Source organism: Pyrus communis, chromosome 2 (assembly GCF_041283825.1).
Source record: "Pyrus communis isolate YQ-2024b chromosome 2, ASM4128382v1, whole genome shotgun sequence".
Taxonomy (NCBI): Eukaryota; Viridiplantae; Streptophyta; class Magnoliopsida; order Rosales; family Rosaceae; genus Pyrus; species Pyrus communis.
Window position 1 is genome coordinate 21622226 of NC_142566.1, and position 60948 is coordinate 21683173.

The 60948-nt window shown below is 37.7% G+C and overlaps 4 protein-coding genes across 5 annotated transcripts; 1 reads left to right on the forward strand and 3 right to left on the reverse strand.

The window, feature by feature from the left end:
* The first annotated feature begins 3038 nt into the window (after nucleotides 1-3038).
* On the forward strand, nucleotides 3039-5308 carry LOC137746467 (cytochrome P450 84A1-like). Its single transcript, XM_068486484.2, has 2 exons — nucleotides 3039-4099; nucleotides 4376-5308. Exons 1-2 carry the CDS (start codon nucleotides 3167-3169, stop codon nucleotides 4994-4996), a joined length of 1554 nt encoding a protein of 517 aa, XP_068342585.2. The 5' UTR covers nucleotides 3039-3166; the 3' UTR covers nucleotides 4997-5308.
* A 26867-nt stretch (nucleotides 5309-32175) lies between these two features.
* On the reverse strand, nucleotides 32176-34654 carry LOC137747067 (protein FMP32, mitochondrial). The gene is made up of 8 exons (XM_068487072.2): nucleotides 34200-34654; nucleotides 33819-34094; nucleotides 33539-33670; nucleotides 33361-33420; nucleotides 32891-32967; nucleotides 32730-32786; nucleotides 32556-32622; nucleotides 32176-32474 (listed from the first exon to the last, which is right to left on the reverse strand). Exons 2-8 carry the CDS (start codon nucleotides 34017-34019, stop codon nucleotides 32355-32357), a joined length of 714 nt encoding a protein of 237 aa, XP_068343173.1. The 5' UTR covers nucleotides 34020-34094; nucleotides 34200-34654; the 3' UTR covers nucleotides 32176-32354.
* Nucleotides 34655-35026: 372 nt separating this feature from the next.
* Nucleotides 35027-37739, reverse strand: LOC137747793 (uncharacterized). Its single transcript, XM_088686891.1, has 5 exons — nucleotides 37437-37739; nucleotides 36758-36924; nucleotides 35929-36004; nucleotides 35554-35623; nucleotides 35027-35447 (listed from the first exon to the last, which is right to left on the reverse strand). Exons 1-5 carry the CDS (start codon nucleotides 37591-37593, stop codon nucleotides 35327-35329), a joined length of 591 nt encoding a protein of 196 aa, XP_088543017.1. The 5' UTR covers nucleotides 37594-37739; the 3' UTR covers nucleotides 35027-35326.
* A 6141-nt stretch (nucleotides 37740-43880) lies between these two features.
* Nucleotides 43881-50772, reverse strand: LOC137747080 (zinc finger CCCH domain-containing protein 44-like). Of its 2 annotated transcripts, XM_068487090.2 has the most exons (11): nucleotides 50075-50772; nucleotides 49753-49832; nucleotides 49459-49643; nucleotides 48984-49125; nucleotides 48252-48911; nucleotides 48032-48159; nucleotides 47507-47566; nucleotides 47370-47420; nucleotides 47082-47152; nucleotides 46700-46851; nucleotides 43881-46460 (listed from the first exon to the last, which is right to left on the reverse strand). In XM_068487090.2, exons 1-11 carry the CDS (start codon nucleotides 50431-50433, stop codon nucleotides 44161-44163), a joined length of 4188 nt encoding a protein of 1395 aa, XP_068343191.2. In that variant the 5' UTR covers nucleotides 50434-50772; the 3' UTR covers nucleotides 43881-44160. The 2 variants fall into 2 exon arrangements, with proteins under 2 accessions (XP_068343191.2, XP_068343190.2); XM_068487089.2 differs by having other exon boundaries at nucleotides 48252-49125.
* Between the last annotated feature and the right edge of the window lie 10176 nt (nucleotides 50773-60948).

The window sequence follows — 60948 nt, forward strand, 5'->3', positions numbered from 1 at the left end:
GGATCTTTGAAATTAGTTTTGGAAAATTCGTAAAACGATAGATTGACTAACACTTAGAGTTTATTTATACTTTTATTAAGTATAACATAAGATTTTGTGGTATCCACTTGTGTAAATATTTTAAATTGAAGATCGAATTCATTCATTGTATTCATATAGGGTCAAGGAGTGTAGTTATAAAAAATCATCAAAATCGGAGTTAAAATAACCGTTAAATCGTGATTTTTCGTTTATAACCGTTGAAAAACTTTGTCCCGTTACTTGACCTCTGAATGTTTTTTTTTTGCTGATGTGATCTCCAAGCATATACAAACAATTTTGACTGTTTGGATCGTTGAAATTAGTTTTGGAGAATTCGTATGCCATCAATCAAGTTCCGTGTGTGTGTGTGTATATATATATATTTATTAAGTTGATTTAAATCTATTTATTTTGTACGTATAAATTATAATTGACTGGTACATGGAATAGTACATACATCACGTGTCACGTGTTCATTATAAAAATAGTGAGATATGTCATGACAGTCATGTGTGTGATAAAAAGTTAATAAATTAAAAAAAAAAAAAAATTTCTCACCACTTCTATTAATTTTCATTTTTCCCTCTCTTTTTTGTTTCCTTTTCAACTTTTTCTTGTCATTTTCACTTTTCCCTCCAACATCTTTCCCTAATTCCCTCACTTTTTTGTTTTATTTTCAACTTTTCTTAACATTTTCATTTTCCCTCCATTTTTTTTTCAAAAAGGGCGGCAAGTTGGCAAATGCATGATCATGCATATTAAATTATTAATTAATATGCATTATAGTTTTTATAAAATTTAATATATATATATATATATATAATTAGTATAGATAGACTTAATATTTTGGGGGTATAATTATTATAGTATATATAATTATTATAATTATTATAAATTTTATAGTTAATTTAATATATATATATATATATTTATTATAATTTTTAGGGGTATAAAATTGTAAAATTAATGTATATAATTATTACAGTATTTTTTTAGGGTTATAAAATTATAAAAATAATATTCTGCTTATCGTGTATCGTGTTTACCCACGTGTATACCCGACCCAACCCGTTATCTTAACAGGTGCTTATCGGGTTACCCGATAAGACCCGATTCGTTATCGTGTCGACCCAAACACCTGTTAATTTCGTGTCGTGTCGTGTCGGGTTATCGGGTCGTGTTAGAAATTGCCAGGCCTACTGTAAACCCCTTAGTTCCTCTTCTTTACCATAGGGTAGGGGGCGTGAAGCTATAGAAACAAAAAGGCTACTTACTAGCTTTGCCTGCTTGGTTGTACACAGCTACTAAAGCCAATGGCGTAGCCACCCACAGGTTAAGGTGGGATGCAGCCCAGTAAGGATTTTTGTAAGAGTAGTGCTATCTATGCACTTATTTTTACTTCTCACATATCTCTTTTAATTTTCGGTTATTCGAATCGAATGAGATGGAGATAATCACTGACAGAAAATTAATAAGGATGTGTTGGAAGTAAAAATGGGCTTGTAAATAGAACTATTCTTTTGTAAAATCATGTTTATAGTTTACTCAATTTCAATAGAGATTATTATTTAATGTATATTTTATAGAGGATAGGTAATAAATAATACATTTTATGCTAAAAATTATAAATTAGTTCCATCTACAATCCTTTTTTATCATATTCTTTAAAGAAAAAGACCATTTACCCTATGTAATTTAGCCTTTGTGCTTCTTACTCAAGAAAAGAAAAATAATTTCTTTAAATCCACAATTAAATCCTTGTCTCCGCAATATTCCTTAATTTCCGTTGCGATTTTCCAATAGATGTCACCTTTGGTACTTTCTTAATCTCTATATTATTCTTGATTTAATTAGTAGGTTAATTATTTATATGGTCCATGAATTTATCGGTTAGGGTTATGATTTTGAGAATAATTTATATTATATTGTTGTTCTTTTATATTGATTATTATATAAGTTTATACAAGCAAAAAATAAAAATATGATTTTATAGTACTTTTTTTCAATTAGCCCACCCAAGGAAAAAATTTTGGCTCCGCCCTTGACTAAAGGAACGCTATTTTGCTATTCTACAGCTCGAAAATGGCTCCTAAAGCTAACTATTAGCACTAGCAAGAGCTAATAGCAAAAACAAAGCTAGTAGCCAGCCGCTTCTATCTCTTCCTATATAACTTAGCTTCAAAATAGCCCAAAGCAATTGTCCTATAGAGCTTTCACCTTCCCTACGATATTAATCTTTAAAAACGATTTAGTTTAGACAAATACCGTATGCAGGATTAATAATTAAATTAAGTAGCCGACCCATTAGTTATCATTTATTTCTTTGTTATTCTTCCAATTATACCCTTTTGTGAATGTTTGTAATGAAGACTTTTTTTTTTTGGTTAACAATCATAGGACGTCATTTATTATAGCTTATCTTTAGGATGTATATGATATTTTGTAGTAGTTTTTTTTTTTATTTTCATTCAAATTTCAAACTGATTTTAGTTCATATTCGAGAAATTAGTAATTCATATTCTAAAATTAAGAGGGCTATGCATATAGTATATTGTAATGACATCACCTTTTTTATATGCATATTATTGTGGTAGGTACCATGATTTAGGTGCATTTGACTTTGTACTATGATTTATGTGCATTTGATTGTCACTAATATTTTTTTGGACGTCTAGATGAGGTATGTTTATCATTTGAGAAAGTCAAATAATAATCAATGCCAAAAAATATGGAGCAAAATAAAACCAAATATTTAATATGGGCATTATGGGAACAAAAAAAAAAATTAAATATTTAAAAGCTAGAAAATATGTATTTTAATATTTATGATGACATGGAAATTTAGTCAAAAGACTATAATGAATATATAATCTAACATAAAGTTTTAATTGAATTTCAATATTTATCAAGGATTAAAATGGAGAAACCCCTAGTTTAATTCAAGATAGCATGACCCAATGTAACAGCAACACCATAAAATTAAAAATATAAAAATCAAACGGTAGCACAAATTTTGCATATAAAAGGAACCACAATATCTCTTCCAACTTAATTATCTAGATTTTGAGTTGCCCTAAAACTTCTACTAGGCATACCCACTGAAAAAAGTAAAAAAAAAAACAAGAACAAAAGAAACACACACAATATGGATTCTCTTCTGCAATCCTTGCAACCCTTCAAATCCATGACACCACTCGTGTTCATAATCCCACTCCTATTCTTCCTCCCTCTAATTTTCCGTTTCCGGCGACTACCACCGTACCCGCCCGGCCCCAAAGGCCTACCCCTCATTGGCAACATGTTAATGATGGACCAACTAACCCACCGGGGCCTCGCCAAGCTGGCCAAGCAATACGGCGGCATATTCCACCTCCGCATGGGGTTTTTACACATGGTTGCCGTTTCCAACCCTGACGTGGCACGACAAGTCCTCCAAGTCCAAGACAACATCTTCTCCAACCGCCCGGCCACCATCGCCATCAGCTACCTCACCTACGACCGCGCTGACATGGCCTTCGCGCACTACGGGCCCTTCTGGCGCCAGATGCGTAAGCTCTGCGTCATGAAGCTCTTTAGTCGCAAACGCGCCGAGTCGTGGGAGTCTGTTAGGGACGAAGTGGACTCGGCGGTTAGGACCGTCACAGTTCATGTTGGCTCGGCTGTAAACATCGGAGAGTTAGTTTTTTCGCTCACGAAAAATATTATTTATCGGGCGGCGTTCGGTACGAGTTCGCAGGAGGGGCAGGATGAGTTTATTGCGATACTGCAGGAATTCTCCAAGTTGTTTGGAGCTTTTAATATTGCTGATTTTATTCCCAGCCTAGGGTGGGTTGATCCTCAGGGGCTAAACAATAGACTCGCTAAGGCTCGTGAGTCGTTGGATCGGTTTATTGACACCATCATAGACGATCACATGGAGAAGAAGAAGAAGAACAATAAGGGATTGAATGATGGTGAGACGGACATGGTGGATGATTTGTTGGCTTTTTACAGTGAAGAAGCTAAAGTAAATGAATCTGAAGACAATTTGCAAAACGCCATCAAACTTACTAGGGATAACATCAAGGCCATCATCATGGTAAATAACTATTACACATGTTTATATCAGAGATTATAACCCCACATTTGGGTTGCATATTGTCTCTTTAACCTGTATTCTTTGGACTAAACTTTTGGTTAATTTATTCTTTTTATCTGATCAGATATAATATATTGTGTTGATTGAGATTATGAAGATAGAAAGTCTAACATATTTAACTTTAAAAATAAATAATAGTTTAGGTTGACGATCTGAATACATAACATGTTGTATATGCAAATTAGTAAGCTAATTGTATATGCTATGTACATGCAGGACGTAATGTTTGGCGGGACGGAGACTGTGGCGTCGGCAATAGAGTGGGCCATGTCGGAGCTGATGAAGAGCCCGGAGGATCTAAAGAGGGTCCAACAAGAACTTTTTAACGTGGTGGGTCTGGACCGTCGACCTGAAGAGGCCGACTTCGAGAAGTTGACTTACCTAAAATGTGCCCTAAAAGAGACACTGAGACTCCACCCGCCAATTCCACTACTCCTGCACGAGACGTCGGAGGACGCTGTAGTATCTGGCTACCACATTCCAAAACAATCGCGCGTGATGATTAATGCGTGGGCAGTTGGGCGTGACAAGGACTCGTGGGAAGACCCTGAGTCCTTCAAGCCCTCTAGGTTTCTGAAAGATGGTGTGCCTGACTTTAAGGGGAGTAACTTCGAGTTCATTCCGTTCGGGTCCGGTCGGAGGTCGTGCCCGGGAATGCAGCTAGGGTTGTACGCACTGGAGATGGCGGTGGCGCACATGCTTCATTGTTTTACATGGGAGTTGCCTGATGGGATGAAACCTAGTGAGCTTGACATGAACGACGTGTTTGGACTCACCGCTCCGAGAGCGAGTCGACTCGTCGCCGTACCGAGTAAAAGGGTGGTTTGTCCACTCTGATGGCGATGAAAAAACAGAGTTGGATTGAGGAGAGAGAAACAGTGTGCAACATGTTTGGGGTGCAATGTCAAAGTATACATACAGTAAAAATGGCAGGTAAATTGCACGCGTTTTTAATTGTTCTTTTGAAAAACAAAATAATTACAGAGAGACTTTAAAAAGTTTTGTGGGACTTTTTATTTCTCTCTCTTTGTGTATATAGACAGTCTCTTGTTTTGTTTAATATGTAAGCAAATTTATCTTTAATTTCCTTTTTATTTTGTTTTGTTATTATTGTATTGAAATAAAATTAGTGGATGAGTTGCAAAATTATTTGTCATGGTGTAATAATTGATGGACTGCTTATGTTACGATTTTAATTTTAATGTTTTTTTTTTGGTCGGTAGGAATGGTAGATTTATGTACAGTTGTGCTTGCGATATCAGTAGCTCATACTGTCCTCAGCAGCTCTGAAAACTGACACTGATTGACTTATTTCGATTGTACTTATTTGGTGGTTGAATTTGTTATATTAAAGATGTGATATTGTGCGGATGGTGAGAATGAATGAAAGTTGGTGAGGACGTTGACATCTAAAGCTAAATATAATTAAGGCGGCTCTATATATGGTGCCCGAATCAGATCAATGTCTTTGGTGGCTCCATATTTGCAAGAAAAGTGCGCCTTTTGTAAATACTATTTATTTGGTATATAAGCGTGTCCTAGCTAGCGACCCGAAGAGATCTTGTTTACGACTAGCAGTGTACAACTATGCGTTATCTTATACATTTATACAACTGTGCACACGTATAGAATTGTCCATATATATGTAATTAGTAAAAGAATTTCTTATTAGTATAATTAGTTTTGTACAACTATATGTCTATCTGATTTATGGTATATGACCAGAAGAAGTACTGCAAAGCATATATATAGGACAGTGCACTAGTTAACCTATGTGTGCAGGAAATGTTGCAGTGAATGCCCTTGTTGAGCTGCATCAGCATGTGTGTACTTTGTACAACCGAGAGAGAGAGAGAGAGAGAGAGAGAGAGAGAGAGAGAGAGAGAGAGAGAGAGAGATGGAATATTGAGGTTAGGTGGGAAGTGAGGACTCAACGTGAGAAAGACGCGAGGCCTTTTCCTTGTTTTCTTTAAGTATATAAAAATATATCGATGATCATGAGTCACAGTGATATATTTATTTAGAGTAATGCTAGGGAGATTAAATTTGCAAACTAAATGATGTGTCACTAATAAGAAATGAGCACGTTTATCAATATATAAGTAATAATCCAATCATTAACTTCCATGTTATTTAATTTACAAATTTAGTCTCTATAGCATTATTCATTTGTTTGTGTGTGAAAGAAGATTGTGCTTATCAGTTTATGTATGTATAACTGCGAGAGCTGGAAGGGGATCCATCGAAGATTTTCCGCCCTCAAGTAACACCTGGGGTTTTCTAAAGTTTGGTGGCTTGGTGCTCAAGAAATAGGACGCACAGTGCTTGGTTATTTAGCTTGAGTTGGCAAATGGACTGGGATTGAGTACCTATCCAGATGATTAAATATATATCTTTGCATTTGCCAATATATTATCACCTTTCTATTTGTTCTTTTTAATATGGCTAAATATCTAAAATGGTGTCTGAGATTTGCATAATCAATAGAAATGGTCACTGAGATTCAAAATCAATAGAAATGGTCCATGAGATTGTCCACCATCCATGATTTTGTTCATTCCATTAAAAACTCTTTAGGCAATTTTCAAAACTTCGTAACTCAATCAATTCTTAACCAAATTCGACTCATAATATATCAAAATGAAGATAGGAAAGTGTAGAACAAGATTATACCTATTTGGAAGCCCAATGGTTGCCGGAGATAGCTGAAAAACAGCCTGAAAGGTGACTGGTTCGCGGGAAAATTGGAAAACTCGCTGGAAACTGGGTAAATTTTAAACGTTCATAACTTCTTCAATACTCAACGAAATCAAGTGATTCAAAAACGAAAATCATACTTCTCAATGAGATGAAGATAATGGTACCTTTCTCGATGGCTAACTCCTCTATTTCGTGGACGTAGCCAAACTTAGGGGGAACTACGTACATATTGTGTTTGCTTCCCTATCTCTATCTTTTTACATACTTATCCTCACTAGTGACCGAAGCAACTGAGCGAAGGTCACAAACTTGACACTTTACATTGTTCCAAAGTCTTCACCGATTTTGTGCATCAACAAGTACCAATATCATCGTTACAGTTTATCCATCAAGATCATGACCTGGAATTGGTCAAGCTGCCCTGTTAGATCATATAAATTGTCTTGATGTTTTCTCTTGTCTCGACACTGGATGTTGATGTGCAGACCGCCGAGAGTGAGATGGATGATATAACTTTAGATCTGTTTTTCATATATGGAAATACACTCCTTAAAATCAAGGCTTTTTATTAGTTGACATGATTCTTCACTCTAATTCCTTAGATTTGAAATCGATAGAAGTAGTGCGTGAGTTTGTTCGCCATCAATCATTTTGTACTTCCGTGAAAAATATCTATTAAATAAGGATCAAATGACAAAGATATTCTCAACATAATAAAAAATGAGTCATAATGATTTGACAAAATTGAGGGTATATTTGTCACTTTAATTCTTATTTAACGAAATTTTTCATTGAATGACTAAAATGATTGATGGACAAATTCAGGGACCACTTCTATCAATTTTAAATCTCAGAAATAAAAGTGAAGGGTTATATCAACATCAGAGACCATTTTAACTAAAAAACCTAAAATTAATACACTTTTTTTTTTATTTGCAAATCACAAACTGAAGTATATACTTATGTAATATATTAAAACCACAAAAGAAAAGTCCACACGTGTGTTATTGTAATTTGCTTATGATGAAAGTTAAAAAATTTTGTTTAATATTACCGTTTATGATTTGATATTAACACAAACATCAAGAAAATTAATTTTACCAAGTTATGTGAGACAATATGGTATCTGCTATTGTTTATATGAAAATGTATCATATATAAAAATAAAAACTCACTGGTCTGAGTTTTCATACCCTCTCTTCCGATGTTAAATATCTTATTGTTTCATTATTTTTAAGTTCACTAAATATGAGACGCAATGTAAATTCATTTTAATTGATTAGTCTTTCCCATTTCCATTCAACCAAGTAGTATATTTTGAAAAATTGAAGCCATTTTCATCTGATTATAAATTTAAAATGTCTTCACCAATTCGAAAATATTTTAGATTTAACACAACTCAGGATTCAATATATATTTTGAAAAAAAATTCAATTTAATCCTCTCTTATTTGGGCCAAATTTGGACTAAGGCCTCTAACAGGCTACCAGTTTAAAAGCCTGTCAATGAAAGGTATCAACGTCCGCACCCATCACTTATTGAAATTTAAGAACAAAATAATGTCGATTTCCTTTCTGAACTTGTCAGTTATTGTCGATTTTTCCTTTTGAACTTTTACTTTAACTAACTTGCCCCCTAAATCCGCCATTATTGATTTTCCCCTTTGAACTTTTATTTTAACTAATTCCCCCTGCACTATTGTATATAGCCAATTTTCCCTCTATGGTTGTTCATGTTTCATTTAAATTTTATCAAAAATCAAATTTTAAAAGAAGGAAGAGTAACAAATAACAAACAAATTTAATGACTAACATGTGTGGCTCTTCCAAAACGTAAAACTAAATGGAAGGTGACAACCGCTTAGTACTACAATCTAGTAGTATTCCTCTTTACTTGTAAGTGAGAGGTTTTGAGTTCGATTCTCACCAAAGGCAATTTTAAACCACATTTTTGCTAGCTCATGGTGAGGCTTAGCCCATTCTCTCACCCCTTAGTGTAGATCATATTGTTTATTAAAAAAGATTAAAAGGTGATAAAACACCACACTAGCGGGAACTCGGCAATTTATAATAATTTAAGAAGAAAATTGGCCAAAATAAATGTATAGCGGGAAATCGGCAGTAAGTACGAGTTCAATGGAGAATTGACAAAAAACTCGGTTCATCAGAGAGCAAAAGCAGCATATAAGAATTCGTCATCTTTATCACATTTACATTGTAATGACTTTGCCTTATCTTACACTTCTTTTTACCACACTTCTTAAAATTACAAAAGCTAAAAAAGAATGGACCCTTTCCCAGTTCCCAGTTTTCCGCTATTGGGATTTGTCATCGTTAACTATAGAACAAGTTTACTTTAAGATACGAAGTGCAGCAAGACCGACAGCAGATATCAAAACAAGAGAACCTATATATGCAGTATTTTATGACATCGTATTTTGCTGCTTAAAAAAAAAAAAAAAAATTTGGAAAATCCCTTTTCATTAAAGCTCCTTTAGTTTAATTTTAGACAGCATGAACTAATTTAACAGCAGCACCAAAAAAATAAAAAACAAAATCAAACAGTAGCACAAATTTTGCATATAAAAGGCACCACAATATCTCGTCCAACTTAGCAACATTTTGAGTTGCCCTACCACTTCTACTAATCATACCCACAAAAAAGGTGAAAAAAAGAACAAAAGAAACCCACACAAATGGATTCTCTTCTGCAATCCTTGCAGCCCGTACAATCCATGACACCACTCCTATTCCTCCTTCCTCTAATTTTCCGTTTCCGGCGAAGACCCCCGTACTTGCCCGGCCCCAAAGGCCTACCCCTCATCGGTAACATGTTAATGATGGACTAACTAACCCACCTGGGCCTTGCCAAGCTGGCCAAGCAATACGGCGGCATATTCTACTTCCGCATGGAGTTTTTACACACAGTTCTCACTTCCAACCCTAACGTGGACGACAAGTCCTCCAAGTCCTCCAAGTCCAAGACAACATCTCCAATTAACCGTGTGTAAAAACCTCATGCGGAGATGGAATATGCCGCATGGTAGAAGTGGTAGGCAACCCAAAAATTTTGCTAAGTTGTAAGAGATCGATATATTGGGGCCTTTTATATGCAGAATTTGAGCTACTGTTTGATTTATTTTTTATTTTGGTGCTATTGGGTCAGCTATCTAGAATTAAACTAATTCAAGGATTTGTATTTTCTGTCTTTTCCTTTCTTCTTTTTTTAAGAAACAATAGTATCTACACTAAAATGGTAGGAGAGCGGGCTAAACCTTACAATAGGCTTGTTATAATAATGCGGTTCAATTTTGTCGTTGACAATAATCAGACCTAAGACCTCTTACTTACAAGTGAAGAAAAATATCATTAGACCGTAGTACTAAGTGACTTATCTTTAATATTGTTGGTTTCTTTTTGTCTTTAGGATAAAACCCTAATTGGCTGCTATACCTAACCCTCTCCTCAACATGAAGCGACTATACCTAACTGTTTGGACCCGATTTTACACTATCGGCCCGAGCAATCAAGACCGTTGAATGAGCAGAAGTTTAGACCATTGAAGGACAAAATGGTTGAAATAATTTTCAATTATTATTGAGAAATAATATTGTGATTTTAATCATGATATTATCTTTTAGTAATATATTAAATTATTTAAACCTAATATTTGTCTAAATCCCAATTAATTTGAATAATGGTGGAATATTGGGATATGCATGGCGTCAGATAATGAAGCAAGCAATTTAGTTCAAATTGATTTGGATGTCTGGCAGTGGACATGTAGATTGAAATAGGTTGGAGTGGAAATCAGCATTTGGGATTTGATGATCTTAAAATCATGGTCTTGGATAATGATAAGAGAAGGAATCTAGGTAGACTAGGCCTTTTTTGCATGGTGATGGATGTTGTCACATGGGTTTAAAAGCTACTGATGGAGTTTTGATGAGAAAAGCCTAGGTGGGCTAGGTTTCTTATGAAATGTGATAAACCTAATTTTTATTAGGTTTGAAAAGTCAAAGGAAAAATTTCACGGATCAAATTAAAGATATGCCTTGATTTATGATGCAGATCAAGTTTAGTTCCGCGAATTAGAGTTGTAGTTGGACTCTACAAAATTATATGGCCGTCCGCAGTAGAAGATATGAATGCTATAAATATAGAGGCAGTGGCAACGAGAAGAGGACCTCCAATTCAACACACAACTGCCATTCGCAAACCTCTCAAACATCTTGAGATTTTTTTTTTTTTTCTTTTTTTGCCAACACACCTTCAGTTTGGATAAACATCACTGTGAAGGCAACCAGCAACACCTTCAGTTTGGATAAATATCACTATTGCTGTAGAATCAGCCGACCAATGAGCACCTTTAGTTTGGATAAATAACACTGTGTCGAGGCTGACTGGTTACCTATCCAAGTCTCAGTCGATAAGGGTTTTCGAATCCTTATTAGCAGAGGTCATCTCATTAGCCTTTTTGGCGAAGTGAGGTGTTACAAGTTACTACATTTGGCACATTGAAGGCCAAATTTGATATTGAACCTTGCAGAACTAGCAACCTTGTCTTCAGGCTCGAGAATTCGAAGGTCGAGACATGTTCATTCCTCGATCACAGTCGTATAAGATCAAGAAGTCAACAACGCGCTCAACGCAACATCAACAAATTTTACTTCTCGGCCGAGTTTGGCCGACGAGTTGGCACACCCTGCATCAACCGAATGATGTAGTTAGCTCATTAGTTACTCGGCCTTCGCGCCACGTAGGCTTTGTAATTTTTAGGGTCAACATTTTGGCACGCCCAGTGGGACCCAGTGCTAAAACTACGAAGTTCACATGGTATATCAAGATCACTATCAGGATGAGATTCGGTGCCTATTCGAGGAAATTGTCGAGCAATAAAAATTCCTTGGCTGGATCGTCGAAGCAAATAAAGAAAGAGAGAAATCTTTCTCTCAAATGATAAAGGTGAATGTTTATCACAACTTACAAGATCAATGGTTAAATGAAGATAAAGCTTGATATTATGAGTGACTCGATAAGAAAACGCCTTTTGGGTTCAAATCAATTCCATTTGAAGAATGGTTAGATCAAAAGGCCAGGGGGCAATTTTTCGCTCTGGCCACAACCAACATTCGGCCTAAAAAAATTGTTAATTTGGCCGAAGAACAAAGGCCACCTATTTTTTTGATCGAGACTGAAAATATGGTCGGCCAAGAAGAAAAACCTAGGCCACCTATTTTTTCGGTCGAGACTGAAAGTGTGGTACGCCTAGAAGAAAATGTTCAAGTCTTTGAGCCAAAAATTGATTCAGAAAATGATTCGTCAGAGGAGTGTTCCAATGACGAACAAGACCGATACACGACTTCAGACCATAAAACCACATCAATTGATATGGTAATTGGAGACATGATTTTAGATGCCGAAACTACGTCAATTGACATGGTTATTGGTGATAAAGCCGATATGGAGAAATCTTGTTCGGCTAAGTTTTTTGAGTTAAAAGCTGAAATTGGTGAAATTATGCCTGGGGGGGGCATAATAATTGTTCAATACATTCGGCAGCTGATGATAAAAAATCTTTTGTCAAGCCGAACATATTTGGAGATGATCTGTTCTTCGGCTTTCAAAAATCTCAAAGTGAAAGTTTTGATGTAAAAAGATCTTGGCTTGGAATAAAGCATCATTGACCTTCTCCTGATTATGATTCAACCGTATTCATTTTATTTTGCTAAAAAAAAAAAAGAAAAAAAAAAGAAAAAAAAAAAGAGAATAAAGTATTTTCTTAATCATTCAGCCGCGCAGGTCTAGACGTAAGAAAATAAGGGGGGCAATGTGCGGTATGAATGGTTAAGCATATATGCAGCATATATTTGTACTGCAAGTCAGCATGCAGTTGCATTCGTTGTTCATTGCGGCCAGTTTTTGTCTCGACCGAGGACCTTGTCATCAGCAAGTGGTTCCACTCGGTGGCATTTGTCAGGAGAAGAAGTCGGCCACTTTTCTTTTCTTTTGCTAATATATATATATATATATATATATATATATATATATATATGCCTGTTCAGTGTGCAATTTGTTTGAAATTGGTTCAACCCAAAATTACACCATCGACCCATGATATCAAGGCCGTTAAGTGAGCATGGTTCTAGACCGTTAAGATAATTTTGTTGGCACTACTATTGATTTTAATCATAGTAATTATCTTGAAGATATCCTTAAAGCTTGCAGAGATATGCGTGGGATTTTATTGCAGATAATTAAGGGTTTTATCGGGTTGTGGAGAAATTAAAGGAGATTGCATAGCTGGCTGCTTGTTAACCCCTTACAATTAATACGGCAGTGGAATGAGTCATGGAAGGCTTGCCATGCAACTTGATATCTAGTCAGTTGCATAGTTCCATATTTGAATGGATTTGCATGTAGAACCATGTGGAATAATGGGATAAAAGAAAATCATGGTCTTAGATAATGATGATACAAGGAACCTAAGTAGGCTAGCCCGTTTTCTATGGTGTTTTGATGATCAGATAAAGCATGGTTACTGATGGGTTTTTATGAGAAGCCTAGGTGGGCTAGAAATGTGATGTGATAAGCCTAGATGGACTTTTATTAGGTTTGAAAAGTCTTGGAGCAAATTCCACGGCTTAGTTTGAAGGATATGCCTAAGTTTCTGATGCGGATCAACTTCAGGAATTAGAGCTGCAATTAAACTCTACAATATTATTTCACCATGCAAAGCAGGTACTTCAGTCCTATAAATACAGATACGATGGCAACAGAAAAAGACCTCGAATTCAACACACAACTGCTATGCGCAAACTTCTCAAACATCTTGAGATTTTTTTTATTATTTTTCCGCCGACACATCTTCAGTTTGGATAAACAACACTGTGAAGGTAACCGGCGAACATCTTCAGTTTGGATAAACAACACTGTCGCCGTAGAATTAGTCGACCAAGGAGCACCTTCAGTTTGAATAAACAACATTGAGTTGAGGCCGACTGGTTACCTATCCAAGTCTCGGTCGAGAAGGGTTTCCGAATCCTTATTGGCAAAGGTCATCTTATTAGCCTTCTCGGTGAAGTAAGGTGTTACGCGTTACGACATTCGGCACATTGAACGCCGAGTGATTTTATGATTAGATATTCTGAGTGAGTTTTAGAGTTCGGCATTTTGACGGCCGAACCACATTCACCATCAAGACATACATCTCTTTCGAGTACTTATGTTCGTATAATTTGGAGCCGGTTCGACGTGCCTATAATCTTATGAATATAATCACTGTGGCCGAATCCGGCGCTGACGATTCGTGAACTTCGCAGAACTAGCAGCCTTGTCTTCGGGCTCAAGAACCCAAATGCAGAGACTTGCTTCTTTCTCGGCCGTAATCGTATGATTAAGAAGTCAGCATCAACGCAACATCAACAAATTTTACTCCTCGGCCGACAAGTTGGCACGCCCTGTATCAACTGAGTGACGTAGTTAGCTTATTAGTTACTCGACATGCGCGCCACGTAGGCTTTGTAATTTTCAAGGTTAACTTTTTGGCACGCCTAGTGGGACCTAGTGCTAAAACTACGAAGTTCATATGATATATCAAGATGTGAATCCGGCTCCATTTAGCTGATTACACGAGCTTCTTGTGCAATTGAAAAGAACCAATGAGGAGAATACACAACGCCCTGAGGAGAATAGCAAACGCCTTGAGGAGGATAAAAAATCGTGGGAAGTGGTGAAAATTCTTCGTGGTGTGATAGCCAGGCAAAAATCATTCGCCTACATGTTGAGAATAAAATCTCCCATTACCTCTACAAAAGCAATGGGTAAACGAAGACAGGGCTCGATTTAATGTCTGACGAGATGAAGAACATTTTCCTTACGTTTTTTTTATTACAAATCAATTCCATTTGAAAAATGGTTAAGTCTTAAGGCTGGGGGGCAATTTTTCGCTCTGGCCACAACCAACATTCAGCCTAAAAAAATTGTTAATTTGGCCGAAGAACAAAGGCCACCTATTTTTTTCGGTCGAGACTGAAAGTGTGGTAGGCTAGAAGAAAATGTTCAAGTTTATGAGCAAAAAAATTGACTCAGAAAATGATTCATCAGAGGAATGTTCCAATGAAGAACAAGGCTGATACACGATTTTAGATGAAAAAACCACATCAATTGATATGGTAATTGATGACATAGTCTTAGATGCCAAAACCATGACATTTGATATGGTTATTGGCGATAAAGCCAGTATGGAGCAATCCCGTTCGGCTCAGTTATTTGAGTTAAAGGCCGAAATTAACGAAGGAATTATGCCTGGGGGGCATAATGATTGTTCAACACCTTCGGCGCCTGATAAAAAATCTTTTGTCAAGCCAAACACATTTGGAGGTGTTATTTTATTCAGCCTTGAAAACACTCAAAGTGAAAATTTTGATATAAATAGATCTCGGCTTGGGATAAAGTATCGTTGGCCTCCTCTTGATTATGGTATGGCCAATTTTGTTTTCTTTTGCTAAAAAAAATAAATGAAAAAAAGAATAAATTATTTTCTTAACCATTCGGCCTTTCATGTCGATGCATGAGAAAATAAGGGGGCAACATTGTTAGTCTATAGAGATGTTTGTTTGCTGTGTTGCTACGATATCCAGCATAGTATACTGATTTAACTGTCAAGGCCAAGGAAATAGGGGCCGAGACAAACTTTTGGGTCAAAAGTCAAGAGTAGGTTGACTAGTCGAGAAAAGTGGAAAAAAAAAAAAAGGCATAGTTATGATGTCTGCACATCATGATGATTTTTTAAGCCAAAAGGTGATGTTGAGTTGGCCACTTAGCCATTAATTCAACACTGATTTGATTTGAGATAACAAGCATTTGATGGCATGATTTGATCAGTGGCATTCAGTCAAGGAATGGCGTTTAATGGTGAAGTGCTGGCATTTTCCCAAAAACCCATTTGGTAGTCTTTATTAGAAAAAGAGATGGCATGCAAAAGATAACATTATTTTAAGGAGGCGAGGGCAAGTTCATGATATAAATAAAGCGCCATCCATTTCGTATGGCTGAGCTCGGCCAATTCATTAAGGCTATGAAATGGATGCACCACGGGGGAGAATTCAGAATAACATTCTGCCGAGTGGATACGAAGGGTTCTTTGACTGTGCTAATTTCCTTAACAATTCGGCTTGGAGGCCGAAGCTCAAGGAAACTAGGGGGCAATGTTTGGACCCAAAATTACACCATCGGCCCATGATATCAAGGCCGTTAAGTGGGCATGGTTCTAGACCGTTAAGATAATTTTGTTGGCATTACTATTGATTTTAATCGTAGTAATTATCTTGAAGATATCCTTAAAGCTTGCAGAGATATGCGTGGGATTTTATTGCAGATAATTAAGGGTTTTATCGGGTTGTGGAGAAATTAAAGGAGATTGCACAACTGGATGCTTGTTAACCCTTTACAATTAATATGGAGTGGAATGAGTCATGGAAGGCTTGCCGTGCAACTTGATATCTAGTCAGTTGCACAATTCCATATTTGAATGGATTTGCATGCAGAACCACGTGGAATAATGGGATAAAAGCAAATCATGGTCTTAGATAATGATGACACAAGGAACCTAAGTAGGCTAGCCCTTTTTCTATGGTGTTTTGATGATTAGGTAAAGCATGGCTATTGATGGGTTTTTATGAGAAGCCTAGGTGGGCTAGAAATGTGATGTGATAAGCCTAGATGAACTTTTATTAGGTTTGAAAAGTCTTAGAGCAAATTCCACGGCTCAGTTCGAAGGATATGTCCTGGTTTCTGATGCAGATCAACTTTAGGAATTAGAGATGCAATTAAACTCTGCAACATTATTTGACCGTGCAAAGTAGGTACTTCAGTCCTATAAATACAAATGCGATGGCAACGGAAAAAAACCTCGAATTTAACACACAACTGCCTTGCGAAAACCTCTCAAACATCTTGAAATTTTTTTTTTTTTTCGCCGACACATCTTCAGTTTGGATAAATAGCACTGTGAAGACAACCGGCAAACATCTTCAGTTTGGATAAACAGCACTGTCGCCATAGAATCAGCCGACCAAGGAGCACCTTCAGTTTGGATAAACAGCACTGCGTCAAGACTGACTGGTTACTTATCCAAGTCTCAGTCGAGAAGGGTTGCCAAATCCTTATTGGCACATGTCATCTTATTAGTCTTTTCGGCGAAGTAAGATGTTATGAGTTACGACATTCGGCATATTGAACGCCGAGTGATTTTATAATTGGATACTTCCAAGTGAGTTTCAGAGTTCGACATTCTGATGGTCGAACCACATTCACCATCAAGACATACATCTCTTTCGAGCCGGTTTGACGTGCCTATACTCTTACGAATATAATCACTGTGGCCGAATCCGGCGTCGACGATTCGTGAACTTCACAGAACTAGCAGCCATGTCTTCAGGCTCGAGAACCCAAAGGCCGAGACTTATTCCTTTCTCAGCCGCAATCGCAAGATCAAGAAGTCAGCATCAACGCAACATCAACAAATTTTACTTATCAGTCGAGCTCGGTCGACGAGTTGGCACGCCCCGCATCAACCGAATGACGTAGTTAGCTTATTAGTTACTTGGCTTGCGCGCCACGTAGGCTTTGTAATTTTTAAGTTCAACAGAAATGTCAAGCCAACATCATTATAGCCTTGGTGTTAAAGTCAGCCTACATCAGGCTACTTATATATATATGTGTGTGTGTGTGTGTGTTTGTTCGTGCGTGTGTGTGGCACCTTTTTCTTCTCGGTAGTGGCAACTTGAAAAAAAAAAAAAAAAAATATATATATATATATATATATATATATATATGCCAACTGCATGTATAGCAGTGTCACATCAGGTTTATATATATATATATATATATATATATTTATTGCCGAGGAACAAAATTTGTTTCGGCAATACGACGAAACGTTGTTGGCGATGAATGGTTAATTTCCTTAAACATTCGACTTACGGGCCGAAGTTCAAGGAAATTGGGGGGCAATATTTGGATGCAAATTTACACCATCAGCCAGTGCAATCAAGGCGTTGAGTGAACATAACTCTCAATCGTCGGATGAAAAAGTGGAGATAATTTTTGTCATTATTAAAGGATAATATTATGGTTCTTATCATAATAATAAATTTTTAATATGAATTATCCTAACATCTTTTTCAATCAGATAAATAGAGTGCGAATTATATCCGAAGCAAGTGGTACAGTTTAAATTGAGTTGAGATGTGTGTGGATGTGTGGATTGGATATGTTGCAAGATGATGTTAAAGATGATGATTTTGGGTGATGACGAGACAAACCTAGAAAAGCTAGGCCTTTTTTTTTTTTTTGGTGGTGGTATAATGATGACCTAGAAAACCTAAGTAGGCTAGGCTTTTCTTGTTTTTTGCATGGTGATGGAAGTAAGAGTTTTTGATGCTTGGTTATGTTGCTCAGTGAAAAGACAGCAGCAACTCTTGGTGGAAGTTAAGCCACGACGTATGCTAAGCTATGGCAAAAGAAAAGAAAACGTAAGGAATTAGGTGATAGGCTACCCATTTGTGGTAGGCCATCACGTGCCTAGTCTTGGCAAGTCATCTTCTTTTATTAATTCTTGGGTTGTTGGTTTTTCTTTTGAGTTTCAACCATATTGAGTAGATGGTCGAATGGGTATCTATGCCGAGCTTTCAAGAGGAGGAAAAAGTCGAGCTCGGCAGTAAAGAAGGTTTCATTATGACAGTCAGCAGCTCGAGGCTCTAATCGTAGATGAAACTTTTGGAATTATTTTGATCCGCAACAAAGAGAAAAGAGATGTGCCCGCCATGCAGAAATGTACAGTTCTGAGCCGAGAGGACAACTAAGCGATAGTTTCTGCCGATGACCCAGCATCCGTTACTCGGTGCATCAATTCATTTCTAAACTTGATTCGAACTCGGTGGTATCAACTCATTCGGCAGCATTCTAGTTCAACAAGATAAAAATGGCGGCCTGATAATTTCCAGTTCAGAACAACCAATATGGTTCGTGGAAGGCAAGAGGATTATGCCCTCAACCAAATATATTTCTTCGACCATAGATGTGACAGAAATGTGCATGGCTGATAACATCATTCCAAGGCCAATGGGTCAAGATTTGATTTTTTTTTTTTTTTTTTTTGTGGCTTTGGATATATATATATATATATATATATATATATATATATATATATATATATATATGTTGATTCTAAAAATTACAAAACCTACGTGGCGCGCAAGCCGAGTAACTAATAAGCTAACTACGTCCTTCGGTTGAATGCGGGGCGTGCCAACTCGTCGGCCGAGCTTGGCCGATGAGTAAAATTTATTGATATCGCGTTGAGCGCATCGTTGACTTCTCTATCTTGCGATTGCGACCGAGGAAGGAACACTCTCGATCTCTGGGTCCTATAGCCTGAAGACAAGGCTACTAATTCTGCGAAGTTCACAAATCGTCGGAGCCCGATTCGGTCACTGTGATTATATTCGTAAGAGTATAAGCACGCCGAATCGAGACCAAACTATATGGGCACAGGTACTCAAATGTGATGTATGTCTTGATGGTAAATGTAGTTCGGCCGTCGGAATGCCGAACCCTGAAACTTACTTGCGAGTATCTAATCATAAAATCACTCGGCGTCCAGTACGCCGAGCAACACAATTCGTAACACCTGACTACGCCGAGAAGGCTAGCAAGGTGACCTCTACCAACAAGGGCTCGAAAACCCTTCTTGGCCAAGACTTAGATAGGTAACCGGTCGGCCTCGACGCAGTGCTGTTTATCCAAAATGAAGGTGCTTCTCGTTCGGCTGATTCTACGGCAGCAGTGTTGTTTATCCAAACTGAAGGTGCTCGTCGGATGCCTCCACAGTGCTGTTTATCCAAACTGAAGGTGTATCGGCAGAAAAAGAAAAGGAAAAAATCTCAAGGTATTTGAGAGATTTTGCGCAGGGCAATTGTATGCTGAATTCCCCTTTTCTGTTGACTTTCCCATGATTGTTTTCTTCCTTACAGACCGTGTCTCAATGGTCATGAACTCCGAAGGTTTAGCACAAATGTCCCATCGAGCGTGCCAAAATGTTGACTCTAAAAATTACAAAACCTACGTGGCGCGCAAGCCGAGTAACTAATAAGCTAACTACGTCATTCGGTTGAATGCGGGGCGTGCCAACTCGTCGGCCGAGCTTGGCCGAGGAGTAAAATTTGTTGATGTCGCGTTGAGCGCGTCGTTGACTTCTCTATCTTGCGATTGCGACCGAGGAAAGAACACTCTCGGTCTCTGGGTCTTATAACCTGAAGGCAAGGCTACTAATTCTGCGGAGTTCACAAATCGTCGGAGCCCGATTCGGTCACTGTGATTATATTCGTAAGAGTATAAGCAAGCCGAATCGAGACCAAACTATATGGGCACAGGTACTCAAATGTGATGTATGTCTTGATGGTAAATGTAGTTCGGCCGTCGGAATGCCGAACCCTGAAACTTACTTGCGAGTATCCAATCATAAAATCACTCGCCGTCCAGTACGCCGAGCAACACAATTCATAACACCTGACTACGCCGAGAAGGCTAGCAAGGTGACCTCTACCAACAAGGGCTAGAAAACCCTTCTTGGCCGAGACTTAGATAGGTAACCGGTCGGCCTCGACGCAGTGCTGTTTATCCAAACTGAATGTGCTTCTCGATCGGCTGATTCTGCGGCAGCAGTGCTGTTTATCCAAACTGAATGCTGTTTATCCAAACTGAATGTGCTTCTCGGTCGGCTGATTCTGCGGCAGCAGTGCTGTTTATCCAAACTGAATGTGCTCGCCGGGTACCTCCACAGTGCTGTTTATCCAAACTGAAGGTGTATCGGCAGAAAAAGAAAATGAAAAAATCTCAAGGTATTTGAGAGGTTTTGCGCAGGGCGATTGTATGCTGAATTCCCCTTTTCTGTTGCATGATTTCTTGTATTTATAGCACCCCATTCCCTGAGACCGAATTACATCCTTATCTGGATTGGGAGTCCTTGTCCCGTTTCAACTCTACATCGAACAAGCCTACTCCCACTAGGACTTTGAACTTTCCCCTTTTTCGAGGCTTTATTCTTTGCCGGTCGGGAATCCTGGTCGCACCAGGACTTCCTCGACCTTTTCTATTTATCCGGACTACTTCTTAGGATAGGACTTGACCGACCCTGCCAACTGGCCCGGGATTTATCATTCGGCCCATAGTATTTGACACAGCCTTGGGCCGAGCACATCCTACTGCTCGGCCCAACAATATTATTTTGGGCCCAAACAATATATATAAAATATAGCTAATGGTGATGGTCTTCGGCCACTTTAAGACCTTGGCCAACGATGAAGTTCCTCGGCCCCCAAGCATATATAGCTAATGATCCTCGGCCACTATATATAAGACCTCGGCCAGCGATGATGTTCCTCAGCCAAATTTTTGCTGATATATGTTAGCCAAGTTAGTTTGTCAATAACGAATACTCAAGAAATTGCCAAGCTGGGCACGAGACCTGTTTATTTTTAAGCCTCGTCGAGGAAGAATATTTGATAACTAATTTCCTTAACCATTCGGTTAACAAGCCAAAGCTCAAGGAAACTAGGGGACAATATTTGGACCTGATTTTACACTATCAGCCCGAGCAATCGAGACCGTTGAATGATCAGAATTTTAGACCATTGAAGGACAAAATGGTTGAAATAATTTTCAATTATTATTGAGAAATAATATTGTGATTTTAATCATGATATTATCTTTTAGTAATATATTAAATTATTTAAACCTAATATTTGGCTAAATCCCAATTAATTTGAATGATGGTGGAATATTGGGATATGCACGACGTCAAATAACAAAGCAAGCAGTTCAGTTCAAATTGATTTGGATGTCTGGCAGTGGACGTGTAGATTGAAATAGCTTGGAGTGGAGATCAGCATTTGGGATTTGATGATCTTAAAATCATGGTCTTGGACAATGATGAGATAAGGAACCTAGGTAGACTAGGCCTTTTTTTGCATGGTGATGGATGTTGTCACATGGGTTTAAAAGCTACTGATGGAGTTTTGATGATAAAAGCCTAGGTGAGCTAGGTTTCTTATGAGATGTGATAAACCTAACTTTTATTAGGCTTGAAAAGTCAAGGGAAAAATCCCACGGATCAAATTAAAGGATATGCCTTGGTTTGTGATGCGGATCAAGTTCAGTTCCGCAAATTAGAGTCGTAGTTGGACTCTGCAAAATTATATGGCCGTCCCTAGTAGAAGATATGAATGCTATAAATACAGAGGCAGTGGCAATGAGAAGAAGACCTCTAATTCAACTCACAATTGCCCTGCGCAAACCTCTCAAACATCTTGAGATTTTTTTTATTTTCTTTTTCTGCCAACACACCTTCAGTTTGGATAAACAATATTGTGTAGGCAACCGACAAACACCTTTAGTTTAGATAAACAACACTATTGCCGTATAATCAGCCGACCAATGAGCACTTTCAGTTTAGATAAACAGCATTGTGAAGGCAACCGGTAAACACCTTTAGTTTAGATAAACAGCACTGTTACTGTATAATCAGCCGACCAAGGAGCACCTTCAGTTTGGATAAACAGCACTGCCTCGAGGCCAACTGGTTACCTATCCAAGTCTCAATCGAGAAGGGTTTTCGAGTCCTTATTGGTAGAAGTCATCTCATTAGCCTTCTTGCCGAAGTGAGGTGTTACAAGTTACTACATTCGGCACATTGAAAGCCGAATTTGATATTGAACTTCGCAGAACTAGCAGCCTTGTCTTCAGGCTCGAGAATCCGAAGGCCGAGACATGTTCCTTCCTCGGCCTCAGTAGCAAGATCAAGAAGTCAGTTACACGCTCAACGCAACATCAACAAATTTTACTCCTTGGCCGAGCTCGACAAATGAGTTAGCACGCCCCGCATCAACCAAATGACGTAGTTAGCTTATTAGTTACTCGACCTGTGCGCCACATAAACTTTGTAATTTTTAAGATCAACAATAACCCTCTCTTCAACATGAAGCGGCTATACCTAACCCTCTCTTCAACCTGAATCGTGCATGAATTCTTCAAAGTGAATCGTGCATGAATTCTTCTTCAACGTGAATAGTGAATGAATTCTTAATTCATTCGTAATTAAATATATATTGTTTGCGAAAGGTGAAAGGTGACAGATTTGATTCTGGACCTTATAATTAACCATACCAAGTGCTGTCAAGGAATTTAGACATTAACTCCAGCCATTGATCACGGTTTTATTTCGCCATTAGATTACTAGATTATATTAGATTGCATGTTTTAGCATCACCATAACGCCTTTTATTAGTATAATAATTCTTCCGGCGCCATGGGACTTGGTTTGATATTCTCCCACTTCTCACTTAATATTCATTTTTATATGATCCGTGTGAACCACACTTTGAAATGCTTACGTCTTTAACTGAAAATTAACCTCAAAGCACTGTTGAAATATGTACTAATTACAGCGAAATTTTACAAAAAAAAAAAATCACACATTACATTGGACATGTAGTTAAACTAAAATAATATCGATATTAGTTAATAGTGAGCGCTGTATTTTTTCAAATCTTTGATAAGCACCGGAAACACTGCATATTAGTTGAAATCATTTCGTGGCCAATACTTTATAAATGTGTCTAAATCACTACATGACTTAGTTCCCTAAAATTAAAGAAGTACCGAAGCACTGAGTTGTGGTAGCGGACCAAGTGCCTGCCACTGTTGGTATTCTGTTACTAGTTAGCTTCCTAAAATAGACACATCAAGTTAGCTTCCTAAAGTAGACGTATTTTTAACCTTTTTATAACCTTAATAGTTTTTTTATAATCTTAATGATTTGGAGTCCTCGCAAGAGCAGGAAAGACTACGACTTTTGAACTGTGACATGACTAGGTATTCACCGAGGAAAATTCTACCTCGCATCTCTAGCAAGATTGTCGCCAGGGCCAGAAGCAGCTTTTCTCGACAATCGAGTCGGCATCTCCGCTTGAGAAATTCTCTCAATCCAGTTGAAGTACTTCCGCAGTGATTCCGACCCAAGTTATCACATTATGCATAATCAAAATGCCATGGCATTGTACAACACAACGACACATGAATGAGCAAGATGTTCCCATCCACTCTAGAGGGACCCGCCATAAGATGGTTCTCAGATTTGCCAACCCCTTTTTTTCGATTGTTTGAAAGCGAGCCGACATCTTCGCAAAAACTTTCTTAGTGAACCGCATCTGGAAACGTTATAAAGCGATATTCAGCATGGTCACTCGAAACAAAGATGAAAGTCTTAGGGCCTCCTTAAAGTGGTTCCATGATGAGTTGGTTGAAGGGGAAAGCCTGACGACAGACTCGCTGCCATGGCTTTTAAGCAGGGACTCTACGTCCACTCACCCTTTTTTCAGAAGCTAAACAAAAAGAAGTATGGCTGCCCTACCTTGGCGGAGTGCTTTGACGTGACATATGACCTCACTGACTAGATGATAAGACCCGAAAGTTGATCCCCAATCATGATCACAACAAAAAACCTAATGGAAAGAGGGAAGATCGTGACATTCCACCTCCCTCTCTTCGTCGTGATGACAAGAGAGGACGTAGAGACAAGCCAGCCTCATCCATGTCAAGGTAATACACTGCCTTGAACACTACTATCATCAACATCCTTCACAGCATCAGGGACAAATGTTACCTTTCCTCAAAGTGGCCAAAGCTCCTCCAGGAACATCTAGCAGAGAAAAGGTCGAACAAATACTGTTCATTCCACCAATGCACTAGTCACACCACTCGAAACTATAGCACTTTGAAAGACCACAATTGAAGAGCTTCTTGCACCAGGAATGAGGAATCTGTTAAAAGGAAAGACCAAAGTCAGTCTGACTAGCACAAGCTTATTGATGATGAGGATGACACAACAAATAAGCTGCCATCAGCATCAACTGCATCTATGGAGAACAGGAGATGCCCAAGTAAAGAAAAGCTGGCAAACCCGAGCAAAGTTAGGGGATTATGACTACCTTGACGTCAGACTGACTAAAATAACCTTTTTTTTTTGTCAAAACTACACGTAGTTTGATTTTTCTATGACATGGGAATATATGTAGGCTATCCGTTTCGATTTCAATTGCAATTAATTTAAACGTCGTAGTCTTTGTGAGGACAAGTCCATAAAGAACGCATCTGCTCAACGCCTCACAATAGGCTATTGTCAAAGATGATCCCAATGGTGTGGCTAAAAAAAAAAGAAAAAAAAAAAGATGATCCCAATGTCAAACCTACATTGTATCATTTTTTTAAGTAAAACTACACTATTGATTTGATTCTCCTGCCTGGAGATATGTAGGTAATCCTATTTGAATTCAATCACACCCTCTTATCAATTTACCATATTTAATTTAAATGTTTGATTACGCTACAACTTTTGTCTATTTATTCGTTCTTTTCTTTTGCATTATAGGGTATGCCTAAAATCTCAAATAATACAAGCTGTGAAACTTCAAGTCTAAAAATTCAAAGTGATAATGTCAAAGGAGTCTCCTTTAGCCCATCTCATAGTATTTAGTTAACGGTTTGAGAGGCTTGAGCCGTATCTCATAGTATTTAGTTAACGGTTTGAGAGGCTTGAGCCGTATTAAGCGCGGTTACGATAGGTTGACTACCGACATGGGGGACATGACCCCTAACCCGAAAATCCAATGCACAATCCAGCCTCCCAAAAGTTTATGCAACCAAAGGGTTGTGAGTTATAACAATCAAAACTTTGGCTCTACGCTATTCAATGGAATAATGGAAAAGGCGATTTGAAAATCATCTGAGGGGTGGCTTTGAACTCCACCATGAGTATGATTACTTCCATCCCGAACTAGCTTACTAAGTCAAGTACGTTATGTGACACCAAGTGTCTAAGCAGGTCTGAGTGAGGCATCCAAACTAAGAAATCCTCAAGAGAAATTTTATTTCAAATGAGCCCCAATACACAGAAGCACCTTAGCCACGTCAACTAAATGTTGTCCAATCGAGAACGCTTAGGTGTGACGCATAAGGTTTAACTCTCACAACTTAAATCCCACAAATTACAAATCCTAAACCAAACAAGTAGAGAACCCACAACAAACAGAGAAGTTGGATCATCTCCGTCTATAAACAATTACGCAGAACATACATTCAAATACAACCATCATAATTTGATGAACGACAACATACACAGACGTAATCACTAAACGGGAAGATTAGAGTACACATGAAAGCTCCTTACTTTCTGCATCTCTCCTTTTGTAACAAATGAATGAGACACATTTTCCAAGCTGTCATTCAAAACTTCAGTAATGGCAGATGTTATTGCCTCCGCGTGCTTCGAGGGCACGCCTTGTCCCTCTAATCTCCTAACCTAAACACAATGCAGCATATAATAAACAACAATTACAACCTCTCTAATTTCACTGTAAATTTTTCATCACTTGACTTTGCACAATCAAGCAATTTTCAAAAAATTCAAATTACCATATTTCTAAAGAGAAAGCGATTCGATTACTTACCAATGCTAATGTATCGACGAGAAACAACCGCGTTCCATTTGATTTGACCAGCTGAGAAGTCAGCCTGCAATCCAAATGCCTGTACTCCAACGACGGAGACACCGCTCTCGAGGCACCACCGGCCCCTCCGAAACCGGATAATCCGATCCCCGATCCGGTCCCCAGTTGGGCGACCCGTCTGCAAGCCGCGGCAGCGGCCATTCGAATTCGATTTCCGCACCTCATTCCCAAATAACAAACAAATTTTATGACAACATGTGGCTCTTCCAAAACGTAAAACTAAATGGAAGGTGGCAACCGCTTGTTACTACAGTCTAGTAGTATTCCTCTTTACTTGTAAATGAGAGTTTTTGAGTTTGATTCTCTCCAAAGGTAATTTTGAACCACATTATTGCTAACTCTCTGTTAAACTTAGCCCACTCCCTCACACTTAGTGTAGATAATATTGTTTATTAAAAAAAATTAAAATGTGTTAAAAAACCACACTAGCGGGAACTTGGCAATTGATAATAATATAAGAAGAAAATTGGCCAAAATAAACGTATAGCGGGAAATCGGCAGTAGGTACGAGTTCAATGGAGAATTGACAAAAAAACTCGGCTCATCAGAGAGCAAAAGCAGCATATAAGAATTCGTCATTTTTATCACATTTACATTGTAATGACTTTGCCTTATCTTTCACTTCTTTTTATGACATTTCTTAAGATTACAAAAGCTAAAAAAGAATGGACCCTTTCCCAGTTTTCCCCTATTGGGATTTGTCATCGTTAACTATAGAACAAGTTTACTTTAAGATACGAAGTGCCGCAAGACCGACAGTAGATATCGAAACAAGAGAACCTATACGTGCAGTATTTTATGACATCGTATTTTGCTGCTTAAAAAAAAAAAAAAAAAAAAATTTGAAAAATCCCTTTTCATTAAAGCTCCTTTAGTTTAATTTTAGACAGTATGAATTAATTCAACAGCGGCACCAAAAAAATAAAAAACAAAATCAAAAAGTAGCACAAATTTTGCATATAAAGGGCACCATAATATCTCGTCCAACTTAGCAACATTTTGAGTTGCCCTACCACTTCTACTAATCATACCCACAAAAAAGGTGAAAAAAGGAACAAAAGAAACACACACAATATGGATTCTCTTCTGCAATCCTTGCAGCCCTTACAATCCATGACACCACTCCTATTCCTCCTTCCTCTAATTTTCCATTTCCGGCGAAGACCCCCGCACTTGCCCGGCCCCAAAGGCCTACCCCTCATTGGTAACATGTTAATGATGGACCAACTAACCCACCGGGGCCTTGCCAAGCTGGCCAAGCAATACGGCGGCATATTCCACTTTCGCATGGAGTTTTTACACACAGTTGTCATTTCCAACCCTAACGTGGACGACAAGTCCTCCAAGTCCAAGACAACATCTCCAATTAACCGTGTGTAAAAACCTCATGCGGAGGTGGAATATGCCGCATAGTAAAAGTGGTAGGCAACTCAAAAATGTTGCTAAGTTGTAAGAGATCAATATATTGGGGCCTTTTATATGCAGAATTTAACCTACTGTTTGATTTATTTTTTATTTTGGTGCTATTGGGTCAGCTATCTAGAATTAAACTAATTCAAGGATTTGTATTTTCTGTCTTTTCCTTTCTTTTTTTAACAAATAATAGTATCTACACTAAAATTGTAGGAGAGCGGGCTAAGCCTTATAATGGGCTTGTTATAATAATGCGGTTCAATTTTACCGTCGGCGATAATCAAATCTAAGACCTCTTACTTACAACTGAAAAAAAATATCATTAAACCATAGTACTAAGTGACTTATCCTTAATATTGTTGGTGCTATACCTAACCCTCTCTTCAACATGAAGCTACTATACCTAACCCTCTTTTCAACATGAAGCGGCTATACCTAACCATCTAATTCAACATGAATCATGATTAAATTCTTCAAAGTGAATCGTGCATGAATTCTTCGTCAACGTGAATAGTGAATGAATTCTTAATTCATTCGTAATTAAGTATATATTGTATGCGAAAGGTGAAAGGTGACAGATTTGATTCTGGACCTTATAATTAGCCATACCAAGTGCTGTCAAGGAATTTAGACATTAACTCCAGCCATTGATCACGGTTTTATTTCGCCATTAGATTACTAGATTATATTAGATTGCATGTTTTAGCATCACCATAACATCTTTTATTAGTTTAATAATTCTTCCGGCGCCATGGGACTAGGTTTGATATTCTCCCACTTCTCACTTAATATTCATTTTTATATGATCCGTGTGAACCACACTTTGAAGTGCTTACGTCTTTTAACTGAAAATTAACCTCAAAGCACTGTTGAAATATGTACTAATTACAGCGAAATTTAAAAAAAAAAAAAAAAATCACACATTACATTGGACATGTAGTTAAACTAAAATAATATCGATATTAGTTAATAGTGAGCGCTGTACTTTTTCAAATCTTTGATAAGCACCGGAAACGCTACATATTAGTTGAAATCATTTCATGGCCAATACTCTATAAATGTGTCTAAATCACTACATGACTTAGTTCCCTAAAATTAAAGAAATACTGAAGCACTGAGTTGTGGTAGCAGACCAAGTGCCTGCCACTGTTGGTATTCAGTTACTAGTTAGCTTCCTAAATAGACACATCAAGTTAGCCTCCTAAGGTAGACATATTTTTGACCTTTTTATAACCTTAATAGTTTTTGTATAATCTTAATGATCTAGAGTCCTCGCAAGAGCAGGAGAGACTACGCCCTAGTTTGGTACTGTGGTGATTTTGAAAAAAGTGGTTCTCAAAAAAAGACGGGTTTTTTTATATTTGGTAAACATTCAGCTTCAGCTTTTTTTCATAGTTTTGGGTGAAAAAAAAAAAAAAAGCCAAAAACACAAAGATGCAAAACCCAGCTTTGAAAAACCAGCTTTTTTTCATATCTGTTTTACATAAAAGTTTATCAAACATTATAATACTGCTCTCTCTTTTTTTCAAAAGCACTTTTACAAGAAAGTTTACCAAACACTCTGCTATTTTATTTCACAACTGCTTATTCTCACAGCACAGCAGAAACAGTTTTTTTTTAAAGCACATCAATACCAAACTAGCCATACGACTCTTGAACTGTGACATGACTAGGTATTCACCGAGGAAAATTTTGCCTCGCATCTCTAGCAAGATTGTCGCTAGGGCCAGAAGCAGCTTTTCTCGACAATCGAGTCGGCATCTCCGCTTGAGAAATTCTCTCAATCCAGTTTAAGTACTTCCGCAGTGGTTCCGACCCAAATTATCACATTATGCATAATCAAAATGCCACGGCATTGTACAACACAACGACACGTGAATGAGCAAGATGTTCTCATCCATTCTAAAGGGACCCGCCATCAGATGGTTCTCAGATTTGCCAACCCCTTTTTTTCGATTGTTTGAAAGCAAGCCGACATCTTCGCAAAAACTTACTTAGAGAATCGCGTCTGGAAACATCATAAAGCCATATTCAGCATGGCCGCTCGAAACAAAGATGAAAGTCTCAAGGCCTCCTTAAAGTGGTTCCATGATGAGTTGGCTGAAGGGGAAAGCCTGACAACAGACTCGCTGCCATGGCTTTTAAGCAGGGACTCTACGTCCGCTCACCTTTTTTTCAGAAGCTAAACAAGAAGAAGTATGGCTACCCTACCTTGGCGGAGTGCTTTGACGTGACAGATGACCTCACTGACTAGGATGATAAGACCTGAAAGGTCCTCAATCATGATCACAACAAAAAACCTAATGGGAAGAGGGAAGATCGTGACATTCCACCTCCCTCTCCTCGTCGGGATGACAAGAGAGGATGTAGAGACAAGCCAGCCTCATCCATGTCAAGGTAATACACTGCCTTGAACACTACTATCATCAACATCCTTCACAACATCAGGGAAAAACGTAATCTTTCCTCAAGTGGCCAAAGCCCCTCCTGGAACATCTAGCACATAAAAGGTCGAACAAATACTGCTTTTTCCACCAATGCACTAGTCACACCACTCGAAACTATAGCACTTTGAAATACCACAATTGAAGAGCTTCTTGCACCATGAATGAGGAATCCGTTAAAGGGAAAGACCAAAGTCAGTTTAACTGGCACAAACTTACTGATGGTGAGGATGACACAACAAATAAGCTACCATCAGCATCAACTGCATCTATGGAGAACAAAAGATGCCCAAGTAAAGAAAAGCTAGCAAATCCGAGCAAAGTTAGGGGATTCCGACTACCTTGATGTGGACCGTCCTCAAGTGTCGTCAGACTGACTAAAATAACCTCTCTTTTTTTTGTCAAAACTACACGTAGTTTGATTCTTCTATGACATGGGAAAATATGTAGGCCATCCGTTTCAATTTCAATTTCAATTACAATTAATTTAAACGTCGTAGTATGTGTGAGGACAAGTCCATAAAGAACGCATCTGCTCAACGCCTCACAATAGGCTATTGTCAAAGATGATCCCAATGTCAAACCTACATTGTATCATTTTTTTAAGTAAAACTACACTATTGATTTGATTCTCTTGCCCGGAGATATGTAGGCAATCCTATTTGAATTCAATCACACCCTCTTATCAATTTACCATATTTAATTTAAATGTTTGATTACGCTACAACTTTTGTCTATTTATTCGTTCTTTTCTTTTTTGCATTATAGGGTATGCCCTAAAATCCCAAATAATACAAGCTTTGAAATTTCGCATAATTGCAAGTCTAAAAATTCAAAGTGATAATGTCAAAGGAGTCTCCTTTATCCCATTTCATAGTATTTAGTTAACAGTTTGAGAGGCTCGAGCCGTATTAAGCGTGGTTACGATAGGTTGACTTTAGACAGGGGGGACATGACCCTTGACCCGAAAATCCAATGCATGATCCAACCTCCCAAAAGTTTATGTAACCAAAGGGTTGTGAGTTATAACATTCAAAACTTTGGCTCTACATTATTCAATGGAATAATGGAAAGGGCGATTTGAATATCATTTGAGGGGTGGCTCTTAACTCCACCATGAGTATGATTACTTCCATTCCGGACCAGCTTACTAAGTCAAGTACGTTCTGCGACACCATGTGTCTAAGCAGGTCCGAGTGAGGCATCCAAACTAAGAAATCCTCCAGAGAAATTTTATTTCAAATGAGCCCTAATACACAAAAGTACCTTAGCCACGTCAGCTAAATGTCGTCCAATCGGGAACACTCAAGTGTGACGCCTAAGGTTTAACTCTCACAAGTCAAATCCCACAAATTACAAACCCTAAACCAAACGAGTAGAGAACCCACAACAAATAGAGAAGATTTTCACAAATTGTTCTCTAACTCACAAATTTATTTTCACCAAATTGCCAAACAAAAGAGCCATGAGTTTGAGTTTGCCACGCACTCACGACTCCGAAACCCAGCGAGAGAAAACTGTCTAAAGCAATGGTGACGGCACTATAAACTAAACCCTAATCAAATAGGTAATTAACAAAATCTCTCTATCAAACAGGGAATCCAACCAAGAAGTCAAATCCAAACCCAAATAGGACACCAATACGAAATAGGTAACATAAACTTAATTTCTGCATCATCCTAATTTTGAGCTGCAAATCTCAATAAGTTCAAGAAAATTTTGACAAAACGCTCAACTCATCAGAAAGCAAAAGCAGCATATAAGAAATTGGAGAGTGCAAAATGAAACTATTTACAGATTATTTACCAAAGAATATTGAAAAGAAAAAAAAAGGACAAAAATATAAGTTTTGCGTAATTGAATGCTTCCTTGATCCAAATTACAATGTAATGACTTTGCCTCATCTTTCACATATTTATCACATTTCTTAAAATTACAACAGCTTGAAAAGAATGAAAACTTTCCCAGTTTTCCCCTATTGGGACTTGTCATCGTTAACTATAGAACAAGTTTACTTTAAGATACGGAGTACAGCAAGACCGACAGCAGATATCGATACAAGAGAACCTATGCAGTATTTTATGACATCGTATTTTGCTGCTTCCACCTGAGCCCTTAAAGCATGAATTTCCTGATAGTAGTAAGCGTTAGTAAAACGAATTGTATGGTGCGCTCCTAGTTCAAATCGAAAAAGTGGTCAGCCAATTCTTACCCGATCAAGTTTGTTAGTGAGGTTATTGGTTTCAGCATTCTGATTTGATAGCTCTTCTCGTATCCTCCTGTACTCGTTAACCAAAAGAATGAACAAGGCGAGTGAATTTCATAACTCAAACAGAGATTTTGATGAACTCAGAGAATACTATGTTTATTTAACGTATTCACTTACCCTCTTTCCAGGTTCAAGTCCAACCGCTGTCCTGCAGTAACTTTGTCGATTTCATACCTGCATCACAATAAAAACATTTGCACTGTGATGACGATTATAGAAAGCAAACACATATGCACATGGAAACAGACAGGAAATTACAGTAACTCCATTGATCAGACCTCAATTCACTCCGCATCTTCTCTATATCATTCCGAAGTTTTTCAGTCTCGTGTTGCAACAAAGAAAAATGGTGTCCCTGCATAACATATTCTTTCAGAGAACCAATGGCAGTTATTTAGTGTAACTGAAAATTAGATACGAGCAGCCATGCATTCATGTCCACTGATGTATACGGGATCTTGGAGACGACAACATCAGTTGAAACCCAAAATGCAGTCCAACTAGAAAATCATCAATGATTTGGCAACTTTTATAAACAGGACAAACGCAGATAAAAACCAATTACAAAGCTTATTATAGAAACATCAATCAGGCATAAAGTTCGCATACAAACGAAACAGTAAAAAGATTTGAACGGCAACTAGAACAGAATCATCCACAAATCGACATATCAGGAAAAAAAAAATTCAACAACTAAACACAAACCACGATCTCATGGTAATGACTAACGGAAAGAGCTGTTAAGTACCTGCGCACTTTGAATTTCGGATTTGAATTTGGACAAGTTGGATTCTTGGATCATCTCCGTCTATAAACAATTACGCAGAACATAAATTCAAATACAACCATCATAATTTGATGAACGACAACATACACAGACGTAATCACTAAACGGGAAGATTAGAGTACACATGAAAGCTCCTTACTTTCTGCATCTCTCCTTTTGTAACAAATGAATGAGACACATTTTCCAAGCTGTCATTCAAAACTTCAGTAATGGCAGATGTTATTGCCTCCGCGTGCTTCGAGGGCACGCCTTGTCCCTCTAATCTCCTAACCTAAACACAATGCAGCATATAATAAACAACAATTACAACCTCTCTAATCTCACTGTAAATTTTTCATCATTTGACTTTGCACAATCATGCAATTTTCAAAAAATTCAAATTACCATATTTCTAAAGAGAAAGCGATTCGATTACTTACCAACGCTAATGTATCGACGAGAAACAACCGCTTTCCATTTGATTTGACCAGCTGAGAAGTCAGCCTGCAATCCAAATGCCTGTACTCCAACGACGGAGACACCGCTTTCGAGGCACCACCGGCCCCTCCGAAACCGGATAATCCGATCCCCGACCCGGTCCCCAGTTGGGCGACCCGTCTGCAAGCCGCGGCAGCGGCCATTCGAATTCGATTTCCGCACCTGATTCCCAATGCTAACTTCAATCTCAAACCTTCAATTGGTTAGTTGCCGAGAATCTGCACGCACGGAGGAGAAATGTTGACCGTTTGGTTACCGAGAAAACGCGAGAAAACGATAGAAAACAGTAAAAGTTTGAAAATTCAATCCGATCCAGTACGTACCTGTCTCCGGAAAGCTACGAGCCGGAGAGCTAAGAGCAAATATATGCTATTTTTCCAGCCGAGAAATCCTGCAGGATTGGATTGGATAGGATTGCTGTTCCTTGTCCGTCTCGGAATTCGCAAAATATAAGTACAGGGAGGATCCGGTTGATTTCGCGGTTTGCCTGTTTGGTTTGCTTTGTCTCCTCCTCTGGTTAAATTAGCTTCCGTGCCAAACAGAGCGCAAACTTTTTCTATTTTTCGGAAGCTGCTAATTGTGTTTGTACGGTCGTAAGCGTGATTCTTAATTAAGTGCTTAATCTTGTCTGCGATAATCCAGTCCATAGCTGTATGCAGGTCGATTTGGTCGCCCTAGTGCTGCTCGCTGATAGATTATCATAATGGTTTAGTGAAAGAGGAATCTCCATTAACCCGAATGGTTAATGAGCTAATTTCGTGGCAGACGCTTTAGCTTCACATGAGCATTCATGGATTGTAATCATGTTTGGGAGCACTTGCGGTTATCAGTTGTTTCAATGTTTAACTTCGATTGTCTTGCATAAAATCACTTAGAAGCGCTACTCTCTATAAGTGATTCTAACCTTCCCGAAATAGGCTCTAATTGTCTCAGTTAACTTTTCATTTAACTTTCATACAAGTGTTTCTCTTATTAATCCGCTCACGTCATCTGAACTAGGAAAATCTTGTATACAACCGATGCATATAACTCCTCGTACACAGTTACACTAAACCGCTCACATATTAGTCACGTGACTAGTTTTAGGAGAGGAAAGTTATCTACAAGGTTGTATACAAGAATCGAAGCGTAAAAGTAGTGTATACGACGATTGTCAGAAATAATAATGTTATTAGAAAATAGCACAATCTCTTACTTCCCTCCACAACCAAATAAATAATAATCACCATAGATTAGTTATTCAACAGTTCCAAGATAAATAAGAAGCCCTCTAAGCCTATAGCAGTTGCACTAACATTCTATTGCTCAAAATGTGGATGGAGCGCAGAGGTGTTATAAGCGGCACAAAAACCACGACGAATCGAAGACGAATACCGCAGATACGGAGTCAAGCCGAATCCTGCTTCTCGAGTTATTTTCTTCATTCATCTGGTTTTTTCAATAAGCAATCTTACTTTGGTCGCCCTCTGTACTGGTATAGAAAATCATCGACACTTCCTTTTATGTAGTTCCCAACTTTACGTATGTTCTTAGTCACCCCTGAAGCAACAAGATCTGCGTTTCTTGTAAACCTACACATTCGTTAACAAACACCAGATAACCCGTTACAAATCAGGCGTAACGTTCAGAAAACTAGGATTCCGATTGTTTACTTTAATAGTCTAATCTTATGCTTGCCTGTTGAAGAAAAGACTTCCTGCAGACTGAGTCGGTTGCTGCCTCTGAGTCTGAGGGACTTCATGAACATCTAAAAGGTGATCACAAGGGATAAATAAAGCCGACATTAAATGATAAATGTAACATTTCACCTGAACTTTAGAGCACAAGAATTTTTCGAAATCATTTCGAGAAACCAAACACTAGTTTATATATCTAAGATTCTTAACCAATGTGAAAGTCTGTTCAACCGAAGTAACTCATTCGATCCCACTATCTAAGTGCTAGTTTTGCAGGAAGATCTTAACTACATTGGAGGCGAACTATTGTAAGCAACACCTAGAAGGAGAAAGACTAGGGAAAAAAAGACGGGTAAACAAAAATTCAATTCCCTACCCTGTTTGTGATGGACATGGGCAGAAACAGGAGCAGCAGCAGGTGTCTTTTGAACCATTCTTTTGCCAACCAAAAGCTGCATTAACTCATGTCAGTCGGAATGCTTAACAAAGATTAATATAGGGAGAAGCATTTTAAGTAGAAATTTCATGTGTCGAGAAAGTCAGTTTCTGCATAGACTTAATTACTTCCAGTTTTCTAAGCACTAAACACATTGATCCAACTCCAATTTGCACCAGAAGCTCACAAGTCGAATCATCTAATGAACGGTTCATAGCTTGTTATCATGCAATATATTTAGATCTTGTATAACACGATCTGACGAGATCCCATTAGTTAAACTCTAAAGCCATGGCTTGTTTGGTGTCTGGGATTGGATTAGGTTTGATACTTTACTATATTTAAGGTATGCTGAAAGAATAAATGGAAAAATTGAGTCCAACTTTTGAAGATAGAAGATGGATAACTCATCAAGGAAACTTATCCCTTGCAATCACCCCAAAATTCTACAATTACAAAGATAACCTCCTTCATGTCTACTCCCCTCAAAATGAAAAATCATTCGCCTCTATCTTCAAATGAATTATAAGAGTTATCCATTCCGGTCCTGTCCTACGCACCAAACGAGCCCTAAAAGTAATAGCTAATCCAATTAATATAAAAGAAACCCAAAAACGACTTGCAAAGCTCCATGCATTTAAACAATCAGTTTTAAGGTAAATAATCAAGCACATGAACCCCTCACATTTCATATTAGCACATAATACAATGTTTTACTCTCTGTGTTTTTGTGTGTGAGGGCTTAGGAAAGAGAGGAGAGATATTTAACCTCAAGACCATAGCAAACGGGCAATTCTGGTTGTTCCTTTCCAGAATGGTCTTTCGTAATACGATCCAAGTACAGCGAGTAGCCAGCACAAGCATAGCGAAATTCAGTAAGATGTCGATCATCTTTAGAAGCTTTCGTCTCAGTTTCCGAAACTATTGACTGAGGCACTGGTCACCAAAATCTACATATTAGTAACTAGTCCAATACAACTTTGACAAACGAATTTCAATTCACAAAAAGAAGAAAAAACACCAAACCAACAATCTCAACTACAAAATAAGGCGGCTATAAAATCCAATCACAAAAATGGCGGAGAAAGATTAACACTTTCTGGGAAATGGCAAAATAAATCAGACTGCAGCTCAAAGATGATGACTTGGTTAATTTTCTAAGCAAAATTATCATCAATTAATCTCAAATTTAAGGCGAAATGATAAAATGACAAAAAGAAAACAACTTCAGTAATAAATCCAAGCAAACACAAAATCAGAATTCAGATTCTAGAAATTGAAACCCTAAAACTCAAAATTCAAGAGAAAGAGAATAAAAAATTCCGCAATTGATAAGATTTCTGGTGATACAATAGGTCCGTTGGTGAAGAAACTAATGTTTTCGTATAAAACTTTCTCGAGAACCAAACAGAAAATAGCAAAGATAAGAGAAAAGGGAGAGATGAAACCTTCGGGGATGGCACGAGGAACGCCGACGCAGAGAGGACTGTAAGCCTTGGATTTGAGGGCGGATGAATAATAGAGTGTTCCTTTGCATGATCTGCCTTTTTGGGAGGCTTTTGATTGGTCCCGGAGCTCATCTTTGCTGTTGTTGTTCGTATCCATGGCTGTCGTCGTCGTCGTTGTCGTCGTCACTGTGTCATCTGTGACTGTCTTCTTCTCGTTGTGTCGCGGTCGCTCTCTCGTTTGTGTACCCCCATTTTGCTCGGGTGCCCTCACACACGGCTTTTTACTCGCACGGAATGCTCTCTCGCTTACGAATTTACCGGACTATTTTTTATTTTAATTTTTTTTTATGATTAAAGTTGAGCTTGAGCATCCACTTAATATTAGGTCATGTAGTATTCTTTTTTATTTGTAAATGATGAGTCTTAGATTTGATTCTCGTCAAAGGTGAATTTGAACCATATTATTATGGCAAGCCTCCCTTAGACCATCTCCAACCCAACCCTAAAATTTAGGTTTTAATCTAGGTACAGCTTTTTTCTTTCACGTTTATGCTTAACATTTTAACCCGAAATTATTAAAATATGAAGATAGTATAATTTGTTTGCCAAATAATGAATCTAGGATAATTTTTTTCTCAAAGTAACTATAAAAAAAAATTATATAGACTACCTTAATTTATTTTATGAACATTTTGACTTAAAAATATTAAGATTTCGATAAATATTGAAAAATCAGTAAATCAACACCGTAAAACTCGTTGAACATTACGAAAGACACTTGAAAGAATTTTTTATATTTATTTTAGTCCTTAGATTTAAATTTGGACCGTTAGATTTTTTTTATTACGGTTGGATTTGATTAGGCATGGCAATTCCTGACACGACCTGATAACCCGACACGACACGACATGAAATTAACAGATGTTCGGGTTGACACGATAACGAATCGGGTCGTTATCGGGTAACCCAATAAGCACCTGTTAAGATAACGGGTTGATTCGGGTATACACGTGGGTAACACGATACACGATAAGCAGAATATTATTTTTATAATTTTATATAATAATTATATATACTATAATAATTATACCACCAAAATATTAACTATCTATAATAATTATATAATTATATATATATATATATATATATATTAAATTTTGAATTAAATTTTGTAAAAACTATAATAATTATTAATTAATATGCATGATGCATGATGCATCCATTGATTTGATTTCATTCCATTCATGCTGCCCTTTTTGAAGAAAAATTGAGGGAAAATGAAAATGATAAGAAAAGTTGAAAATGAAACCAAAAAGTGAGGGAATTAGGGAAAGATGTTGGAGGGAAAAGTAAAAATTATAAGAAAAGTTGAAAATGAAACAAAAAAGAGAGGGAAAAATGAAAATTAATAGAAGTGGTGAGAAATTTTTTTTTTTTTTTTTTAAAGTTATTAACTTTTTATCACATATATGACATATCTCACTATTTTTATAATGACACACGTGATGTACTACTCCGTGTACCAGTCAATTATACGTACAAAATAAATAGATTTAAATCTATTTAATAAATATATATATATATATATATATGTGTGTGTGTGTGTATATATATATACACACACCATTGGAACTTGATGGGATACGAATTTTCCGAAACTAATTTGAACGATCTCAACCGTCAAACTTGTTTGTATATGCTTTGAGATCATATCACCAAAAACTCGCAAAAAAAAAAACATTCAGAGATCAAGTAACGTGACAAAGCTTTTCGACGGTTATAAACGAAAAATCATGATTTAACGGTTATTTTAACTTCGATTTTGATGATTTTTTATAGCTACACTCATTGACCCTATATGAATACAATGAATGAATTCGATCTTCAATTTAAAATATTTACACAAGTGGATACTACAAAATCTTATGTTATACTTGATGAAAGTATAAATAAACTCTTAAGTGTTAGTTAATCTATTGTTTTTATGGGATACGAATTCTCTTAAACTAATTTCAACGATCTCAACCGTCAAACTTGTTTGTATGTGCTTTGAGATTACATCAGCAAAAAATCACAAAAAACAAACATTCAAAGATCAAGTATCGGGACAAAACTTTTCGACGGTTATAAACGAAAAATCACGATCTAACGGTTATTTTAACTCCGATTTTGATGATTTTTTACAGCTACACTTCTTGACCCTATATGAATACAATGAATGAATTCAATCTTCAATTTAAAATATTTACACAAGTGGATACCACAAAATCTTATGTTATACTTGATGAAAGTATAAATAAACTCTAAGTGTTAGTCAATCTATCGTTTTGATGGGATACAAATTCTCCAAAACTAATTTCAACGATCCAAACCGTCAAACTTGTTTGTATATTCTTGGAGATCACATCAACAAAAAATCACAAAAAACAAACATTCAGAGATCAAGTAACGGGACAAAGCTTTTCGACGGTTATAAACAAAAAATCACGATTTAACGGTTATTTTAACTCTGATTTTGATGATTTTTTACAGCTACACTCATTGACCCTATATGAATACAATGAATGAATTCGATCTTCAATTTAAAATATTTACACAAGTGGATACCACAAAATCTTATGTTATACTTAATGAAAGTATAAATAAACTCTAAGTATTAGTCAATCTATCGTTTTGATGGGATACGACTTCTCCAAAACTAATTTCAACGATCCAAACCGTCAAACTTGTTTGTATATGCTTGGAGATCACATCAGCAAAAAATCACAAAAAACAAACATTCAGAGATCAAGTAACGGGACAAAGCTTTTCGACGGTTATAAACAAAAAATCACGATTTAACGGTTATTTTAACTCCGATTTTGATGATTTTTTACAACTACACTCCTTGACCCTATATGAATACAATGAATGAATTCGATCTTCAATTTAAAATATTTACACAAGTGGATACCACAAATTCTTATGTTATACTTAATGAAAGTATAAATAAACTCTAAGTGTTAGTCAATCTATCGTTTTGATGGGATACGACTTCTCCAAAACTAATTTCAACGATCCAAAACGTCAAACTTGTTTGTATATGCTTGGAGATCACATCAGCAAAAAATCACAAAAAAAAAACATTCAGAGCAAGTAACGGGACAAAGCTTTTCGACGGTTATAAACGAAAAATCACGATTTAACGGTTATTTTAACTCCGATTTTGATGATTTTTTACAACTACACTCCTTGACCCTATATGAATACAATGAATGAATTCGATCTTCAATTTAAAATATTTACACAAGTGGATACCACAAAATCTTATGTTATACTTAATGAACATATAAATAAACTCTAAGTGTTAGTCAATCTATCGTTTTGTTGGGATACGAATTCTCCAAAACTAATTTCAACGATCCAAACCGTCAAACTTGTTTGTATATGCTTGGAGATTACATCAACAAAAAATCACAAAAAACAAACATTCAGAGATCAAGTAACGGGACAAAGCTTTTCGACGGTTTTAAACGAAAAATCACGATCTAACGGTTATTTTAACTCCAATTTTGATGATTTTTTACAGCTATACTCCTTGACCCTATATGAATACAATGACTGAATTCGATCTTCAATTTAAAATATTTACACAAGTGGATACCACAAAATCTTATGTTATACTTAATGAAAGTATAAATAAACTCTAAGTGTTAGTCAATCTATCATTTTGTTGGGATACAAATTCTCCAAAACTAATTTCAACGATCCTAACCGTCAAACTTGTTTGTATATGCTTGGAGATCACATCAAAAAAAAATCACAAAAAACAAACATTCAGAGATCAAGTAACGGGACAAAGCTTTTCGACGGTTATATACGAAAAATCACGATTTAACGGTTATTTTAATATATTTTTATATGGTATAGTATTATTATTTTATTTATTTTCATAATTATTTTGGTAAACTTCTCATAATTTGAATGATTTTTTATGTTTGGTTTTTCTATACTTAGTTTATGCGGAAGAGGGTTCTGACGTGGAAAACCTTACTGAAAACATCTTCAACATAACTCTTCAAGGCAATAGATCAAGCCAAAGTTTCAATACAATTTCATGATGATCAATGTAAATTGAAGATTTTGTAGATAGAGGTGTAAACTTTTGAGAAAGACTTACAATCTTGAAAACAAAAACTCTTTCATTTTGCATATCCTTGCACATTTAATATTTGTAATAGATTAGTAGTGTATGTATTATTTTTTTATTAGGCTCTTATTTTCGAGTGTAGATATAGTACTTAAACAATAAATGTTTTAATGTTTTGAAGTAATATTTATGTGGCAATGTGTGGTATGTGCAAATTTTTTAAAAAAAAATATTTTTTCTTAACGGGTCGGGTCACTTTACCCGTTGGGTAAAGTGACCCGACCTGTTAAGGACCCGTTAAGATAACGGGTGTGACACGACACGACACGACCCGTTAAGATAACAGGTGTTACACGAAAACGACACGAACACGACAGACACGACCCATTTGCCAGACCTAGATTTGATCATATTAAATCTTAGTCATTGGATTCAATGAATTTATAAATATAAAACTTAAAAAATACACATATATGGTGAGCCAGCCCACTAACCCAAAGGAAATTCTGGCCTGAATTTGCCTCGAAAATAAGTCTTGGACTAAAACTCATATTTGGCCCAAGAGTTGGAGCAAATTGAGGTAGGTTTAGAACCTAAAATTTAAGTTTTACTCTAAGGGCTTGAGTAAGCCTTGGTTTGGTACTAGGGTGCTTCTGAAAAAAGTGGGTATCAAAAAAAGCTGGGAGCTTTTTTGTGTTTGGTAAACATTCAACTTCAACTTTTTTTCATAGTTTTGGGTGAAAAAAAAAAGAAGCCAAAAACACAAAGTTGCAAAATCCAGCTTTGAAAAACAGGCTTTTTTTCCTTGCCCAGCTTCTACGCAAACTAATTTCGCAAGAGGGAGAATGGAAATCTCTGAAGCTATCTCTCTTGTTCCCCCAAATCCCGAAACCCCCAACACCAACCACACTCATTCCAGGTGTTTCTGCCTTCTTTTCTTGATTTTGATCCCTCATCGTTTGATCTCGATCATGCGGTCCTCGACGAGCTTCACAAATTGGATTTGAAAGAGGAGGGGGAGGACGATGGAGAGCCTGATGAGGTGCAGAAGCTGGATTCAATAGAAAAGGTAGAGGACGATGGAGCTGGTGAGTGGCAGAGAAGTTGGTGAGTTGCAGGAGGTGGATTTAAAGGCGGAGAAGGGTGGAGAGGGAGTGGAGGAAGAAGAGAAGAGTTCCGGTGAGCAATAGGGACAAGATAAAGAAGAAACACTATTAGAGAAAAGAATAGAATCAAAAAATTATAAATATCTTTTAAAAAAATAAAAAGTAAAAGTACATTCTTCGTTTATTAATAGTTTATATAAGTCTTAGAAATGTCATAATAAAAGAAAAGATAAAAATATTATTATATAATATTTAACATCATATCTTTTATAGTCATTTTACACAGTCACAACAATTTTACATAAAAATTTACCAAACACTTTAACACTGTTTTTGTGCTAAAAGCACTTTTACAAAAAAGTTTATCAAACACTCTATTGCTTTATTTCATAGTTGTTTATTTTCGCAGAACAATAGAAATAGTTTTTTTTCAAAGCACAGTAATACCAAACCAACCCGTTTTATTATAGATATTATCGTTTGTTTTAAAAAATAAAAAAATAAAAAAGTTGAGCTTGTCGTGGTCGACGGGGAAGAAAGAAATGAATGAATGTTCTTTTGGGAAAATGTAGAATAATACACGTACCGAGACCATTCGTTCAAAATAATACCCAAGACAAACGAGGTTAGTTAAGTTTGTTAAAATTATATGATACTCACTTATTCGCGTAACCTTTCTTTTCATAATTGAGATGAATTTAATATAAAATATTTTATTATTTATCAAAATGAGCTCAATGAAAAGTTCACCCGGGATTGCATTCAGCTCATTAGTCACTATTTTTCACTTTGTCAGATGATGTCATCAATTCCTGAGTTTAAAAACAATTAAAAAAAAAAAAAAAAACTGTACAAATGTGAAAGTTATTCATGTGTATTGACCCTTCCGGCCAATTGACTCCGTATATTACACTCCGGTGGCCAGCAATGTTGCTAAATGACCCACATTTTATGTATGATGGGATGGAGTTGACATTTAAGAAAAATTTAGGATTCGAGTACTTTTAAACGACTAAAATCACTTTCAGACGATTGAGGTGCTTTCTGAAATCACTTTCAAACGATTGAGGTGCTTTCTGCTAAAAGCATCTGTTATATACTTTTTGTTGGAAGCCCTTAATTTGGATTTTTATTAAAGTTTAGTTCCAAAACATTTTATCTAAAACCACTTTCATTCGTTTAAGAGGAAGAAAAGAAAACACAAAGGAATTTACTTGTCTGAGTTGGTAAAACGTAAAAGGTCCATTGTGGACGTCAGATATTACATGAAACATAGAATGAATACCACAAATAATACGGTACTCCAAAGCTATGCTAAATCTCTCCCCCAAAAATAATAATTATTCACTTAAGCCACTTGGACGGCTTACGTAAGTTACGTTTACATGTTAAATTACAGCAATTGGCAACAAGGAGCCTCCTAATTATGAGCAATGATTACATAATTAAATGTGTCTAATCTTGTCGTTTGAGAATTGAGACCCAAAAATCAGGGGTGCAGATAACCACAGGATGCTCCCTTCTTGCAGTGCCCGCTCTCGTAATATTTACAAACCCGCTGCCCTTTGGGAGGAGGCCTCAACGAACTTCCATTTCCATTTCCATGCATTGTCTGCCTGTTCCATCCAAACCTACCCCTAACCATACCTAAATCCCTACTCTGGAAACCACGATCTCTGGGACCCAATAACCTTTCTCCGCCGTACCTTGGTTGGCTTTCCCACATTCTCCCGGCGGGCAACTGATGACCTGGATGTAAGCTCGTGTTTCCGTGTGGTATCCCCTGACCACCTCCCCAACCCAGGTTTACACTTCTTTGGTCTGGTCCTCCCCGTCCCATGTTTGCATTTATTGGAACTGGCTGAACTGCTTCCCAACTCCTTCCTGTGGTTTCTGACCTATTGTTCCAATGATTGTCCATGTCCGATGGTGCAGTGGTTCGCATCTCTGTCCCTGCCTCAAATTGGTTAACTGAAACATCACTGTACTTTCTGTCTCCCTCCATTTCGGGGCTTGTGGACGAATGTACACCAGATCTGTTTTTTAGATCAAGAGCATTTCCCTGACATGCCCCAACTGGTTCGTCTGTCACCATGGAAACCTGTAAAGTGGAGCTCAAATCAAGTGCATTTCCCTGTCCCTGACATACCCCAAGTGGTTCATCTGTCGCCATGGAAGCCCGTAAATCACCAGTGGAGCTCAAAGCATCACCTTTTCCAGGGTCAGGTGCTGGGCTGAATCCATCTACAGAACTGAAACTATCATTTTTTGAACCCTCTGTAAAGTCCCCTCGACAATTCATGATTGAAGTCGGGGTCGCCAAGCTGCTGAGAGTCTCCATTGCTTCAACTTCAGCCAGAAGATCTGAAACTGATTCATCAGGTAAAGTACAAAATTCAGTTGGTTCCGTAAACTGATTCATCTCACTTGGTTTAAAAGAAGATGCAGAGTAAAGACTGGATTCCCATTCCTCTATAGAAGATGGTTTGGCCCAGTCACCACCTGCTTCCGGAAGTGGTGCCCCACCACCCACTAAACTAGAAGAGGTGCTCCAGCTGTGGCCAGCATCCTGAACAGGAACATTTGAAGGCACAGACTGTTTATTTTCAGCTGCCTGACCTTGTAAGTCTCCATTGCTTGGTTTTGGAGTGGGACAGGGCATATCTGAAAAATTATGTTCCTTCTGATCTTGTTCCGGAATCTCCAGTGATTTAATCAAAGGAACAAGATCCGAGTTGGAATGACGGCCATTTGAAGGACTGCTTACAGGTGGAGGCCTCCAGTTTTGCCCGGAAGATTGACCTGAATGGCCCTCACTATCAGATCGGCTCTCATTACGCTGTCCATTTGTAATTTGAGCCTGAGCAGCCTGTTGGGGATCCAAATTTCCATTCTTCTGCTCAGAGTTAATTTCCTCTCCTCTACTCTCCCCTTCTTGATGGGACAAAGTTTCAGATGGTTTCACAGGAAATGCAGGAGAAGGTTGTGAACTACTTTCTTGGGGCTGATTGGGCGAAGAATTATTATCCTTCAATGGATCCCGGCCTTGCAAAACGTTTCCAGTTTGTTCATCACTAGAATTGACAACATCTGCAGGTGCAGTGCTCCTTAAAAGTTCACTGTTGCCACTATTTTGCAAACTTTGGCCATCCTGCTTCATGTTCCAGCTCTCTTCAACCTGTTTAACATCTACTGGAGTTGTGTTCATACTCTTGTTCCTTCCATCATCCTGACCATTGTTTCTATCATCCGAGGCAGCTGTAAATCCCTGAGAAAGTAACGGGCTGTCATGTGGCAATAATGGTTCTTTATACTGTCCATTCAATGCATCGGCCAAAAGGATGGAGTCATCTGGATTCTCATCTATCTTCCATATTCTATGATCAAGAGGGAAGTGCCCAGCTGTATTCCATTTACGCAACAGCATGAGTGCAAATGGTCCTTGAACTTTTCCAGTTGGGTCCTGGTAATGCCATATAATGTCTGTCTCAAAATCATCAACAGAATGGTTCACACTCGTCACTATAGAAGAAGGCAACGATGAATTTTCTGATGCAACCTCAGAAAGTGTATTGGATTCAACCGCTGATTGATTATTCCCATCAAAAGCCACCAAACCAGTGAGATTGACCTGGCTCCTTGTCGTATTGCATCCATTTATTCCAAATGTTGCTCTACCTGGATTTTTCTGTGCCTTACTTCTAGAATTGCTTGAAGTATCGCCTTCCCTTGGTTGAGAGAAAGCTGTCCTTCCCTTTCTACCAGATCTCCTTGGTCTGACCTTAGCATCTGCATACACATCAGCTCAATTAACACCAAATTAACACTTCCAAAAGAAGCCTTGAAAAAGATAAATGGATAAGATGTTAGGGAAGTGTTATTGGCACTCCAAAAATCTCATTCTACACTCCTCACTAGTGTATGTTTCTTTCCAAAATAGAAAGTTTGGAGCGTAGAATGTGATTTTTGGAGTGCCAATAACAATTCCCAAGATGTTATTCCATGTCTATTAACTCAATGCATGGGACCTTGTTTCTTATCGAATGCTCCAGCACTGCCTTCAGACTCGCAACTTGGATCCATACTAGGATCAGAGCGTACTTCAGGAATTTCACGCAATCTGCGCAGGCGTTCCTCTGGAGAGTTCAGAAGCTGTAGTTTGTCCACACATTGCCTAAGCGTAAACTATTGTCAAGGAAAACTTGATATTCTTAGACCAAAATACCTCTGCCACAAGACAATATGAAGAATAGAGTACACAGGTACCCAAGAAACAGCCTCTCGTACTAAGTAATGTGCTACAAGTAATCAATGAGAAAATAGAGAGTGCAACTGGAATAATCCACAACAATGTGCAAGAAATGTCATTAAAGAAACCAAAAGCATAGAATAATCAACAAAAAAGGATATTCCTTTCTGCGTCCTTTTTCACTTGCTCGATCACGAAGCTGACTAATCCTTAATACCTCTGCTTCCAGACACTAGTTTAAAAAACATGACCATGGCCAACCAAAAAGCAATATCAGACATAGCATTTGATGATTTATTTAGGAGAAACAATAAAAGCCAATGAATCTACTTAAATGGGGCAGTAATAACTATTAACTAAAACGGGAAAAGAAAGATCATCTAAAGTCCTTCCATAAAAACACAAATGTATCCTCTTCTTGCCTCAGAATTACAAGTAACAGAACTTACATCATTTACTCTAATTGCATGAAGTGCCATTGCTTTCTCCTGAATCTCACCCTGCAACACCAAGCATAAATATTCCTTTGTTAAAGGAGTTTCAAATATCTTGAACATCACATATTGTACATAACATGCAAACCTACCACAGTCAACTGTTTGCTGAGTCTACACTTTATACTTTGACGTAATCGTTTGCATTCATCCTGTAAAACAAGTAAAATGTCACAATTGTGTAAGAGGGGGATGAAGGGGAATAAGCATCTGAACATGAGCAACACACTTCAACAGACAGTCTTGTGACCGATAAAAACTATATACGAAAAGCTAGCATGCCTTACTCAATGTGTATTTTTGGTTATATCATTATTTCCATGTCTAGAAAGGACTGAAAATAGTGTGGATATAGGTTTCAAGTTAGTCATTAATGGTGAGGGCAAACGCTTCCCTAGCACCCTTTAGTATTAAAGTCCACATAACTAAAGAAAGGCAGGTACAAATAAACAATTAGGCTCCAAGAGCTTTCATTATTGATATCTATACTAATGCACACTTATTTTTTAACCGTCAGTTCCAAAAGAATTCTTACTGAAAAAAAAAATTCTAGCATGTGTAGATAAGTTATATCAAGGAACCCTGGGAGGAGGAGAGTAGGCAATAAGTTCACTGACCTGGGAGAACTCCTGATTAGAGATCTCGTCAATTGATATAACCTCTTTCTTGTTTAAGTTCAAGATCTCAAGCTTCACATCAGTTGTTTTTGTGCCAACTTTATAAGGTTGAGCAACCTTGCTGGTACCTGCAGACAAAGATGTCATCAATACAAATTTTGCATAACCTATTGTGAAAATATAAGAAATAACTTAGAACATTGGTTTTGTAAACTAGTACCTGTGACTTGGACAAGCCTATAAATATCTTCCTTTTGATCACCACTGGGAATTCTTATTCGCACAATTGAACCAACCACCTTCTCATGCAATTTGTCAACGTCTTCAATAAGATTCTCCATGCAGTTACGCCGCAAGTAAATCAGATTAATGTTGTGAAGATCAATAGCTGCGAATGCATCAAGATTGGTCGGTGGTCCTTTCTCATCTACCCTTTTGCGTGTTTTACGCCTCTTATCATTACCCGTCATCATTTGATTATCATAGTTCCCATCAATCTCCATTTGGCTGCCAACAGTATTAACAACTCCAGCGCTAATAATGTTATCTGCCTTGGAACTTTCCTTGATGAGGAAGTGAAATTCAAGAAGCTTTAACATTTCAAAGTGACCCACACATTCTTTCCCAAAAAGATTTATGAGTCTCGAATCGCAAATAATTTGGCATTTCTGGCGAGGATCGCGAAGATTGTTTTTCTTTATGTACTCGAGCAAAAGTGCCTGGACATCATACTGAGATAGCACAGATGTATCACCATTTCTCAAATGAGCAACAAACTCCAAGAGCTCCTTTGACGCCCAAACTGTGTCTTCAACACTCAAATCCTTGTCCAAAGTTCTGGGCTTTTTATTACTTCTTTTTGAATGTGTAGCTTCCAGATCTGCACAACAGTTGACTGCACCTGAATTTGTTTTATTACCATCATATAGTTCAGTTGAAGAATCCCCCTTACCAACCATAACGGCAGCTTCATTCCATGGATTTTTAGCTTTAAAAAGATCGTCCGAAGTTAATGATAGTTTCCCTTTCAAAAGAATCCAGTAAACCTTGAAGAGATACTCCCAGCTGCTCTTGTCATCAAAATCAACTTGAGCCTGCAGAAAATTTAAATGAGAAAGGGAAACAATAAAAATTGCAAAACCCAGATGGAAGTTTGTAAAAATAAGTAAAAAACTAAACAGATAATTCGTTTCCTAACAAACTCCAACAGAGTAAAACATAATGGAATACCACTTTAATTGCAGCGTCGGGCTTTAAAGAAGGAAATAAAACAGAAACATAAAGCATTCTTGATATAAAAGAGTTATATGCTGTTCTTAATCAATCTAATGCCTCTCCAAATTCAACAAAGCTGAGAATCCTTAATTCGTAGGTAAAAACTACATGACTGTAAGTAAATAAATACACCAAAGTGTGTTCAAGCATACCCCTTCCTTATTTTCTTGCACGTTCTCAATTAGCATTATAGTTCTCATACATGTTCCGCAAAATCCTTTATTTCCTCGTACGCATTGATAATCTGCGCCTTTAGTGCATCTTTTGCACAGAGAATATGTACAAGTGTAGCACCAATAATGGGCAGCCTTCTGACAACTGCTACATATATGCCAACCTGACATGCATAATATCCAAAACACCGAAACGTGAACAAAGCACACAACTATCATAACTCAACTTGCCAAGGATATAACAAATTAGTAGGTTAACATAGTGCAACATACCACAATTCCATTTGGCTTTCGATTTAAAGAAGGCCTCGTCCCGCTTGATGCATGATGGATGGTATGCCTTAGGGCACCCCCTAACAAGTAACAATCCACAAACAAGGCTTAATTAAGCAATGCAAATAAGCAACAACAACATTCACTAAATTTCGCAAAACAAAACATAAAATCGACCCGAACTGTCCGTTGGATTGCCAATACGGAAATGAAATAACCCAAATCAGCTAAATTAAGTAAAAACTTTCATCTTTTCTAGCATGAACTAATCAAAATTGGACTGAATTGACCAAGCTGCGACCGCGAAGAACCGGATTCTCACCTGCGATCACAAAGCACGAGGCTTCCACCGTCGAAGCAAATGAAGCAAACGTCTTCTTCTTCGTCCTGCATCTTCCTCACCACCGTCGCCTTGGCATGCCCACAGGGCGGCCGGCCCCGCCTCCGCTTCCCCAAGTTCTTACCCGCCTCCTCTTTGACCACCACCATCTGCCCCGCCTTCCCAACAACCATCCCCCCGCCGATCGTTTCGCATTGATCGGCCGCCATGCAGTCCTCCGCCGCCGGCATCGACCGGTCAAATACCTCCTGCGATTGCGGCGGTTCTCCTCCTCCGCCTCCGTCTTCTTGTATACTGGGTCCATAGAAGGCCGAGGCGAGCTGAGCTTGCTCAAGCTCCATACAAACTACAATTGAAGTAAAAGAATTGAACGGATTTGTCGAGAGAGAGATTGAAAACCCTAGGAGTTGGAACTACAAGTACGAGAAGCTAAAGCGGCAGCGGCAGCAGCGCACATGGAACACCGGGTGCGTATGGGACAGGGCATTATCTGGTCGGGTTTTTGGTCCGGGTGGGTAAATGGGCGGCCACACACGGCACTGTCGACAGGCGGACACCTGGGAGGAGATTGGGTGGAAGAAAGAAAGAGGGAGAAAAAAATGGAGGAGAGAGAAGAGAGAGGAGAGAGAAAGAGAGGGGGGTCGTTGTTGGGGTAGGCAGAGAAGGAAGTGGGCTTTCACACCAAGGACGGTTGGCTGGGTGGAAGGGAAAGGGAGGGGGCGGGCGGGGGAAATTACCTTTTTGCCTCTGGAGGGGGTCAAAACGCGGCTCTTGTGAGTCCATATATCATATTCGTTCTCTGATCTCGAGCACCACGTGTTGAGTGAGCACCCAGAAAAGGTAATCGCATGTGGGGCCGCCTTGAATTTTTGTTCAACGCTTTAAACATTACGATTCTCACTTTGTCACTTCTACAGCTTTCATTCGCTTCCCAACCTCTTTGATTTTCATGTTTTTATTATCCATTACGTATTTTTGCGTCGTGGTTAATTGTATTTGAAGACGCAATATTGCTTCTATTTCGGCAATATATTCGCATTTAAAGAAAATGTGAGTATCTAGAACCTGAAATTTTTCTTTATCCTTAACTTGTTTGTTGTAAGTTTGTGCAACAGAATCGCAATAAAAATATGTCAATTACGTAACAAACTGATCATAAATGTATGACGATGTATGTTGTGTTGTCATGATGTAAATTGAACTTGAAATCACCTTTGACCAAGTGTAGAAAACTGCTACAAAATTTAAAGTTAGTAAAAAACTTTTATTTACATTCGAAAGTGTCCAAAGTGCCAATTTTAAAGAGGTAAACATTGGATTTGAAATACGTGAATTGCATGTGATAGTCACATGCGTTTACTTCTGCAAAGTTGACACCAATTATGTTAATCATTGTCGTTTTCTTTGTTTTGAGAGTGGTTAGGTAATACTTTAGTTTGTTTTACTTGATTTGTATAGTTGAAGATTATTTGTTAGAGATACCTTCATGTATTTCAATACATAACAAGAGATGTGTGCTAGTGCCAACTGATCAGCCTTATCAGAAACTTATTGCTTCCAAAAGAGACAATGGTACCCATTACTTTTATCAGTGGAACCTTTTTCTTTCAATCTTTTAAATATTTTTTGTATTACTACTCATAATAATACGTGTTTAATAAACATGGTGTATATTTCAAGATTTTGTATTAATTTCTAATTACTCACTTAGGGTATGGTCCCCTATCCATTCTCTTTAAATTATGTAACAAAAAAAGGTTACAAAGTACTTCCTACTTAATACTATTGGCCAGTAGTGTTCCTCTTCACTTGTAAGTGAGAGGTCTTAGGTTCAATTTTAGCTAAAGATGAATTTCAACCACATTATTGCTAGTCCATTGTGAGGTTAAGCATATCCTCTCCCCTTTTAGTGTAGATAATATTGTTTGTTCCAAAAAAAAGTTTGTTCAAAAAACACAATACTTGACTCTTTGCCACCTTTTTACTTGTCCCTTTTAGAAGGATGCCCTTATTTTTGTTGGTCCACATAATTATCTGTTTTTAAATTCACAACTGACTGGTCATTTAATACTACATTCTAATGAAATTCTTTATCACTTGTAAGTGAAATGTCACAAGTTCGAATCTCGAAAATGACGAGCTTACAACTAATTTATTTCATGCAAGTTTTGTTTTAAGTCACTAGGCTTAGATGTGGGTTGAGAGATTAATTTCTTATTTTCATTAATAGGCATAAGATAAATCTAGAGTTCAAAACCTTCCACTGTGACTAAAAGATAAATACCCAAAGTTTGAATTTTACTTAAGCATTGGTGTATATAAACACATTGCCAATGAAGATATTCCCTAATAAATACATTTTAGATACATTTTTTCTAATATTAGCCAAAATTAAAACCTTACAAACTTTTAACCAAATATTTTATGACATGTTAAATTGGACGCAAGGATATTTGATCAATTAGCCTTTTCAGTTGCTCTAATTTCTAATTTTTCATATATTAAGTAAATTTAGAAACTAGTTTTATTTTTTAATTTTATATAGTAATAAAACACATGAGAAGTTTTTTTATACAATAATATGTTTACACTAAGAGTTGAGAAAATAAAATTGGTATCGTAATTCATTCAAAGCTTAAAATCTAGGGAACTTTAATGAAAAACTCTCAGTACTATTCACTTTAACGAAAAACCATATTTTTACACTAAAAAGTAGGGGTGGGCAAATAGTTCCTGGATCCGCGGGGCGGGCCGGTTCCTTGCGGTTCGGGGCGGGTACGAGGCAGGTCCAAAAATTACAAATACAAAACGGGTCGGCCCAGCCTGGTTCTAAAAATTGGAAAAAAAGGGCCCCCGGCTCGAACCGTTCATTGCATCTTTGATATACTCTCTATTATTACCCATTTACCCTAACTCTCCCCTCACCCTCTCTCTATCACATGTCCACTTTCCTCTTTCAATCTTTCATCCCTCTCGATCTCCTCCCTCTCAATCTCTTCCCTCTCAATCTCTCGATTTCACAGAAGATGACTAATGCCAGAGACGAACCGGGTGGAAGCAAAAGCGGTGGCGGTGGAGGCGGATTTCATAGAGTGCAAGCAAAGACCTAGAATCCAATTGGGAACTCGATTATTTGCTCCAGTGAAATACCCACTGAAGCAGAAGGTCATGTCGCTATTAATTTCACAGAAGGTGTTCCTTTTGCTTCGGACTACTATTTTTCTTTTAATTTTTTTTACTTTCAGAATTGTTTGTGATGAGTTTTGTTGGGTGTAGATGCGCTGCTTCTTCAAGGTCTAGTCCTCCAAAAAGGGCTTGGTGTTGTTTCTTTCCCCTCCATTTTAATTCTTTTTTTTTTCGATTTTATTGTAAATTATATAATTTGAATATTTTGCTTCATGGTGTTGGTATTTTGTAAAGATTTGTTCTTTGTGGATATGAACCCAGATATGTGCATTTGTGTGTGTGATTTTTTTCCTAGAGCGATTTGAGGATGTTGAGGAAGGTGACAAGGTCCTGTAGCGATTTGAGTCTGTGTGGGGGACGAGCGAGTTGAATCGCTTAGAAACGGCGCGACAGCGGATGAGGGTCTTGATGTCGAAGATTGAGTCGAACATCGGGAAGAAGATCGAGAGGATGAGTGAGTCCGGGAGGTGATCAAAACCGGAAAAAAAAAAAAAAACAAAAAAAAAAAACCTATGGACCCTTCATGAACCGGCCCGTTTCAAACGGGCCGGGTTAGGTCCAGTTCCAGTGATCAGATTTACAATACCCAGCCTGGCCCGTGCCCACCCCTACTAAAAAGTCAATCCTGGTACTATTCACTTTACCCTTTATTTTGTCTTTATCGTTAAAACTCAAAATTTTCAAGCTATTTTCATTAGTTTTCCTTAAAATATATTGTACAAATTCTCATGCAATCAAATATAAAAGCATTATGAGCTAAAGTCGATAAACAATACTCCCAAAAGAGAGGGAAAGATAAGGCGAGATTATTGTGTGCCAAGACATCAACTACAAAGTTTGCTTTTTTGTATATATGGTTCCACTAAATATAGTTAAACTCAAAGCTCAACCATCTTATGTCTTTAATAATATATTTCAGGTTCCATGAAGTATCCCAAATTTCCTGCACCGATTGGATAATCAATCTTGAATTTCCCTCCACCATAATGTTCTTTATTCCTCTATGTTTGGCATACCTTAGCATTCCTTTCGAGTCATGGCCTCATCCACCGAGATAGTTACACCATTAAAGTTTAAGGCTTCAACTCCAATAAGTTGCCTTCCAACATTTCTTAACACAAATGCAGCAACTGCTTCCCTTATGTGTGAGTCAAATATAATAATTGTTTGGTTTAATATTTGAACATTGGGCTGCAAATAAGTGGAAGCCCAAAGATACCAATTAAAGGGTGACTTGCTCAAGGCCCAAGCATTAAGCTCAGAGACAAATTGGTGTCTTCCCATTAATGCATAGGTCATGTGCCTATGATTTGAATGTCAAAGTGATGGAGACTAACTCACAATCAGCCAAAAAACAATTTTCAGTGGCAATACAAGTAAAAAGCTAATGACTCACTACCATCCAAGTGCTTTCAGGCAAGAGCAAAGTTACTGCAGTCGGGCTAATCTGCCTATAAAAGGAGGAAGAGGCCCCAGAGATAAAGACACTCAACCAATCAAACAAACAAACATATAAACTCTGCTCTCAAGCCAGATTTGCATCCAAAATCTGTAATCAGCCTAGATCTCAGTCATTTTCAGGATATATCCCTCACAAAAGCTATATTTTGTCTAGTTTAAAGCTCTACTATCACCCCTAGTGGTGTAGTATCAATTCTCTTGTGTAAACTGATTTACCATCCATCCCTTTTTAGCATGGAAACCTCTGTAAACTCAAAGAGAAATGATTGCAAGAAGTTCAACCTTGCCCGACAAGGTGAAATCTTGCTTAAAGTTCTTTGTGTGTTTTTGAAGATAATAGATCTACTACTTAATGTATTCTCCAGCATGTATTCAAGTCATATACATCTGTTTTCCTACTTTAAGAGTCTCATTTGCATCTGGATCTGGTCAGCTTAATGGGTATGCTTTCATTTAAAACCAATCAAGAACCAAACAAATGACTTAAGGGATCTGGACTCCCCTCATTTGAATATACAAGACTATGAATTGAAAGCCCTTGGTCACAAGGCAAGAAAAAGAACTTAATGTGGACTTAACCCATCCATGACAATCCTTTGATAACAAGAAGTCTGAGTAACTTGGAGCGCAAGTAATCGACTAAACACAAACTTGTTCTACATCTGCTATACTGAGATAGCAGTGGCACGCCTAGCACTTCGTTAGTTTTGATTGCGAGCCTCAAGGCCTACACCTAATGCCCCACAAAGGCACCTTTCAAAACTAACTTTGTCCTCTTCTTGCAGCACATCAGCAGGCAATAGCCCAACTACACATCCAAAGTGCCAATCCCTTGGGGAGCTGTGCTAAGAGCCGAGGAGCCCTCTTCGGAGAAATCTTTGCCCGAACAATAACCAATCAAATGAAGATAGAGTATTACTAGATCAACGAATCACGAACAAATACCCTTAGTATAAAATTTGACTTTCTCAAATTTCCTTCCAAAGTTGTAAATAAAATGTGTTCACTCAAGCACGTTTTCTTCATTTTTCTTTTTTTTTTTTTTTTTTGGTTGTCATCTTCACTTCAGCACGTTAGTGAATAATTGAACACATTTTGGTAGGCACGGATGATGCTAATGTAAACGCTCAAAAGCTGAGGACCACTTGCTATTTTGTTTCAGGACCAGTAAGTTTTAAATTCGAAAGCAACCTCCCTAAAAATCAAAATATCACACATAGGTTTGACAATTTCTTCACTACTTGTCAATCCGACACGAAAAATAAAACGATATGGTACGTTAACGAATCAAGGTGTTATGAAATATCCTGTTAAAAATCCGTTAAAATAACGGGTTCTACATGACAAAACTCTTTAAAATAATATGTGTGATACAAAAAATGACACGAACATAACAAATACAATCCCTTTATCAGGCCTAGTACCACATTCCATGATTCTCTTTGCATTTGGTGAAATATGACATTTAATGTCCTGAAACGTGACTTTTTTTTGGCCCAATCCAACGTGACATTTGATAGCACTTGTTGAAATAAAACAATTCATCGGGCCGTTGGAAAGTCAAACAAATATAACTTTTCGTGGTCAATCAACAAATATATTATATATTTATACATTTTCGATCCGGACTAGACAAACTTATAAGTTCAACAGTCAAATATTTACGTAATATTATTCTACGTGTCATAAATATTTTGAACAACAAAATAATTATTTTATGTACATTGCCTTCTTGTGATGAGAAATTGAGCGACTTTAAAATTAAATTTAAACAGAAATTAAGAAAGAGAGAGAGAGCGCGCAAATGGTGAGTCGGATTGAGGGAACTGGATTCCATTCGAATTCATTTTGTGAGAATCTTAAGGACCTCTACATCTTAGTCATTCATCATGCATCGTGTGGTTAAAAATCATTTGATTTTTTTTATTTAAAATTAAACACAAATAGTATCTGATAAAAACTGATCGCACAATATACAATGAACAACTAGAATGTGAAAATCCTTATGATTCCCGCAAAGTGAATTCAGAAAGAATCCCCTTTCCGGGGACCCGGGTTGGAGGTATCCATTTCCAAGAAAGAATTGTTGTTTTCTTGTTGTACATTGTATCGGTGTAAATCAATCAATTAGTTGACATGAATATTCAGCTTTGCAAATTTTACAGACGTCGTCGTCACCTTCAACTTCAACTCATCGACTGCGATTTACGCGCCAATCCAAAAGAATGACACGCTGTTTGTTACATTAATGGGCCCGTTTGGAGTTACTTGTGGGGCCGAACTATTTGGAAGTTCCCTAATGGGCCAAATTTGTTTATTCAACTTGGTTTTCTGGGTGTTCAACTTTCATTTTTCTTTTCATATATTTACGATATGATTGGTTACTATATGATAATCATTGAGTTTGGTTGAAGTAAACTAGTGACATTATTCATTTTATTTTTCATTTTAGTCGGTTCAATGGCAAAGAAAAAACATCCCACATATTGTTGAATATACATACTTAATATATTTTATATTTGTTTTTCAATTAACAGTAATTTTAATACACCTCACATTCTTAGTTGAACAACCAACTTAATAAAACTAATTAAGGGGTTAAGAATTGGTATGTTTTGAGGCCCAAAAATGTCACATGCAAACCCATCATGTCTCGAGGCCAAATCACTATACGAGCCTCATGCCAAGCCCAAATACATGCAATGGTGTGGAATCGAGAAAGGAATATATCCACAACCATGCCACGTTATAGTAATTAAGCCGTATACTTGTATAAATCATGCCATGCCCATGCCTATTCATCATGCCAAGCTTTATCACTCTAATTACTATTCATGCTAGAACAAGCCCAAGTCAGATACTCAGGGCTTGCCAAGTGAATTGTGGTGTGGATGGTTATGGAAGTTTATTAGGCCTATGTGGAGTCAAGATTATGGAACACTTTGGGCTACTTAGGGGCCCAAAGATCCAAGCCCATAACCCTTGAAGCCCATGTGGGTAAGCTTGAGAGTGAACCAAACCCAGTTTCCTCTTTCCCTAGCAAGCTAACCAACTTAGCTAGGAGTGAACTAAGTCTTTCAGCCTTATAATCACGTGAAAAGCTAGTAAAGCCTGCATTAATGGCTCACGCAGAAAATCAACGCATAAAAGCCATGAGGCGCACTACTAGAAGTGGCATTTGTAGAAGACTAACTTAGAAAAACAGTGCCTTGGGAAGAAGGCATGATGCAGGTTTCACATGGTGGCAACACCTAGCCATCGCGCACCAAAATAAGGGGTGGCAGAAGAATTAAGGAGAAAAGGGAGAAGAGACCAAGCTACAATTAAAGATTTCTTAGGAAACAATCATTCAACTACAAATATAGTTCAAAAGCCTTAAAGAAAAGGGATAACACAAAGACTCGAAGCCCAGAAAGCAACACCCCTGCAACCTTTAGTGTTCTTCCATAGCTTTTTCTTTGAGTATTCTATCCATCATAATCTTCGTTACTACAATTAGGGATGGGTTCGGTTCCGTTCGGTTCTATTTTTTATCAAAACTGGAAACCAAATCGAAATTACTGTTCGGTTCGATTATGTTCAATTTTTCTTCAGTTCAATTTCAGTCTGATTCGGTTCTTTCCTCTTTTTTTTATTTTTTGTTTATATATATATATATATTTGGTTGGTAGACTAGCCCAAAAGAGGACCTGCTAAACAACCCAAAAGATCCAACAAACTGTAAAGGCCCAATCCATAAAATACAACGAAAAAAAAAACCTAAGCTTCCACTGCAGCACCCGCCGCCGAGCATCCCAAACCCTCGCCACTAACCAACCGACGCCTCGCCGATTACAACATCTAGACATGTTCGAACACAGCCAAACAGACAAGCAACCAACATAGGGCTCCACAAAAACAAATCCAAGAACAACATCGGCCAATTTTCCTTCAAAAATTCACAAACCAACAATCCAAACAAACATCAGCAACTTCAAAAATTCAGAACCAAAAATCCACATAAACATCAACAATTTAGATGATAAAAAAACACAAAAAACAAAAAGAAAGATTGATTAAACAATTATAAGAAAATCCAAACAATTATATTAAACAAACATCAGCATAATTCACCTGTTGAACCACCTCCGAGTGGCTTCTCCGTGGTTTACAAGAGTGCGAATGTAATAGATAAAATAAATTTACAAATTTCAGAGGGTAACAATTCCAATTTCTAAACCCAATCATTCAATCACAAAATAAACAGATTTACAAGATTGGGGAAAAATCGATGAAATTGATACAACGAGAGCAACGTTTATGAACCTGAACTTCTTGAGTCAGGTATCGCAGCGGTGAGAGAGATAGATTCTTGACGGTGGGAGAGAGAGAGGTTGAGAAGTCAGACTAAGAAGATGAAATGGGAATAAATGGGTGGACGACTAGGGTTTTGTGTTTAGAAATGTTATAAAAAATTAAAGATCCATAATCAGTATAAATATTTTACTAATACGATTATAGCATACAAAGCTTGTTGTCAAGTTGGCTGAAGCAAATACTCCTCAACCAGGAGAGAAGGGGTTCAAAACCTTTAACCTCCAGGTTTTGAGTATTTGTGTATGATTTATATAATTAATGTGATATCCCACATCGTCCAAGGAAGTGATATTTATATGTATATTCTCATCCTTACCTAGCACGAAACCTTTTGGGAGCTCACTGGCTTCGGGTTCCATGAGAACTCCGAAGTTAAGCGAGTAGTGCGGGAAAGCAATCTCATGATGGGTGACCTACTGGGAAGTTGCTTATGAGTTCCCAAAAACAAAACTGTGAAGGAATGGTAAGCCCAAAGCGAACAATATCGTGCTACAGTGGTGGAGCGAGCTGGGGAGTGATCTTTATATGTATATTCTCATCCCTACCTAGCACGAGGCATTTTGGGAGCTCACTGGCTTCAGGTTCCATGGGAACTCCGAAGTTAAGCGAGTAGTGCGGGAGAGCAATCCCATGATGGGTGACCCACTGGGAAGTTGCACGTGAGTTCCCAAAAACAAAACCGTGAAGGAATGGTAAGCCCAAAGCGGACAATATCGTGCTACGGTGGCACAGCGGGCTCGGGAAGTGATCCGTCTTGGGCCGGGATGTGACAATTTAGTATCAGAGCCTAACCCTGACCGTGGTGTGCCGACGAGGACATCGGGCCCCTAAGGGAGGTGGATTGTGATACCCCACATCGCCCAGGAGAGTGATCCTTATATGTATATTCTCATCCCTACCTAGCACGAGACATTTTGGGAGCTCACTGGCTTTGGGTTCCATGGGAACTCCGAAGTTAAGCGAGTAATGCGGGAGAGCAATTCCATGATGGGTGACCTATTGGGAAGTTGCTCGTGAGTTCCCAAAAACAAAACCGTGAGGGAATGGTAAGCCCAAAGCGGACAATATCGTGTTACGGTGGTGGAGCGAGCTCAGGAAGTGATCCGTCCCGAGACGGGATGTAACAATTAATATATATTAAATAAATAAATATATATATATATATATATATATTATATATAAATTGGTTTGGTTCGGTCCAGTGCGGTTTTTGGACCACCAAAACGGAAACCGAACCAACCTATTTCAGTTCAGTTCAGTTCACTTAGTTCGGTTCCGTTTTTTCGGCTTCGGTTCGGTTTTCGGCTCTGTTTTTTTCGGTTTTCAGTTTTTTAAACCCACCCCTAATTGCAATAGGAAATCCAGATTGTCCAACCTAAAACACCATACAATCATGCAAACTCTCTCTCATGCTAAACTGATGGACTTCTAACTTCCACACCATGTCTCACTTAAGCAAGCCATTATTTGCTGAATCATGCTAATCCTCGAGTCATTGATCTAACCGGGATATTTTCCAAGACAAGCTTAACCACTGAAACGATGCCACTTGTCTTGTTTTTTCCCATGTCGAAAATGATGTTGTTCCGTTATTTTGGACCTGTTTTTTTTTCTTTTATTAAAAAAGTATCGCGCAGCATAACAACAGCAACAATAGCCTTCAATCAAGCATTATAAAGCATAAATACAGACATGGCTACATAATACGACATGTCAATACGAACAATTGTATCATGTTGGTAAATATTTAATAATAAAAATATATTTGTAACATATTTTTAAATGACCAAACAAGAATTCAAAGAGAGATTATGGTTTTGTTCTGGTTGTTAGGTTTTAGTCCCATTTAAACC

Coding starts and splice junctions, on each gene's coding strand:
- LOC137747080 (XM_068487089.2), bottom strand. CDS start 50,433: ATGGAGCTTGAGCAAGCTCAGCTCGCCTCGGCCTTCTATGGACCCAGT. Junction 47,421..47,506: donor TCAGCAAACAGTTGACTGTG/GTAGGTTTGCAT, acceptor TTGGTGTTGCAG/GGTGAGATTCAGGAGAAAGC. Junction 46,852..47,081: donor GAAAAAGGACGCAGAAAGGA/ATATCCTTTTTT, acceptor ACAATAGTTTAC/GCTTAGGCAATGTGTGGACA.
- LOC137746467 (XM_068486484.2), top strand. CDS start 3,167: ATGGATTCTCTTCTGCAATCCTTGCAACCCTTCAAATCCATGACACCA. Junction 4,100..4,375: donor ACATCAAGGCCATCATCATG/GTAAATAACTAT, acceptor ATGTACATGCAG/GACGTAATGTTTGGCGGGAC.
- LOC137747793 (XM_088686891.1), bottom strand. CDS start 37,593: ATGGATACGAACAACAACAGCAAAGATGAGCTCCGGGACCAATCAAAA. Junction 36,925..37,436: donor TCCTCGTGCCATCCCCGAAG/GTTTCATCTCTC, acceptor TTTGGTGACCAG/TGCCTCAGTCAATAGTTTCG. Junction 36,005..36,757: donor CCGTTTGCTATGGTCTTGAG/GTTAAATATCTC, acceptor GAGTTAATGCAG/CTTTTGGTTGGCAAAAGAAT.
- LOC137747067 (XM_068487072.2), bottom strand. CDS start 34,019: ATGGCCGCTGCCGCGGCTTGCAGACGGGTCGCCCAACTGGGGACCGGG. Junction 32,968..33,360: donor CCGAAATTCAAAGTGCGCAG/GTACTTAACAGC, acceptor TATGTTATGCAG/GGACACCATTTTTCTTTGTT. Junction 32,475..32,555: donor TCACTAACAAACTTGATCGG/GTAAGAATTGGC, acceptor TACTACTATCAG/GAAATTCATGCTTTAAGGGC.